Source organism: Lathyrus oleraceus, chromosome 6 (assembly GCF_024323335.1).
Source record: "Lathyrus oleraceus cultivar Zhongwan6 chromosome 6, CAAS_Psat_ZW6_1.0, whole genome shotgun sequence".
NCBI lineage: Eukaryota > Viridiplantae > Streptophyta > Magnoliopsida > Fabales > Fabaceae > Lathyrus > Lathyrus oleraceus.
In genome coordinates, this window is record NC_066584.1 from 226,690,119 (window position 1) to 226,762,207 (window position 72,089).

The 72,089-nt window shown below is 35.4% G+C and overlaps 2 protein-coding genes and 1 pseudogene across 2 annotated transcripts; all 3 read right to left on the minus strand.

The window, feature by feature from the left end:
* Positions 1–10,994: 10,994 nt before the first annotated feature.
* On the minus strand, positions 10,995–12,374 carry LOC127094892 (probable inactive receptor kinase At1g48480). Its single transcript, XM_051033658.1, has 2 exons — positions 11,813–12,374; positions 10,995–11,632 (listed from the first exon to the last, which is right to left on the minus strand). The coding sequence occupies exons 1-2, from the start codon at positions 12,372–12,374 to the stop codon at positions 10,995–10,997; spliced, it is 1,200 nt and encodes a 399-aa protein (XP_050889615.1).
* Positions 12,375–21,875: 9,501 nt separating this feature from the next.
* On the minus strand, positions 21,876–21,975 carry LOC127099190 (uncharacterized; annotated as a pseudogene).
* Positions 21,976–48,855: 26,880 nt separating this feature from the next.
* Positions 48,856–51,731, minus strand: LOC127092849 (putative disease resistance protein RGA3). Its single transcript, XM_051031741.1, has 2 exons — positions 49,015–51,731; positions 48,856–48,970 (listed from the first exon to the last, which is right to left on the minus strand). The coding sequence occupies exon 1, from the start codon at positions 51,640–51,642 to the stop codon at positions 49,096–49,098; it is 2,547 nt and encodes an 848-aa protein (XP_050887698.1). The 5' UTR covers positions 51,643–51,731; the 3' UTR covers positions 48,856–48,970; positions 49,015–49,095.
* Positions 51,732–72,089: the final 20,358 nt, after the last annotated feature.

Genomic DNA, 72,089 nt, shown 5'->3' on the forward strand with positions numbered 1-72,089 from the left:
AAATAAAGCAATTAAAATGAAATTCAAATAATCATAAAAAACGTTGACCACTTGACTCCCTCATTAATTGAGGTGGCAGATCAAGTGGCCACCAACACGCGTTTCATGATGGACTTGAGTCAACGCAACACATGCTTGGTGATTAAAAACAATGCACGAGTTTAAAACAATTTGAAAGGGATCAATGGCTCTGAACCATGCCAACACATCACTGACATCCAAAGGCCGATCATCTTCTCCGGTGACCCTGGCCGGACTGGTTCACTCATCACCATCAAGAAAATGAAAAAAGAGGACATGATCTAAAAGAAAAAATGGCATAGAGCACGAATCTGACCTCAATTTTAACTAACTCCACATATATAGAAAGATATGAGGAGTTGAATTTGGAGGTGTGTCAACTGAGTTGCTTCGATTTGACCTCTAAGCAACTCAATCTTCTTGCCTACATTGGTAGGACTTCAAACAACCAAAGATCCAAGAGAATTGAGTGGAATTAAGAGAGAATCGAAGAGATGAAATTTTCTAGAAAATACCTTCAATGTAGGTCTGGATTCAACTGTTCTTGCTTTGGCTTGTGCTTGATCTTGCTCAGTATGCTTCCAAAAATGGATTAGAATGCACAAAAGGTCTTGGATCCCTGGAGTTTTGAATCTCAAAACAGTGAGAATTCAACTCAATTTCCAATGGAAATTCTCAGTTTTATCCTCTCAAATGGAAGAGTTAGGGGTTTATGATCAAAGCTGGCGCGAATGTCTGTTGAATTTTGAGCATATGGAGCTCTATTTATAGCTGGATCATGTGATATTTGAACCTTCCAAATGACTTTCCAAAATTGGCAATGAGTGATACATGGGTGCATGGGCGTGTACATGCCCATGAAATCATTCCATTTGATCCACAATTGAGTCTGAGCAAGTCTGAAAGTGAATTGGAGTGCAAGGCAAATGTGTATGGAAGTTTGAAGTTTGATCTTTACACTTGATGATATCATGTTCAAGCCATGCGCATCCCTAGAAATTCTTGTCTAAAATGGATGAAATTGGACTTTTAGGAAAGGTTAGATCAAGAGGAACAACTTTCATGTTAAACACTTTTCTATTTGAAGCTTGTATCATGATGAATTTTGAGGTGGAAGTTTGGAAATTTCAATATATCAAAAAAAAAATTGAAGTATCAAGCCATATATCTCAATATTCCACCTTTCTTAACTTTTTATGGGAGCTTCAAATGAGAAAAATATCTTCATCAAAGTTGTATCTCTTTCAAATTAGGGTTTAGACAAAATGACCTATAATGTTTCAACATAGAAAATGATTTTCAAAGCAAAACTAGATCTAGGTCTCAACATTAAAGTTGTTTGGAATTTCATTTAGAGTAACTTTTCTCTTGGAATCATTTTCATATGGTGAAAATTGTAGGAGATAGGGTCTAGGGAGACCCAGTTTTGATCAGATGAATTCATCTGGCCAACCACCATCAACCAACTTGCTAACCTTCAATTCCTTTGACTTTCTTGGATCATGGTAAATCATATATGCATAAGATGGTGAATTTTGAAGTGTCCCTTAGGAAATTTGATCAATTGGTGAGATAGCTTGTTGGAGAAGTTACTCAAGACACCCAGTCAAACTAGGGTTTCCAAGGCAAATCACCTCTAAACTCTTGAAGAAAACTTGATCAATATAGCATGTAGGAATCAATGTAAATCATATATGATGCTCATAACCATTCTTGGATCAATTCATGGTTGTGCTCTTTGTCATGAGGGTCTCAAACCCTATATATGAACTTGATAGATCAATGGAGATCATGCCCTACCTATAAAAGAGTTGGGCAAATGCAAAGACATATTTTTTTTATTTTGGTTAGTAAAATGATAAAATACAAGTATTATACAATCACAAAGTGCTTGGTGATCTCTCCCAAAACAAACCCAATGAAAGAGGGGTAAGGAGAATGCCAAGGTATGATCCATATGCTAATGCTTTTGATGAAATTGCATGAGGGATCTTAGGGTCAAAATTGGGGTCTTACAGTTGGATGAAATCCAATAGATTAAGTATAGAGTATGAGAATGGATTGAAACAATTTCTTGATCTCGCTGAAAAGAACCTTCCTGACAATAATGAGATTTTTTGGTGTCCTTGTAAAAACTGCTTTAATAAGAAAAAACATCATAGAGATGTTATATTCAATCATTGTGGTTGTGATGGAATTATTCAAAATTACAAGAAATGGGTATGGCATGGTGAAGCGACAAAAAAGAGAGACCCATGTCACATATAGTTGAAGATGATGAACTTATGAATGATACTCTAAAAGATATCATTTGTGATATTGGAGTTGATGCTTTCAAGAATACTAATGTGGTAGATACTTTGTGAAGAAACATGGAAGATTCATTGTATCTGGGATGTAAATTTTTTACAAGATTGTCAATCGTGTTAAGACTATTTAATCTTAAGGCAAGAGGTGTGTGGACAAATAAAAGTTTTACTGAATTGCTTGAATTGTTGAAAGAAATGTTTCCCAAAGGATTCCACTGGATGAATGAAAAATGGTTGTTGAGAGAGCATAACAAAACTTTCATAAATCAGTTTAATGAAAGTATTTTTCTAAAGATAATAATGCATCAGATCTTTGCAAATGGTTGTCACGTATACCTAAGTTTAATGTAGTTACTTAGAGTGCATACGAAGTTTCTAAATATTCATTCTATACAAAATTAAAGGATCATCATAGTACCATGCAAAATAATGGTGTTATGGCTGAGGCTGAATCAATGTACTTTTCTAGTTCCAAAGATAACAATCATGTACTAGTATCTAGGGCATATTTTGGGGTTGTCGCAACCGAATGGTTTCGGAGTGAGGAATCGGGACTTAACTAAATAATTCCCCTTACCCTTAAAGGGAGAGTATCGTACCCTAATTTTTAACCCTAATATCCCACATCTCATTTGCATCTTTTGTATACAAGCAAGGTCACATCTTGACCCTTCCCTTTACCATCTTTGGGTTTGCTTCTTGCAGGGATTACCAAGCACCTCTTTATTTACCTTTGTGTTCATATGATTAATTTCTTATCTAACCACTTATCAAAATAACAAAAAATATGTCTTGTTTCGCATAAGTTTATTGTGCAAGGTAGGGCTTCTCAAATCAAGAGCATCTCAAAGTTTTATGGCTTACTTCTCAAGGAAAGTCAAAAGGTTCATGTGTTTATTTCCATGCCTTCTTCAACAAGCAACTTCAAGCTTTAAGCTATCTAATCAAGAGTCAATCAAGGACACCTCATCTTGAGTTCATATGATCACCCATATGCTTTTGAATGCAAGAAAAGTCCAAGTGTACAAGCTTGTTCCAAGTGGTTTGACCTAAAAGTCAACATTTTGAAGTCAAGGTTCTAAGAATCACAACTCCTTCAATTCTCAACATTTTTGAATGCCCCTTTTTGTATATGACTCTTCTCAACATCCTCTACAACTTATTTTCACATGACAAGAGCCAATTATGCTTGGAGGATCATCAAATGTTTGGAGACATTGTAGGTCATTTGTGTACTTAGTGAAATTTGACCTATTTTCAAGTGACTTTTTGCCAACTTTCAAAGATCATAACTTCTTCAATTTTTAACATATGAAGCTGATTCATTTTTCACAATGTCATTGGTGATACACTCTACAAGTTTTCTTCAAGGACCAAGGCCAAAATATACTTGGAAGGCCATGGAATTCATTGGAACATTATAGGTCATTTTCAGCCATGAAGCACTCAAATTTTTCTAAGTTATGGAACCATTATTTTATGCCAACTTCAACACATCATAAATTTGTGCTCAAACGTCCAAATGCAACCTTTCTTAGCTCATTGTAATCTTGGCCATGAGGTTAACACATTGCAAAAAGAATGGGATTATAAAGCCTCTTGAGTAGGATGCCCCATTGAGTTGAACATGGTGACTCGAAACTGAAGAAATCATCATTTCTCGAAATTTTATCATGACTAAACTCAACTCCAAGCCAAATTAGCAAGTGTTTTGATCCTAAACATGTTTAATCAAGTCTCCAGAAGTTAATTGACACTTACACATCATTTGACTGAGTTTTGAGGAGTTTCAAGTCACACTTTTCACACACTTGGATCAAATTCGTTTTACACGAATTTTGCATCATTTCACACATATTTGGATCCAAACACATTCCATATAAATAGAGGAACCTGTTGCCTTCATTTGCAAGCTCTGGAGAGCCAAGAAACCTCTGTTGCAACTTGAAATTTTCCCAAAAAATTTAACTGTCGTGTTTTGAGTTTCAGCCCGTTTCAATCCATTTTCTTGATTCTATTAGCTCCATCGGCATCCTCTAAAACTTTTGCAACAATCCCCAAGATCTAAGACCTTATGAATTGCTCCAACCAGATCGAGCTTCATCAACTTCTGATCACCATCTGGACAAGGTAGTTATGAGCATCATTTGAACTCAAACAAGTTACCACAATGTAGTCCTTCATTCTTTGATGCTTTCCCCTAACTTATCTGGTGTTGATTGATCGTGTTCATCATTTAATTTAATTTTTCGTTGCTTTCTTATTTCTGAAACTTATTTGAAATTCTCTCTACTCAGTTCAGATAAATGAATTTGAGACATAAGGTTGAATTCGGGATGAAAAGAGGATCACAATGGTGGTGGTCTCGTGTCTTGAATTTACCAAACGATGAAACTCCAGTGAGAGCGCACCGGAGAAGATGATCGAAGTATTTCTCAAGTGGTCTGAGTTTGAACCAGACACGTTGGCATTTTGAAACGTTTTGATTGGTTCAATTCAAATTGGATCCTGTGATCTGATTGCAGCGTGTTCCATCGTGTTTCTCATCATTTGGAGTGTTGGATCTGCCATGTCAATTAATGAGGCATGATCCAATGCTCCTGGTTTTTCTGATTTTTATTCTTTTTCTTTTATTATTTTAAATTAATTTTTCTTTAAAAATTCGTAGTGATTTCATTTTTTATCCAAAAATATCCCAAAATAATTTCTAAAATTCTCTTTTATCTTTCTTCATTTGATTTTTATTTTTTCACATTTTATTTCATTGATTTTCTATTTTCACGAGTTTTCTCTTTTCTCCTTTGTTTTAATTGGTTTACAAATACTTTTTTGCATTTTTAAATTCCGAAAATTTTATTTTATGGTTCTCATTTTATTTCCAGCCTTCCATAATATTTTTGACCATTTATTTGGTGTTTTAAAGGACTTTGTGGATTTTCCATTTTATTTCCATTTTAAAAATCATTTAAAAATACCTTTTATGCATTTTTATTTTATTTAGTTGCATTTTAAATTTGTTTGACCTTGTGGACTTATGTTGACCTTGGATCATGATGATTTTGACTTCAAGTCTCATCAAACTCAATGGATCTTGGGTGTTGATGGGGTGAAAACCTTAATCCACCAAAATGGATGATTGATTTTGATGATGACTTGATCAAATTTGTGATTCAATTTGGATTTGATCTCTCTTGTCCCCTTTCTTCTTCATCCCCTTCTTTTCCCTTTAATCAATTGAATGGATTTGTGTCCATCTTGTTCATGATGTGTGGCTTGGTGCTTGATGAACTTTCATCATTTCAAACCTACCTTATAAGTGATTATGAATCATTTAGGGTACTTTGGATTGATGCATAAGTTTGTCTTAAGTGTCATGAAATGTGGATTGAAGTAATGGACCATCCTCCTAGCCTTTGTTCTTGATCATCCGCTTTCTTTTTCTTTTCTTGTGTGGCATAGCTTTAGGAGGATGATTTACATATCATTTCTCTATCATTTCAAAACCTTCTTGTTTTTAACTTGAACCACTTTCTCAATAAATCTTGACTTTTGTCAAGTGATTTCCAAAACCTTTTTCTTAATAAATGCTAATCCATCTTAAGCATACTCAGACCAATTTCAAAAGACTAAAAAATTCCTAACTCATTCAAACCATTTTATGCTCTTTGTTCACTTTTCCTTTTAAACTTTTTCTCAAGGAATTAGACATGATTCATTTCTATAGTTGACTTATAATTCTCCTATCTCCATAGTATTGATGATAATTCTTTTCCATCTGTGGGAGCTAGTGGCATACTTGTTGATCCTTATCCAAGTTGGAGCCCTTCTCATGATGATGCAAAGTTCTCATACTTGTGGGTGACTAGTTGAGTATTCTCCTAAAAATGAAAAAATGTCTTTTCCATAAAAAAATGAATCAAAACAAACTCCTTATGTTATTTATACCATGAACTACGAGGTTTTGATCCTCCATTTCACTTTTGTTGGTACGTAGGCATGAGACTTTAAAAGTATTGGCAAACACCAAATCATAATAAAAATGCTTCTTTTCCCATCCCTCCAATCTTTTAATAAACAACACCGTTTTCAAACCAAAATGTGCATATTTTCAAGGAGGTTCCCATGAAGTACCATGTATGTTTAGGGTGCTAGTACCTTCCCTTTGCATAACTAACCCCTAGACCCTTGTTCTCTTTTATTAGTTTTGTTTTTAAAAATTCTTTGGGTTTTATTCATACTTTTTCCTTTTTCCTTTGGAAACAATAAAAGTACGGTGGCGACTCTTTCTTTGCGAGTTAAGTTAATCAATAGCTTAATCTCAAAAAATTTACCGCTACAGAAAAATGGCGACTCTGTTGAGGAGTAGTCCCTAGTGGGTTAAACCCATCCTTGTTTTGTGCATATATTATGTTTGTTGTTATTTGTTATTGCTTGTTCTATCTGGTGCTTGGTGATCTTTGTATGGTGAGATAAGTCTTATACTCAGACTTGGGAGCTCTTATGATAGGAGGGTGATATAGTCATGTTTGGCTTATATGGAGTTAATCCTTAATAAGTTGACTTGAGATCCCCCGCTCAGTGGAGGCCCCTTTGGGATTACTGATGTCACACGAGTAGTCGTAGTTGGCATTACTTTTTTCGACCTGGGAGCCCGAGAAGCTAAGGACCTTAGAACCCTTAACCCATATTGTCCTTTTAGGATGCAGTGCAGTGGCTATTCAGGTGTAGACTTGAATTAGTTGTTATGTGATACTACACTCAAACGAGTTTCTCTTGAGAATATTATTGGCTGACGAGTAGTCGTTTAAGTCGGTAATATCTAAAAGATGGAATTACGACTCTGGGAACTTTTTAGAACCATATCCTACAAGTGATTATACCCTTAGCACATACATTGTGGGTTAATTCTTACCCTTGGCTACATGCTCGTGACTCCGAAACTGGACCTTGTTTGTGTGCTTTGTGTGACCTTGTTTGTGATTGTTGCATCATACACTCATGGCATTCATAAGAATTTTACTCCATTTTCAAGGGACTTAGAAGCTCTTGTTGCAAACATCGCAAATATTTTGATCATGGATATTGGAAGAAGGAATACTCGGAAATACAATTTCAGATGTCCCAATCTCGTGGAATTAAGGAAGCTAACATCTTTTGTGGATGACCCTAAAGTTTTCAGAGACCGTTTTGGAAGACTTTTATCTGTGCTATCTATTGATGTTAAGGATGGTCTTCTCTGTACTTTGGTCCAGTTCTATGATCTTGTCTACCGGTGTTTCACTTTCCTTGATTATCATCTATTGCCTACCATGGAGGAGTATGCTCATCTTTTGGGTCTACCCATTTCTGATAGAGTTCCTTTTAGTGGGGTGGAAGGAATTCTTGAATCTCGGGTTATTGCCGAAGCCATTCATCTGAGGAAGTCTGACATATATTCCAATCTCACTGTCAAAGAAGGTGTCAGAGGGTTGACTTCAAAGTTTCTATTTGAGAAAGCCTTTTCTTTTGCTAATGCTAATAGTATGGTGGCATTCAAGACTATTCTTGCCTTACTCATCTATAGTTTGGTCATGTTTCCTAACATTGACAATTTTGTTGATGTTAATGCTATGAGGATCTCCTTGATTAAGAATTTGGTTCCAACTCTGCTCGGTGCTACTTATTTCTCCATTCATCTTAGGACGTCTAAAGGAGGTGGATCTATAGTTTATTGTGCACCTTTAGTGTACAAGTGGTTTATTTTACCTTGAAAAGAGGTTTTCGGTGTGATGCCCTAAGGTGAAAAAATGAGTTTGATGAGTTGATGTTGTTTTTGTGGTTTATGAAAAGATTGTTTATGATTAGATTGCACTAAAGACAATGGGCGGATGCGAATATTTCAGATAAGCAAGTCAAACGTCTTGTGTCCAAAATAAATAGAGTAAGGATATGAGAGCTCCATCCTTACTCATTCCCCACCACTTAAGGCTCGTTGCGCATAATACTAATCATATTTTTATTTTATTTTTGGATTTGATTGGGAAAATGCCACTTGACGTTTACTACATTCTCTTTTAATGTTGTTTATTTCAAACTCGTGTTACTTCAATTCAAACGTAATTTTCTTTGAAGTTTATTCACTAACTGTCTGTGACCAGACAATCTTGATTACGTCTTACACGCACGTCACATCACATTTTTCACACAAAACTGATCCTGGGATTTTTCAAGTTAATCTCAAAGACTTTCAAACTCGTGATTGTTCGCTAAAAACACTTGCGAACAAAAGAAAAATCGAGCAACCATCGAAAGAGCTTCACACCCTCTCATCCAGACCTACTGGTAGAATCTCCCAATCCAGGAGATTGCCAACCATGATGTCGGCTTCAGTCATAATGTCGATGGTGTTCTAGACAGGGTGAGTCCCAATTAGTTTGGCAGCCACCAAATGGTATTTTTTTTAGCATTGGTCAGCTTTATTATTCGAAGACCCTTACGGGTCAATACATCAGCTCTATGATGGTCCCCCGGGACTGAACCAGGATACGACAACGGGCCACCACTGGCACTCTATATGGAAAGAAATTTCAGCATCATTAGGGTCATTGACCAGTCACTTCCCGATATGTTTTGACAAAGCGATCAACACGTTCCTTCCTTTGATAAGCAACCGCTATTTCTGCCTCGGACAAGACAAAATGAGGCATAGGTCTACAGTCAAGGTTTGCACCCCCGTCGAAATTCGCCAGAATCAAAGTCTCTGAAGCATCCCTGGAAAGAACTTCGTTGGAAAGAGATTCTCTAGATGACCCTTCCATATTTGAGTCATTACTCAAAAAGATGACTTCTTATTCAAAGTTCCTAGTGACAGAGGGGAAAGGATGTGATTTAGACCACATTCCCATTTTTGAAGACGAAGAAACATTACCCTCTGAATCACTCTCGACAATAATAGGGTTACCAATCATCGTAACCAAAATTCGATAAATACTTGAGTAAAAGATGAGGTGAAGATGAGGTACCTTGAAATATGAGGGTGAAAGCTTTAATGCTTTAAAATTATGAACGTTCAACGATAGTTATTCTATAAGAGAAGTGCTACAGATAAGAGGGAATTACTCAAAGAGACAGCGGACAATCAGCCTACGAGATGGCTAAAACATTTCTCCAAGATCTCTCCCCATCTTTATATAAAGAAAGGAAATTGAACGGATCAGATCAAAAGCAAAGAACAATGGTAAATCAACTGTCAGAATTCATCAGGGAAAGACAAATGTAATCGAGTGTACTTGAGTACACGGGAAGATGCATGACATCACCCCATACCTTTTTAGGTCACAAGTCAAAGAAAAATGGTGATATGTTTCAATAATGAATTACATTTAATGCTCACATACCAATCACGCTTTGACAAAACCAAAGTGTTGCATGCCAGCCGACGCCTCCACAAACATCCTTAAAGGCCAATCACGATTATTGGAAGACTCCCATAGCATCAGACATGCCCAACGAGTCTTAGAGGAAACTATTTCGTGCTAGCCAAAGACTCGGGAACCACAGCTTCGGTCGACCAAAGGTCCAATAGCACAGACCCATTATCCAACTTAGCTCATCAGACCCAAGGTATAAATACCTTCGAAAATGATTTTCAAGTACATCATCTCTAATGTCCACTTTCACTACCACTATCTTGAACCCCGAACTGACTTGGGAGTTGGAGTAATAACCATGCAGATACCTCATAGGTCCACCGTATCGGAGATAACAAACATCAGTTAACAACATCACATAAAGATTGATACCTCTGGTTTAAGAAGCATCGTGACTGCAACCTTCGATCCACAGTGTCACATCGACGTAGTGCATCGGAAGACTCGCTCCGTCGTAGTTTCTTTAAATGGTTGCGCAACGGAACATTATTCAAAATAATAAGAAAAATAAGTTTGTTGTCTAATATTCTAAAATAAAACAACAATAATATTCTAAATTTCTTTTGTCTTGATTGATCTCATTGATTCTCCTTCAACATTTCCATAACTTAAGAACTATCAACACTATTTTAAAATTCAATTCAAAAGCAACACACGCACGTGCATATATATATATATATATATATATATATATATATATATATATATATATATATATATATATATATATATATATATATATATATATATATATATATATATATATATATATATATATATATATATATATATATATATATATATATATATATATATATATATATATATATATATATATATATATTCAAAATTATATAACATAGAGATTATAAAATCTATTTGTTAAAATTATAAAAAATGTTAATAAATAATATATTTGATATAATATATTATGACATAGAGTAAATTTATAATTAATATTATTAAATAAGAATAATCGATTATGATTGAAACAAATAAATAATAAAAATAATTAGATTAAAATATACTAATAAATAGTATTAGAAAATATGTGTACAGTAATCAAATTTGGTCAAATCATCCTGCAATATTGTTGAGAAAACTTATTACTTGATATTGTACCAAGTTTTGGATGGTTTCTGTTTATAACTATTCATGCTCATCCATTTTATTTGCCTGTTCATCTTTAATTCTGTAAAACAAGAAAACAATTAACAATATAAATAATCATGCCATAAACAGCCTAATATTGAAATCACAAGGTTCCTCTCTTTAATTCTATATTCTCATCAATTCTCTCCATTTTAAACAAATATTCTCGCCTTTTCACTAAACTAGTATGACAAATTTTCTCAATCAAGCATACAACCACATCCATAGAAGGTCTTTTATCAGGATATTGATCAGTACATTTAAGAGCAAGCCGCAAAAGTTTCACCATTTCGTCCTCCGCATGTAGGCACAACAGAAGCTCCATGTCGAAAACCTGAGTGTTCCACTCATCCTGAATGATCGACTGGACCCATCTTGGTAGGTCTACTCCCTCATTCAGCAAAGAACGAGTAGGATCTTTACCTGTGATAAGCTCCAGAAGCATAATGCCAAAGCTGTAAACGTCTGCCTTTTGGGATACTCTACGGGTATCGGTGACCTCTGGCGCACGGTAACCAGAAACTCGATTGGGTGCAGCACTTGGAAGAGCAAGATATGCGAGGCCAAAGTCGGAGACACGAGACTCGTAACATTCTGTGAGAAGGATGTTTGATGACCTGATGTTTCCATGGCAAAATGTTGGACTTTGTGAGTGTAGGTATGCAATCCCTTGTGCAGCACCAAGGGCTATGGTTGACCTAGTTTCCCAATTTAGTGGAGTCCTTGCAGTTCCATTACGTCCTATAACATGAAAATAGCAACAAGTATGTAAATTTATTAAAAAATCAATATATCTAAATTATATGTTATTCAGATATATTGATTATCTCTGATAATTCGAGGAGTAATATCTCTAATTCTTAATATAATAAAAAGTTTACTTTTTAGATTCATGGAAAATCAGATATGACAAACACATACCATGCAAGAGTGTAGATAAGCTTCCCATTGGCATGTAATCATACACAATAAGGTTTTTATCTCTCTTATAATAATAAGACCTAAGTGGGACCAGTTTCTCATGAAAGAGTTTTCCTAACTCCACTATTTTCTCCTTGAATTCTCTTTCACTTGCAGTAACATCCTTCAAGCTTTTCACAGCCACAGTCACTCCCATCTCCAATGCTACCTTATAAGATTTTCCAAATGTCCCTTTTCCTAAATCTACCGCAGGGCCTTTTAACAAATCATCTAAACTAAACTTTCTACTCACATTCTCACCAAACACCAAACTCTTTTCAGAAGCTCTTAACAAATCATCTAAAATGGCCGAAGTTGAAATCCAAGCCGAACCAGAATCTGCATTACTCACATCACCATCACCGGTGCCACTTTCAACATCAACACTCTGGGCACTTTTTCTACACAAGGACACCAAAAGAACCAGAATCAGCAAAAGACCAAAGACACAACCAATTACCATGCCAGCAATAGCTCCACCAGATAAACACACCGTAAAATGAAGCAGAAAAATATTTTTCATGTTTGAGAAGAATTTGGGTGGAAGGAAAAGGGAGAGAAAAAGAAAACAAGAGAAAATTTTATGATCAAAAGTGAGAGTGGCAGGTTTCTCGTATTTATATCAAAACCTTTCGCAATGATAGCATCAATTTTGCATCAGAAAACGTGCCAAAAGTTCTCAGCATATCAATATTTACTTTAATTAGAATTTTGCCAATGCGATGCACAATAATCTTATATAATTTTTGTGACATTTAATTAGAAATAATTATAATTTAAAGAAACAAATTAAAATTAAAACGAGTTATGGTTGTCCTTTATAACATAGAACAAGTATAAAAGAAAATAAGATAGGCTCTAATAGATAATTTATAGTGTTAACAAATTAGTATAGTATGTTCTATCGAATAAAGTTTAAATTTTCAAATTATTAATATGATGTGATAGAGTTATAAATTCTGTAAAATTATTTTATATTCATAGTATACTTTTATCAAACTCTAAGTGTATAGATGGTTTTTATAATTTTAATTAAATTTTATTTAATTAATTTATTCGAATGGTAGTAATTATAGATTTTTTTTTTGTTTTTTTAATCAATAGATGATTTTTGTTTAAAATTTACAGATTAGTTAATGGAGTTAATGGACATATAAATATTATTAATTAATTATTATTTAATTTATCATTATTATTACTATTTATATAAAAAAATTGACAGCAAGTTTTAGTTGGAATAATGATATAATTATAATTTAGTATGATATGATATATGAATTAAATAAATACATAAATTTTTATTGACTCAAATATCTTTTATAAAAAGACCGAAAAAATATTGTTTTATGACTATTTAATTTTTGTGATATTGTGATTTAAGGTTTTCAGTGGACCCCACATGTTGTTAAGTAAAAAGGGATCCGATTTGATGATGACGTGTCTTAGTGAGTACTCTTTGAATCCCGTAAGTTTTTTTATTTTACTCACCGGAATTATAGTTTAAAATAAGTTGGGATTTTTTTTTATATAAATATATATTTAAAAATTTATGAGATTAATTACTATACACTGTCAGTGTAAAAAGTTTTTCACCGTCAGTTCATCACCATCACCCGTTTGTATTACTTTATAGATTTTTAAAATAAAAGTCAACTTCTTTTAATATCCAACGTCTATAATTACGTGATGGTGTAAAATCCTTTTACACTGACAGTGTATTTCAATTAATCTCAAAATTTATATACAATCTAGTCCAATATAGTTTTTTTAATTTATTATTTTAGAGAAGCGGGATATTGTCGAATTAAAATTTCATCATTTCAATCAATCAATAGGATATTTAGAAGAAATTAATTTAACAAAAAATAATAATAAAAATTAGGTAGTAATTTCCATGAACCAATTTTAAATCACAATCTTTTCTTTTGACTATGTTATGATTTTAAAAGAATTAGGGCATTGAATCAGTTTTGTTTTGTAATTTTGAAAATATATTTTGTAAAATAGTTTTTGAAAAGAGTTATAAAGAAGAGAACAAAATAAAATTTAGTTTGGTAATACAATTTTTTAAACCAGTTTTCGAAATGAAAAATTATTTGGTAAACTAACTAGTTTTCAAAACTAACTAGTTTTCAAAAACAGTTTTAGTTGTAAAACATACATTTTGGTAAATTGAATTTTTAAAATTATTTTGTTAATTAATATAAATGAAAAGTATTTTTATTATATTCAATACTCAAATTTTGAATTATATAAAATTTAATATACAAATATACAATTTAGTCACTAAATAAAATCCAGACAAAACTTATAATTTTGATAAAGTTATCTAAAATGAATTTTTTTATGATAATTAATTATTAAACTATTTGTTGTTAAATATACAATTTTATCACTAAATAAAACCAAAATATTAAATTTTTATAATTAAATATATAATTTAGTTTAATTATATAATAGTAATTGTTAAAAGAAAATTTTATTGTTATTAATATTATTACAATAAATTTAATTGAAATACACTGATAGTGTAAATGAATTTTAGATCATCAATTAATTCTAGACGTTGAATATTAAAATAAGTTTGACTTTTATTTTAAAAATCTATAAAATAATACAAACGAGTAATGATAATAAATGGACAGTGTAAAACATTTTACACTGAAAGGAAATAGTAATTAATCTCTATTACAATATAAAATATATAATAATTATACCTACTTGAATTATTAAAATTAGTTTACCAAATAATCTTGCTGTCTTATTTTATTAAATTTTAAAACTCTTCTATTTATTTACTAAATTGCCAATCAATTATTAAAATTTAAAACCCTCCTATTAATTTACTAAATTGCCATTCATGAAACCTTATCAATTTCACGTGTTTTCAATTTGAAAAGAGTATCCTTTGCTCCGATTTTCAATATAGGAGTACTGAAAATCAAAACAGCATACATTAGTTTTCAATTCCTATTCCGAAAACACAATTTTGGAAACAATTTTAATAAACAATTTTCAATAACAAGTAAATCAATTTTTTTTATAATTTTAAATTTTTTAAAAAAAGAATATTGTTTTCCAAAAATCAAACAAACAGGCTTTAAGTTAATACATTAACTAAAATTTCATCAATTTTCAGATATCAGTATTTTAAAAATGCCTAGTATTAAAATCATAATAAAACATTTTAATAAAGTTGCTAATATTACTTGTACCAAAAGAAAAAGAGAATTGCTAACTATACCAAAAGACGAAAAGAATTGTTATATGTTATTATCACAAATTAATTATTTTACACAAATTAAAAAATGTTATAAATAGAAGAGAGAATTGTATTTTTATCAAACTATGCTTGTTTATTATTGATGTATTCGAATAATCATAAATGTGAAAGGAGAGAATAATAAATTGAGAATATTAATTAAAAGATATTAAAGAATTATTTATAATTAAACCAAATAATTCTACAAGTAAAAGAATAATTTCCACACTTATTAAAAATGATAGTTAAATGCATTTATTTTTGCAATCGTATAAAAAACCAACATAATTATTAATATAAAACATCAAAGAACTAAATAGGATGAACGATTTCAGGTTAAAATGAAGAAAAATGAGATTTCCTCCTGCTTGCAAGGTATTTGATGTAATGTCTCAATGGACTCCTTTCATCTTTTCGCTTCTGGTTTGTTGCTGTTGATTTCTATTGCTTGTTGTGATGATTATGCTCAAAATGCAGCTTGTGAATTGGTTGTAGTGTTGTCATTATTGTCGTTTTGTGATTTTCTCACCACATGCTTGATGAAATGCCTATGTCTGTTTCTTCTTTTCTTCTTTTTTTTCTTGCTTTGTAATCGTGTGATTTGTTATTGTTAATGGTGTTGAATATTGAATGTTGTTGTTATTTTATTTTGAATTCTTGAGGTGATGATGATAATGGATAAAAAGAGGTGATGATGGAGGTTGAAGATTGATGACGATGAAGATTTTTGAAGGTTGAAGTTTAGTTGAAGAATGAAGATGAAGATGGATAAATTTGAGGGTGAGTTTGTCAATTGTGATCTTGGTATTGATGGAGAATTGTGGTTATATGGTGAGAATGATGAAAATTGTGAGTGAATTTGTAAATTGTTATCGGCCTTTCATGGTGATGATGAGTGAAGTTTAAATAAGAATGAAATGGAGGGAAAGGTGGTTAGGGTGCAATCATTAATGGTCATTGGATTGTGATTCATGTGAGAGGTTTAAGAGAGGATGAGATTGGATTTTCAAGTTAGTTGGAGATTGTGTTAGTTTGAGTGATTAAAGTTGTTAGAGGTAGTTATGAAATGTAAATGAAACTTTGATGAAATTTGTTATTGTAGAAATTAAATTTCATTTGGTTTACTTGGAATTGCATTCCATTTGGTTTGCTTGAAATTGTATTTTATTTGGTTTTAGTTTGTAAGAAATGAAATGTAAAATCAAATATCATGTAAATGCAAATGTGTAATAAATTCAAATTGAAATACAAATTTGAAATGTAAATGAAAAATGCTAATTTAGTTGTAATATGTAAATAAATGTGAAATTCAAGGATGTGATGCAAATTGGAATTAAAGTGTGATCTTATGTACAAGGTCTGAAATGTGAATTTGACTTCAAAATGATTGAAACTAAAACAAAAACAAATCAACTTGAAATGAAATAAAAAGAACAAATAATTTTACTAAAAATATATGGATTAAAAATGAAGTTTTGACTTTTTGAAATAAGACTAACACAATGCAATTTGTTTTATTTTATTTTCTTATGTTAAAAATTAATTAAAACAATGCAAATGAATTAGCAACAAAAGTCATCAAAGTTAAACTTTGATTTTTAACTTTTATTTCAAAATATGTTGATGAATGACAATAATATAGATGAATTATGAATAGAGAATCAAATGCAAATTATCCACTCTTGGACCATTTGCATGTAGTACTTAAATATAAAGATAACGATGTTTTTCAAAGAAACGTATGACATTAAGTACTCTTGACTGTTCACACATTTGGTCTCTGAATAATGTAATGAATGGCTTATGGGCAGGGTCGGCCCAATCATATCGGAGGCTCCATTCTAATTTTAAAAATGGGCCCAAATTTTTTTAAAATACAATTATAATAATTAAAAAAAATATATCAAAAATGCAATTATGTATTAATTAAAAATAAATTTAATTAGAATTATTTTGAGTTTTGATCCATCTTGATTTTTGCATGTATTGAGTTTTTATCATAACATTTCTTTCAATTAATGGGTTTTTTAATAATATTTTATTTATTTTTATTAATATTTATGAAAAAAATTGAAAATTTTAAAAGTTGGGACCCTATAATATTTGGGGCCCTGTTCTGTAGCACATGCTGCACTTGCACAGGGTCGGCCCTGGTTATGGGATGCCTGACCAAATGGAATGCATGCCATATTTATGCAGATAAAAAATCTTAGGATAAAATTTAGGGTATGACAGATGTTACAACTTTTAAATAGTTGGTGGACTCATTGAGATATCTCTGCAATACCAGACCTGACATCTGTTATGCAGTTGGAATGGTGAGTAGGTTTATGAATAAATTAAAGTGGTCACATTACCAAGTTGTTATTAGGATATTGAGGGAGATGAAGGGAACTCTAAAGTATGGAGTTTTATTCCATTCTAGTGATGAATCTGATTCAGATCTGATATGCTATTCAGACTCTGATTAATGTGAGGACAGAGTTGACAAAAGAAGTAATTCTGAGTATTTCTTCAAGTATCTGGGAGGTCCTATTTCTTGGTGCTCGAAGAAGCAACCAGTGGTTACATTGTTAACATGTAAAGTTGAGTATATTGCAGGTGTTTTGTCTGCTTGTCAAGCTGTTTGGATTTTGAACATGTTGCAGGATCTGAAGATCAAGGTGAGCAAGCATGTGAAGTTGATGATTGACAATAAATCAGCTATAAATCTTGCCAAGAGTCGAGTGTTGCATAGAAGGAGTAAACACATTGACATAAAGTTTCACTTTTTCATAAATCAAATTCTGAGTGACGTGCTTGAAGTTGTTCACTGTAGCAATCAGAAACAACTAACAGATGTTCTGACCAAAGCAATCAAGACGGAACACTTTATCCATTTGAGAGATGAAATTGGTGTTGTTGATTTTAGTCTTATTTGTGGATTAAGGGATGTTGTTAAAGTGTAATCCAAATTCAAGTAATTAGTTGCATATTATTTAAGTGTCATTTAAATTTAGATTTTGCATTTGAGTTTTATTTCATATTTGAAATTTGTATATACACCGAATTTACATTCAATTAGACTCATTTTTGCAAGAGACCCTGAAAAATTAGTTACAATTTTTTCTCGCCCATTTTCATCTTCTTCATCTTCAATTTGTGCACCAACAATTTTGAATAAAAAATTATAATATGGTTATTATTCTTAATTTCTACAATGAGGGGAAACCGTTTGACATTTTTTGCATTTTCCAGAGTTAATAATTATGCTTTTCTAAGAATCTCTATGATATGCATTCACCGTTGTTGCCCAATCAATATGACGAGGGAATGCTTTTCTACAAGAAGAGGAAACTCTTTGACATATTTTGCATGGTACTTTATATGAAGTTCCACATTATTTGGATTATATTTACTTTGAGTATACGTATATAGCTGCACAAAGATGATTATGTCCATGCTTGTGGACTAGAGAGAGGAGCCTTAAGCCCAAATAGTTTTTTTGATATTTTTATTAATTAATTTTTAAAAAATATTAATTGAAATTATGAATTATTAATTTATTATGTAAAAAAATATTAATTAATAATTTATTACAAAATTACTTGAATAATAAAAAATCAATAAATCCCATTTCACATGATCAAAAAAGGTGCCGCATGTTTAAAATAATTACACCTCAACGTTTTCTTGACAAAAATTGGAGATAAAAACTAAAACCGTCCAAAATCAAAATAGAATAGTGGACCAAAACTTCAACTTAACCTATAAATAATTAACATAATTATACATATTAATAAAATTAGTTTTTAAACTATAGACACCAAAACTTTAAAAAAAATAGCAAAACCAAAATTGAAAAAAAAAAGGATCAAGATTGGAATTCAATTATAATTATGTCAAAAAATAAACATATAAAAATTAATTTTTCGGATCAAGAAACTCATCACATGGGTACATGGTTAACCAAACCATGTGATTCAACTATATTTTATGATTTTGGTTTGTAATCAAGTTTGACATACTCCTGTTGCATTGGATTATTGTCAAAATTCCTTACAGGAAACCAAAGAATTGGGGCAAAGTTAATGATAATGATCTTTACTTTATGTGGGATCTTTTGACTGAAAATGGAACAAATTGGGTAACCTTCATCATATAGAGGATGATTCATTGCAGGGACAACCCAAAGACACCTCTGTTTTTCTCTTCCTTTGTGCATATGATCCTTGGGATTAATAGAATCACTTCAAAAGAAGAAGATCTTACTGAGGCTCCAAAAATTCTTGATTATGGTGATGTTTCTAAGAGATATTATAGGGACTCCAATGGTGACTACTACTACCTTGAAGAATCTGGTCGAAATATTTATGATGATAAAGTTGTGCAGTCTGCTGATAACATGAAATTATATCACATTTTAGGACTTAATTCAATTAGATTATATTATCATTTACTTTAATTTATCTCATTTTATCAGATATTATGCGGTATTTCCTTTCTATTTATGTCAGGTATCCATTTTGAAGCAAAAGTGAAAAAGGGAAGAAAAGGAGGTGTAAGAAGGAATAAAAAGGAAACAAATAACAAAGACCAAGCCCAGCCCAAAGAAAGCGCACGTTGTGCCTGTGACGGGCGTCACAAAGGTTGTGACGAGCGTCACACTAAGCACACTCCTGTGACGAGCGTCACACATGGTGTGACGGACGTCACACCTTTCCCCTATATTTTTGGCACTAGGAACGCAACTGACCACATTGAAAGCTATTTCCACGCTTGACCCTCGGAACGAAAAGACCGCGTATACGGAAACCCTTGGAAAGCAGTTACACAATTAGCAGTATAAATAGCAGCTAATTGGGAAAGCTCTCGGGTCGGAGATTTTCCACGCCTTTTGCCGTTTTCGCATTTTTTTTCTTCTTCCAGCAGTTTAGGCTTATATTTTTATAGTATTACTTTGCAGAATTTTTATTGTTTTACCTTTTTGCAATTCTATTTTCTTTTCTAGCATTTAATTAATTCTTTTCGCACAATAGTTTCTACACCGGAAACTATTGTGCAACTTTTACCGGATCTAACCTTACGTTAGAATCTAGTTTTTATTTCCTTCGTTTTAATTTGTTGTTTAATTGAAGAATCCAAGAACAAATCCTACTGGCTTGTGGTAGAGTGTTCAAGACTATTGTTTAACGCATTCAGGTTCTTTAATTATTATTTAATGCTTTGTTTTATTACTTATTTATATTATCTGCCTGGGACGAGTCTGTTTATGCATGATATGTATTTTTGTTTGTTTAGCATGTCTGGCTAATTCGCCTAGATATCGGTATGTAAAGTAAGCGAAATAAGGGATCAAGACTAAGTCGGTCTAATTAAACTTAAAATTAAAATCAATCTTTTTACGGTCTCAATTTACAGGTTTAATAACAAGAATTTTTACAAAAGTAAAAGACATAAAGAAGTTAAAATCAATAGAGCGAGAGTTTGAGGTTTTAACTGGACAGTGTAAATTAGGCATTAATTCTAGATCAGGGCGAGAGCAAGTTTTAGAGTTAATTAAATTCTGACCTTTTCCAAAAAGTATTCTTAAAGATTGAATGTGAGGACGAGAGTTAAGCATTCGGGTTTAATTGTATAACCTAAGTCAGCAGAGCGAGAGTTTGAGATAAGGGTGTTTAAAACGGTCAGTGTTTTCTTAAAAAGAGTTTCTGCAACTTTATTGCTTTCAAAAAGTGGTTTTTGACTTAATTATAAGTGACAACTACATTAACATAAAATCATGGTTTATTCAACAGAGCGAGAGTTTGAGATAAAACCTTTAATCAATAAAGTTAACTGAAACGATTTATTTTAAAACCAAGAAACCGACAAAGAATTGATTCCCTAATTACGACGAACTACATACCGATATCCGATTTATTAATATTTAATCTAGATCTTAGTTTAGTTTTTAGCTTCGCCCCCAAACAATCAACCATTATTCACCTTAGCTTTACGTAGTAACCTTAGATAACGGTATATCGATTCGTAAGTCCCTGTGGGATCGATATCTTTTAAAACTACGCGATAGAACTGTGCACTTGCAGTTTGTATCCCAAATTCGACTCATAAAGTCACGATCAAGTTTTTGGCGCCGTTGCCGGGGACTTTTATTTAATCGATATCGTAACTCTTCCGTTACGCTGTAGAGACTAAGGTTTCTTTTTCTTCTATTCTTTCTTTCGTTGATTTGTATGCCACGCACTCGCTCACAAGGCGAACCGCTCTATTTACGAATCAACGATATCGAACTATATCTCCGAGTCTTACGACGAATTCGGGAATATCGTGCTGCAAACAATCTCCCTCCTATAGAACTTCCTGATTTCAAAAACCTTTCTCCTTCGATAACCGAGATGGCAGAACCAGCTCGTGCTCTTAGAGATTACGCCGCTCCATCGCAAGATGAGCCGCATTCAAGTATTGCTCCGCCCGCAATCGAAGCAAACAACTTCGAACTTAAACCTTCGCTGTTGCAGGCGGTGCAACAGAACCAATTCTCTGGAAATCCTACCGAGGATCCAAACCTTCATTTATCCGTATTTGTCCAATACGCTGATACTGTTAAAGCTAATGGTGTCACTTCAGAGGCAATTCGACTTCGTCTTTTTCCTTTCTCATTAAGAGATAGCGCTAGAAGATGGCTTCAATCTCTCCCTTCCAACTCAGTCACCACATGGAACGAGTTGAAGAAAGTTTTTCTTGCCCGATACTTTCCGCCAAGCAAAACAGCTATGTTAAGAGCCCAGATAAACGGATTTAAACAGAAAGACAACGAGTCTCTTTTCGAAGCATGGGAAAGATATAAAGACATGATGAGACTTTGCCCACACCATGGTTTGGAAGACTGGTTAGTAATTCACACATTTTATAATGGTCTCTTATACAACACAAGGTTAACAATAGACGCCGCTGCAGGTGGTGCATTAATGAACAAACCTTATGCTGATGCTTACCAGCTTATCGAGAGCATGGCCCAAAACCACTATCAGTGGGGAACCGAACGAACAACGGTGGAAAAACCTCAAACAAAAACTGGCATGTACGAGATAAGTAACCTTGATCACGTTAACGCAAAAGTGGATGCTTTGGTCCAGAAAATTGAAAGTTTAAACGTATCACCTCCAGCCGCCGTGGTTGCTATAACTCAGAATTGCGAGGTCTGTGGAATCCAAGGCCACACTCCTACGGACTGTCAACTCTTGACAGAAATCCAAGCAGAGCAAGTAAACTATGCTCAAGGAAGCCCCTATTCGAACACCTATAACTCAAATTGGAAGAACCATCCAAACTTTTCATATAAGAGCAATAACGCTTTGTACGCACCTGGACAGTCTCCAAATCAAGCCCCAGCTATACCTCCGGGATATCAGAAACCGAACCCATCCATGCCTAACAATAACGCCCCTAGGAAATCCAACTTGGAAATCATGATGGAAAACTTTATAGCTTCCCAACAACAAACCAATAAAGATTTCCTAAACCAGAATGTACACACTGGCGAACAACTTAAACAACTAGCAAGCAAAGTAGATGCCTTGGCTACCCATAACAAAATGCTGGAAACACAAATATCACAAGTAGCCCAACAACAAGCACCTACTGCTGCCCCAACTGGTACATTCCCTGGACAGCCCCAACCTAACCCGAGAAGCCACGCTCATGCAATTATATTAAGAAGTGGAACGGAAGTGGAAGGACCGTCTGATCCAAGGATAGAAAACCAAAACCCTAAGAAATCAACTGAGGAAAGTGAACCTAAGGAAAAGGAAGAGAGTAATAAGGAAACCCTAGAAAAGAAGGAACCTTATGTACCTCCACCACCTTACAAACCACCTATACCTTACCCTCAAAGGCTTGTTAAAACCAAAGATGCGGGCCAATTTAGAAAATTTGTTGATCTCCTTAAACAATTAAACGTTACAATTCCGTTCACCGAAGCTATTACGCAAATGCCCTCATTGTAAGAACAAAAATTGTGATACAACAGATTCCTTGATTTTGATGATAACAAAGGATGAAACCAAAAATGGCACCCTAACGAAAAGTTTCTAAGTGTGCAGGACTCTGATGACATCATCAGATAGAGTACCAGATCAGAAGTATATTATCAAATGATCAGAAGCTCTGAAGAAGAAACAAGTTCAAGAAAGTCAAACTCTGAACTAAACAACAAGTATCAGAAGCATCTTAACAGGAAGTAAGTCCTAGAACCTCTGACTCTGAACAACGCTTTCTGAAGAATCTATTTAGATCAACATCAGAAGCAAGATTCCAAGGTTCTCCAGAAACACAAATACTCTGATTATGGATTTGCTAATCATGAAAGAGTAACGTTGAAGACAAGTAAAGATTTTCAAATGGATTTCCTAATTGAGAAAGAGACGTTAATCTCCAATCTCAATAAAGAAAATACTACTTGTGGTAAGTAGTCATTTCAAGAAGAAAAATTCATCCTGCATTAGCTAATTATGTGATGGCGTAACTTCATCTCAATATCCACCAGTTTCAACTACTACTTCAACTGATCTATATAAAGGATTGAAAATCAATTTTCAGTAACACACATATACGAGGAAAAATCATACTGAAACATCAACAAGAAAAACACTCTTGCTCTCTATCTTCACGAAGCTTTTGCTTATTACGTGAAAAACTCTTGTTCTTAATTTTGTAATACTTGCTTTCTTAGAAGCACTCTAGTTTACATAAATCCTTCTTCTATTGTTTGTTGATTTCCTCAAGTGACTCTGTGTAGTTTGTATACTTAAGAGGGCTAAGAGATTTTGTATCTTAGACGTTGTTTGTAATCTTTCAAGATTAGTGGATTAAGTCCTTGTTGAAGGCGAAATCACCTTGGCCGGGTGGACTGGAGTAGCTTTGTGTTATAAGCGAACCAGTATAAAATCCTTGTGTGAGTTTCATTTTGAAAAGCGCTTATTTTTCAAAACAATTCAAACCCCCCCTTTCTTGTTTTTCTCACCTTCAATTGGTATCAGAGCTCCGGCTCTGTTATTGATTTTCTAATCAAACACTTAACCGTGTAGAGAGATCCAGTACGAGAAAAACAATGGCCCACTCAAATGAAAGAGATTCTTACAATGCCAAGCCTCCTGTTTTTGATGGAGAGAAATTTGACTACTGGAAAGATAGAATCGAAAGTTTCTTTCTGGGTTATGATGCTGACCTCTGGGACATTGTCACAGATGGATACAAACCTCCAGTCTTAAATGGAGCTGAAGTTCCCAGAAGTAAGATGTCAGAAGATCAGAAACGTATTTTCAAAAATCACCACAAGGCCAGAACAATACTTCTAAATGCTATATCATACAATGAATATGAAAAGATCACCAACAGAGAGACTGCCAAAGATATACTTGACTCTCTGAAGATGACCCATGAAGGAAACTCCCAAGTCAAGGAGACGAAGGCTCTGGCACTTATCCAGAAATATGAAGCCTTCAAAATGGAAGACGACGAAGCTATAGAGGCTATGTTTTCTAGATTTCAAACTCTTATTGCAGGTCTTAAAGTGTTAGACAAAGGATACACGACTGCAGATCATGTTAAGAAGATAGTCAGAAGTCTGCCAAAGAAATGGAGACCTATGGTTACTGCTCTAAAGCTGTCAAAGGATCTGAACAATATCAGCCTTGAAGAACTTGTTAGTTCTCTCAGAAGCCATGAGATAGAACTAGAGGAGGATGAGCCTCAGAAAAGGAACAAGTCCGTAGCGCTTAAGTCCAGATCTGAAAGACGGAAGCCTGACAGAACCAAAGCTCTCCAGGCAGAAGCTGAAGATACTGACGATTCTGAACCAGAAGACTCTGATGATGAAGAAGAGTTGTCCCTACTAACCAGAAGAGTCAAGCAACTCTGGAAAAAGAGGAACAACAACTTCAGAAGACCAAGACCCAGAGGGGATCGATCAGAGTCAACTTCAAAAGGTAAAGCTAACAAATACATTACCTGTTATGAATGTAAAGAAACAGGTCATTACAGAAATGAATGCCCCAAGTTGAAGAAAGACAACCCTAGAAAAGAAAGCTTCAAGAAAAACACCTTCAGAACAAAGAAAGGACTGATGGCTACCTGGGATGACAGTGAATCTGGATCATCAGAATCTGACTCTGACGAACAAGCCAACGTAGCACTTATGGCTACCACATCCAGCTGTTCAGACGAAGAATCTGAAGAGGTATTTTCTGAACTTTCTAGATCTGACTTAGAATCATGTTTGTCAGAAACTCTTACTTCTTATCAGAAATTAAAACAAAAGTTTAAAAACGTTAAAGGTTGTCTTAAAGCAAAATTTGAAGAGTGTAGTGAACTTGAGATAACAATTCTATCACAAGAAGATACAATCAAATCTTTAATGTTAGAAAGAAATGAAGCAAAAATAAAATTAGAAGAAACGTTATCTCAAGCACCACAAATCTCAAATAAAGTTATTTACAAATATGAAGAAGCCTTTCAAGAATTTCTGAAGAATGGGATAGATAGGAGTATTATGGCATCCATGATTTATGGAGTAAGTCAGAACAATAAAAGGGGAATTGGGTATGATCCTAATGAAGATAAAACTTCTGCAAGTGATAAAATTAAATCTCCTTTTTCATATCACTACACACACACACAAGAACACAAATTTAAAAATGCTAGAAGACCCAAAGTTGTAAGAAACTCTGGGAAAACTAATCTAAAAGGACCCAAGAGATTCTGGGTACCGAAAGATAAGATTATCTATGTTGCAGATATCCTATGCAGCGAAGTTCAGACACCAGTCATGGTACCTGGACTCTGGATGCTCGCGACACATGACGGGAAGAAAGTCTATGTTCCAAAGTCTGGAACTTAAAGACGCTGGATTTGTAGGCTTCGGAGGAGATCAGAAAGGAAGGATCAGAGGCTCCGGAACTATTGGTAATGGTACTCTTCCCTCTATATCTAATGTTCTTTATGTAGAAGGATTAATGCATAACTTGTTATCCATAAGTCAATTAAGTGATAACGGTTATGATGTAATCTTCAATCAAAAAACATGTAAAGCCATTAATCAGAACGATGGCTCTGTCCTTTTCACAGGCAAGAGGAAAAACAACATTTACAAAATAAATCTTTCTGATTTAAAAGATCAAAATGTTAAATGTCTAATGTCAGTTCACGAAGAGCAATGGGTATGGCATAGACGCTTAGGCCACATTAGCATGAGGAAACTTTCTCAGCTAACTAAACTCGAGTTAGTCAGAGGCCTACCTAAACTGAAGTTTTCTTCAGATGCTCTGTGTGAAGCTTGTCAGAAAGGAAAATTTTCAAAAACATCTTTTAAAAAGAAAAATGTTGTTTCTACCTCTAAGCCTCTGGAACTTCTTCACATTGACTTATTTGGTCCTGTGAAAACAGCATCAGTTAATGGAAAGAAGTATGGACTAGTCATTGTTGATGATTACAGTCGCTGGACATGGGTAAAATTCCTAAAGCACAAGAGTGAGTCTCACTCTGTATTCACCAGTTTCTGTTCCAAAGTGCAAAAAGAATTTGACTCCAAAATTGTTAGAGTCAGAAGTGATCATGGTGGAGAATTTGAAAATAAAGATTTTGAAGAATTATTTTATTCTAATGGAATATCCCATGATTTCTCCTGCCCTAGAACTCCACAACAAAATGGAGTTGTAGAGAGGAAGAATAGGACACTCCAAGAAATGGCCAGAACCATGATCAATGAAACTAATGTAGCAAAGCACTTTTGGGCAGAAGCTGTAAATACAGCGTGTTACATTCAGAATAGAATCTCTATAAGACCTATTCTAGAAAAGACTCCCTATGAACTGTGTAAAGGAAGAAAACCCAACATCTCATATTTTCATCCTTTTGGATGCTCTTGTTTTATATTAAATACTAAAGAACATCTGAACAAGTTTGATTCCAAAGCACAGAAAGGTATTATGTTAGGATACTCAAAACGCTCTAAAGGCTATAGAGTATACAACACAGAAACCAAAATTGTGGAGGAATCAATTCATGTCAGATTTGATGATAAGTTTGACCCTGAAAAGTCAAAGCTAGTTGAAAAGTTTGCAGATTTGGAAATCACTCTTGTAGAATCTGAGAAAACTCCAGAAGCAACTGTCACTCAAGACTCTGAAGAAATTAAATCTCCAGAAATTCCAAGGAAAGTTAAAAGTCGTATTAACGTATCTGAAGATTTGATTTTGGGAAACAAAGATGAACCTGTTAGAACCAGATCTACCTTCAGAACTTCTGAAGATATTCCTCTGGGACTAGTGTCTCTGATTGAGCCTACGTCCTGTGATGAAGCTCTTCAAGATAACGATTGGGTGGCAGCTATGCAAGAAGAATTAGATCAATTCTCAAAGAATGATGTCTGGGATCTCGTTCCTAAACCCAGAGGCACTCATGTCATTGGAACCAGATGGGTTTTCAGAAACAAGCTGAACGAGAAAGGAGAAGTTGTCAGAAACAAAGCACGACTGGTAGCTCAAGGTTATAGTCAACAAGAAGGTATTGATTATAATGAAACTTTTGCTCCAGTCGCGAGGTTAGAATCTATTCGTCTTCTTGTATCTTTTGCTATTAATCATTCTATCAAATTATACCAAATGGATGTCAAGAGTGCATTTCTTAATGGTTATATTTCAGAAGAAGTGTATGTCAATCAACCTCCAGGTTTTGAAAATTCAAACTTTCCAGAACATGTTTTTAAACTTAAGAAATCCTTATATGGACTTAAACAAGCTCCCAGAGCTTGGTATGAACGCTTAAGCAATTTTCTTCTGGAACAAAATTTTATCAGAGGGAAAGTTGATTCTACACTCTTCTGTAAAAACCTTAATAATGATCTCATGATATGCCAGATTTATGTTGATGATATTATTTTTGGTTCTGCTAATATCTCTGTTTGCCAAGAATTTTCTAAGTTAATGCAGGCAGAATTTGAAATGAGTTTAATGCAAGAACTAAAGTTCTTTCTGGGAATTCAAATCAATCAAACTCCAGAAGTCACGTACATTCATCAAAGCAAGTACATTAAAGACGTTCTGAAGAAGTTTGATATGACTGAATGCAACTCTGCAAAAACTCCTATGCACCCAACTTGCATTCTGGAAAAGGAAGAGGTAAGCAACAAGGTTTGTCAGAAGCTCTATCGAGGTATGATAGGCTCTCTTCTCTATCTGACTGCTACTCGTCCTGATATTCTCTTTAGCGTCTGTCTTTGTGCCAGATTCCAATCAGATCCTAGAGAATCTCATTTAACAGCTGTTAAGAGAATTCTTAAGTATCTGAAAGGAACTCCTAACCTGGGCCTGATGTATGAGAAAACATCAGAGTATAGACTTTCTGGTTACTGTGATGCAGACTACGCAGGAGATAGAATAGAACGAAAAAGCACATCTGGAAATTGCCAGCTTCTGGGAAACAATCTAATCTCCTGGGCTAGCAAAAGACAGTCAACTATTGCTCTATCAACTGCAGAAGCAGAATACATCTCAGCATCACTGTGCACAACTCAGATGCTCTGGATGAAGCATCAGCTAGAAGATCTTCAGATATTTGAGAGTAACATTCCTATCTTTTGTGATAATACTGCTGCTATTTGTTTAAGTAAGAATCCCATTCTACATTCCAGAGCCAAACACATAGAAATAAAACATCATTTTATCAGAGACTATGTTCAGAAAGGGATAGTAACATTGAAGTTCATTGATACAGAACATCAATGGGCAGATATCTTTACTAAGCCTCTAGCTGAAGATAGATTTCTTTTTATCTTAGAAAATCTGAACATTAAAAATTGCCCTGAGTGAAAAATGGCTCTGAAAAATGTAAAATGTGAATCTGATGTAAACAAATGTACTTCTGCCTCTGACTCTGATACTTCTACAAGTTAAGAAGATATCTGAGTTAGAAATCTTCAGAAACCAATCCTTTGGTATTCCTGAAGATCAGATACATCAACACGTGGAGATTTAAACGTCTAACCCTAGAACTTCTAGACAGCTGTCAAAAGAAATCAAAGGTCAGAACGTTTGAAATCTCCTAGAGCAGTGTGCGTACTGTTGGGATTAGACATTCATTTATTAGCTGTAATCATTTTTCCCCCCAAACGTGCTATTTTGATTTTTGTGCTAACGCTGGAATGTGTGTCGTTTTGCATGTGTTTACTTAGAGTATATAAACACTTTCTCTCACTTTTCACACTTATCACTCTCACTCACTCTAAAACCCTAAACCCTCTCTCAAAGCATTCTCTGCAAGTTCTTCATCAATCTTCATCTTCTTCTTCATGGATGCTCAACAACAAGAAGTTTTTAACTTCTCTCAACAGATGGAATCAAGTTCTAATCCCCAAACCTCAAACACTCAAACACCAACGGTTACTGGTGTCACCATAACCCCTGTTTACAAAGAACCTCACGTTCTTGACCGTGAACGCCACATTAACCTTTCAACCCCCTTTGAAGGCTTGGATGTGTTGTGCGAATCGTTGGTTGATTTCGACAACCTAAGAAGAAATGGCGTTGATCTAACTGGAGAACTGCGTCAACAAGGGTGGGAGAACTATTTCCAAAGGTTGTATGGTCCAATTTACCCACTTCTGGTCAAGGAGTTCTGGAGACATGCAGATGCAGATGACAACTTCATCGTCTCATTTGTTCTGGGAGTGAAGATAGTTATCACAGAAGGATCCATTGCCTCTCTGTTGAATATGGAAAGAAGTGGAGGAAAAAGGATCTACAACATTCCTCCTAGGTCAAAGCGCATAACAGATGTGATAAACCCAACAATCTTCAAACCAAATGTTGAAGGAAACCCATCTAAGAACAAGGAGCTACACCAGAACCTCAGAGTGTGGCTGAAGATTATTCTGGGAACTATCCACCACCGTCCAGCCTCCAACTCTTCTGATTACATTAATGCAGACCAGAAATGCATTTTGTACTGCATCCAGAAGGGTGTGAAGATCAACCTCCCTGCTCTCCTCTTCAGATATCTGAGAGATTCAGTCAGAGAAACCAGGAATAACATGAAGCCCAGATCCTACATTCCTCTGGGAAGATTGCTATCTGACGTCTTCATTGAGCATGGACTGGTAGATGAGCTGGAAAAGACCAAGTTGATGGATGATCTGGCAATTGATGTGGGGAAGCCTCTGAATGCCAGAAACCTCAAGAGTATGGGGATAATCAAGAAAATACAAGTCAAGCCAACTCTGGATACAACCTGGGATAGTTTGAAAGATCAGAGGAAGATGCCTCATGGCCTTGCCAGATTCTTCAAGAACGAACCCAGAGACGCTGTTGCTATCTATCTTCAGCGTCTGCTGGATGATGGTATTGACATCTCTGATTTCAGCCTCGATGACTGTCTGGACTCTGAAGAAGATTTAGTCAGATACAAGAGAGGTATTTCTGAGAAGAAGATAGCACCTCCAGCAAAGAAGGCCAGACTTGAAGGAGCTTCTGGAAGCGGATCTTCAGCTCCTCTGCAATTTTCTACTGGTAAGTCTGTTCCTCCTGCTACCTCTGAATTCATGATGGCTTCCTCTAATCCTCTCTCTTCACAACCCATTTATACCACCTCTGACATTACACCCTCAATCACCAGAACCTCCCAACCTACACCAGTTCTAAACATAGCAAGAACTTTCATACCTCCCTCTATACCTGCACAAACTCACCAAAGCACTTCATCCTCATCATCCTCAGCACCAGAATCACCCCCATATGTTTCCCTCTCATCTGACCCTGAATTTTCTGACCCTGAATCCCCAACTATAGCCACACTTTACGCTCATAGACTTGCTTCACAACAAACACAAACCACAGAACCTGAAATAACTTCACCACTACAACAAACAACCACCATCCCCTGTGAAACTCAACCCTCTGAAATTCAACCATCTGATCCCCACACCTCTGATATCACCCCACCAAAAATTCCCGCTGCACCTGAAGCAGAATCTGAACCCTTAGACTTAAACCCTCTTTACGCTTCATCCCAATCTTCTGAACCTCAACCTGAACCAGAAATTGAACCAGAACCTCTCACTTTAAATCTCAGCCCTCCAAACTCTCCACCTCACACCTCTGAACCAGAACCTGAACCTGAGCTTTCTAAACCTACCCTTAAGGAAGCCATCTTTATGATTGCAGAGGCTTCAGCTCGAAAGGTTGATTCTCTGGTCACTAACTCTGAAATCAGTGATGATCCTGAATCTGTAAGGACACACTGGAACAGAGTCATTGGCTGGATGACATCTGAGTCCTTTAGGCTGAAGAGCATATCTGAACAAGTCAGAAATGACTACATCAGAAATGCTGAGGCAAGACTCCAGGAGAGACTTGCCAGAGAGGCTGAAGCCAGAAGGCTAGAAGAAGAGAGGTTGGCCAAGGAAGCTGAAGAAGAAGCAAAAAGGCTAGAAGAAGAAAGACTTGCTAAGGAAGCTGAACTCCTAAGGCAAAAGGAAGCTGAAGCAAAGGCTCTGGCAGATGCAGAAGCTCAAGCTGCTGCTGAAGCTGAAGCTCAGCAAGCTCTGACTCTGGGGGAGTCATCTTCTGTGATTCCTACGGTTCTTCATACTCTGAAAGAACTCAAGCAAGATCAGAATGAACTCCGGGCAAGAATGGACAAGCAAGATACTGTCAACGAAAACATCCAGAACATGCTTGCTATGCTGCTTCAGAGAATGCCTCCGCCTCCGAACCCTTAGGCACTTAGGATTTATTTTGCTTGCCTATTGTTTTTGCTTCTGTCTCCTTTTGACTCTGATGTTTTTCTTGTTCTTTTGAACCTGATGTTTTGTTTGTTGCCTTTGTGCTTCTATCTATGAATTTTAAGTTTTTCTCTTTATCTTTTTTTTTCTCTTTACTTATTTTTACTGTCTTTTTTATTCTGACAAAAAGGGGGAGAAAGTAATTATTAGCTCTGATGAAAATATTGTCTAAAACCATCAAGCATTCTGCAACATCTTTTTTATATAAACAAAATTATCTAACTTGGACTTAAGAAATTGCAGAAAATCTCAGAAACCTCTTTACTTAAGAAACTCTGGTAAGAACTTCAGAACCTCTGAACTCCCTAGTACTATCTCAGGGGGAGCTTCTGTCTATCTGATCTTTTTTTATTCATGTTTCATCTGCTAATTAAAGTTGTTTTGTCATCATCAAAAAGGGGGAGATTGTAAGAACAAAAATTGTGATACAACAGATTCCTTGATTTTGATGATAACAAAGGATGAAACCAAAAATGGCACCCTAACGAAAAGTTTCTAAGTGTGCAGGACTCTGATGACATCATCAGATAGAGTACCAGATCAGAAGTATATTATCAAATGATCAGAAGCTCTGAAGAAGAAACAAGTTCAAGAAAGTCAAACTCTGAACTAAACAACAAGTATCAGAAGCATCTTAACAGGAAGTAAGTCCTAGAACCTCTGACTCTGAACAACGCTTTCTGAAGAATCTATTTAGATCAACATCAGAAGCAAGATTCCAAGGTTCTCCAGAAACACAAATACTCTGATTATGGATTTGCTAATCATGAAAGAGTAACGTTGAAGACAAGTAAAGATTTTCAAATGGATTTCCTAATTGAGAAAGAGACGTTAATCTCCAATCTCAATAAAGAAAATACTACTTGTGGTAAGTAGTCATTTCAAGAAGAAAAAGTCATCCTGCATTAGCTAATTATGTGATGGCGTAACTTCATCTCAATATCCACCAGTTTCAACTACTACTTCAACTGATCTATATAAAGGATTGAAAATCAATTTTCAGTAACACACATATACGAGGAAAAATCATACTGAAACATCAACAAGAAAAACACTCTTGCTCTCTATCTTCACGAAGCTTTTGCTTATTACGTGAAAAACTCTTGTTCTTAATTTTGTAATACTTGCTTTCTTAGAAGCACTCTAGTTTACATAAATCCTTCTTCTATTGTTTGTTGATTTCCTCAAGTGACTATGTGTAGTCTGTATACTTGAGAGGGCTAAGAGATTTTGTATCTTAGACGTTGTTTGTAATCTTTCAAGATTAGTGGATTAAGTCCTTGTTGAAGGCGAAATCACCTTGGCCGGGTGGACTGGAGTAGCTTTGTGTTATAAGCGAACCAGTATAAAATCCTTGTGTGAGTTTCATTTTGAAAAGCGCTTATTTTTCAAAACAATTCAAACCCCCCCTTTCTTGTTTTTCTCACCTTCACTCATATGCTAAATTCTTAAAAGAAATCCTTTCTAATAAGAGGAAACTTGAGGATAGCGAAACCGTTACACTCCCTGCCGAATGTAGCGCTATAATCCAAAACATGCCCCCTAAACTCAAGGATCCAGGTAGTTTCTCTATACCCTGTCACATAGGAAAATTTGTCATCGACAAAGCCTTATGCGATTTAGGAGCCGGAATTAGCGTTATGCCTTTATCCATATGTAAGAAACTGGAAATGGGAGAATTAAGACCAACCAAAATGTCTGTGCAACTAGCAGATCGTTCCATCAAATATCCTGTAGGAATCCTTGAAAACGTTCCCGTACGCATAGGTCAATTCTACATTCCCACTGATTTTACAATTATGGACATTAGAGAATATGATATTACACCCATTATACTGGGAAGACCATTCTTAGCAACTGTCGGTGCAATCATAGACGTAAAACAAGGACGACTCACCTTCGAAGTAGGTGAAGAGAAAATTGAATTCATTCTTTCCCAATTCTTGAAAGCACCTGCAATAGAAGATACATGTTACTTCATGGATATCATCGATGAATGCATAAAAGAAGCAGAGTTAGAAGAAGACAAATCGTCTGACTGCCTTGTAGAAGACAGATCTAACCAATGTTTGGCAATAACACCGGATCCTACACAATGTCTTAACAAACCAACCCCTGACCTGAAAACACTTCCCAAAAATCTGAGATATGAATTCCTAGACTTAGAACTTGAACGACCTGTGATAGTTAATGCAGACCTAGGAAGACTCGAAACAGAAAAACTCCTACATATCTTAAGGAAGTATCCAACCGCACTAGGGTACCACATCACCGATCTTAAAGGAATAAGTCCTTCTATTTGTATGCACCGCATCATGTTAGAAGAAGACTGTAAAACCTCTAGGGAACACCAGAGAAGACTAAATCCGATCCTGAGTGAGGTAGTAAAGAAGGAAATAACCAAGTTATTGGAAGCAGGTATTATATATCCTATATCTGATAGCAAATGGGTTAGTCCTGTGCACGTTGTACCAAAGAAAGGAGGCATAACCGTTATTGAAAACGAAAAAGGGGAAACTATAACTAAACGAATCGAATTAGGATGGAGAATGTGCATTGATTATAGGAAACTAAACAAAGCAACCCGAAAAGATCATTTCCCTTTACCATTCATTGACCAAATGTTAGAACGATTAGCAAAACATTCACATTTCTGTTATCTAGACGGTTATTCAGGCTTCTTTCAAATACCAATTCACCCTGATGACCAAGAAAAGACAACGTTCACGTGCCCTTTTGGTACCTTTGCTTATAGACGAATGCCGTTTGGTCTGTGCAATGCCCCTGCAACCTTTCAAAGATGCATGATGGCAATTTTCGCCGACTTTCTCGAAAACATCATGGAAGTATTTATGGATGACTTTTCTGTATACGGACAAAGTTTCGAAGAATGCCTTGAAAACCTGGAAAGAGTTCTTGAGCGATGTGTAAAAGTAAACTTAGTACTTAATTGGGAAAAGTGCCACTTTATGGTACAAGAAGGAATTGTTTTAGGACACATCATCTCGAACAGAGGAATTGAAGTAGACAAAGCCAAAATAGAGGTAATCGAAAATCTTCAACCCCCAAGAACCGTGAGAGAAGTACGAAGCTTTTTAGGACACGCCGGTTTTTACCGACGATTCATCAAAGACTTCTCTAAGATAACTAAACCTTTAACCGGACTGTTGATGAAAGATGCCGAATTCATATTCGACGATAACTGTTTAAAAGCATTTCAAACGCTTAAGCAAGCATTGATCTCCGCACCCATAATGCAGACACCAGACTGGAATGAACCATTCGAAATAATGTGCGATGCCAGCGATTATGCTGTAGGTGCTGTTTTAGGACAACGAAAGGATAAAAAGCTTCACGTTATATATTACGCAAGCAGAACCCTGGATGAAGCGCAAATGAATTACGCCACTACCGAGAAAGAACTCCTAGCAGTGGTATTTGCGCTAGATAAATTTCGTTCTTACTTGGTTGGAGCTAAAATAATAGTTTACACTGATCACGCTGCTATCAAGTACCTTTTAACAAAAAAGGATGCTAAACCTAGACTCCTAAGATGGATCTTGTTGCTACAAGAATTCGACTTAGAAATCAAGGACAAGAAAGGAACTGAAAACGTAGTAGCAGACCACCTCTCTAGACTTGAGAACCTTGAACCGGAAAGAACATCAATTAATGATGATTTCTCGTATGACAAACTTATAGCTACTTTGGAAGAGAACAACTCCGACATGCAAGTAGAAACCACCTTAGCTATATCTGCCACACCATGGTACGCTGATCTAGTCAATTATTTAGCTGCCGGAATAGTTCCACCTACTTTATCTTACCAGCAGAAGAAACGATTCTTCTACGACATAAAACACTATTACTGGGATGATCCCTTACTTTTCAAAAGAGGCCCCGATGGTATTTTCCGTCGATGTACACCCGAAGAAGAGGTAGAAAATATAATCCAACACTGCCACTCCGCTCCTTATGGTGGACACACAAGTACATCCAAGACCTGCTCTAAAATCCTACAAGCCGGCTTTTATTGGCCAACTATATGGAAGGACGTACATGCGGCTATTAAGGAATGTGACAGATGTCAACGCACGGGAAACATATCTAGACGTGACGAGATGCCACAAAAAGGTATTTTGGAAGTAGAGATCTTCGACGTGTGGGGAATAGACTTCATGGGACCTTTTCCATCCTCTTTCGGTAACAAATACATACTCGTGGCAGTTGACTACGTATCAAAATGGATCGAAGTTGTAGCCTCCCCAACAAACGACACCCGAGTAGTAACTAGACTCTTTAAGAATATAATATTTCCGAGATTTGGCATCCCAAGAATAGTAGTCAGTGATGGTGGATCGCACTTTATATCCAAGGTACTCGAAAAATTATTATTTAAATATGGAGTGAGACATAGGATAGCGACACCTTACCACCCTCAGACCAGTGGACAAGTGGAAGTATCTAACAGAGAAATCAAGCAAATACTAGAAAAAATGGTCGCCACTTCAAGGAAAGATTGGTCATTGAAATTACCAGAAGCTTTGTGGGCATACCGAACTGCTTATAAAACCCCCATAGGGACGACCCCATTTAAGCTCATTTATGGAAAATCCTGTCACCTCCCGGTAGAATTAGAACATAAAGCCTATTGGGCTATTAGAAATCTGAATCTAAACTATAAAGCCGCCGGTGAAAAGAGAATCCTTGACATAAACGAATTAGAAGAACTCAGAAGAGACGCCTATGAAAATGCCAGAATCTATAAAGAAAGAACAAAACAATGGCATGACAAGCGTATATCAAGGAAAATCTTCAAGCAAGGCGACGCAGTCCTTTTATTTAACTCTAGACTAAAGTTATTCCCGGGAAAACTACGATCCAGATGGTCAGGACCTTTTCATATCACTAACATCTTCCCCAGTGGAGCAATAGAAATTAAAGGCAAATCCACAGAACCGTTTACCGTAAACGGGCAACGTCTAAAACACTATCATTATGCGGAAACCAATGGAGATTCGCAAATCCTACACTTAGACGAAACGCCCCCAGGACCTATAGATTATACTTAACAGTTTCTTTGTCGAGCTTGCGACATTTAAACAAAGCGCTTAGTGGGAGACAACCCACAATTATTTTCTTATTCTATTATTATCATTTTCCTATTTTTCTTTCCTCAATTATTCTTTTAATTTCTGTTTAGTATTAATTCCTGATTCATTTTAATTCAAAAGAAAAAAAAAATAATAATAATAATTTTTTCTCCTTTCGGCATTTGGCCAAATCCTGACTAAAACTCATGTTTTCTTTTCTCTAGCTGACACTAACCAGATGGGACATTTTGATCGTATGAGTATCAAATTCAGAGGAATGGCTCAGAAACAAAAGTTTGAAGAACTAGCCACTAGAGAGATGCTACCTAGTTTATATGCTGATGATTGGGCTATGACTGCCCTTGGACTTAGACAAAGTGTCCTGTATTTGCTGAACCAGATAGGATGGGAGACATCCCCTATCCTGAGACATTTCACCACCTACCGGAGACTCACACTAGAATTCCTTAGCTCATTAATCTATCTACCCAGCCATGGAAAAGGAATTAGCAGAGGTTTTATCCAGTTCAGAATGTTCAATATGGAGTACCAATTTAATATTAGAGACTTTACCAATCTTTTGGGTTTTCCTACCTCCTTTGACACATTCACAGTAAGCCAGGAAGAACTTTTTGAACATAGAGAACTTGAACACTTTTGGGGTAAGCTGACTGGAAATGATGAGCCCGAAGAACATGAGTTTCTCTCTGGAAACATACACAACCCGACCTTTCGCTATTTCCATAAGATCCTGACCCACACTTTATTTGGGAAGAAGCCAAATAGTACTTCAGTTTCACGTGATGAACTCTTCATCATATTTTGTGCTTCCCAGAACCGTCCAGTAAACGGTGCCACTTTTATGTTAGCTAATTTGGACCACCTTATCCAGGATGAGCGAGCACCCATTAGAATAGGCGGTTTGATAACTATGATAGGTAATGCTATTGGATTACGTCAGCCTATGCTTGACCTAAACCCTTTTTGTGGCATTACTACTATGAGTATACCCTTCCTCTTCAACACTATGTTTATAGCAAACCTAGGGTCTGACGAGTTTGAGCTTATTATTGATAACCAGGTTCTTTGCCTATTCACCATGCCCAATCCTAGGACTAGCATTCATAACCGCAGTAACTGGCTCTATAACCTGAACGAAACTCCCACTCCTGCTAGATCCACTGAATCCATCCAGGACTATGAGATTTGTGATGACTATGAGACTTATGATGACCAGATCCCTCATGCTGAATCTGACCCTCAGACACCATCCGACTATTATGATATTGACCCTCCTCCTCAGCCTGTTCAGACCGAAGAATCAGCCATATCCGACCTCCGGCATCATATGCCCGGAACTGATTATAACACCGCCATTGAAGCTTTGATGTCAGAACAAGACGCCCTCAGAGGAGAATTTACTAACATGAGACACGAAGTTCTAGGATACATGAGCAGTATGACAGATCAGTTTCACGAGTTGCTACATCGTGTTAACTCTTTTACTCCTCCGGCCAGAGATCGTACAGAGGGATAGAATTTAGTTATTTTTCTAAGTTATTTAGTTTTAAGTTAGATTATTCATTAATGTTATTTGAATTCATGTTCACATTTATTTCTCTTTCATTTCATTGTTTTCCTTTCCTGTATTACATTATGATCATTTTATTGAAGTTGTTTATTTAATTTTATTATGCAATAGCTATTATGCTCTAATGTTGCTACCTATGACTTATTATTATACAAAGCAGATTAAGCGTGCACGATAAATTAAATTGCAAAATAAACCAATCATAAGCAAAACAAAACAAAATAAATAACAAAAATAAAATCCTTTACCAAATTGATTCTGTGAAACGCTACTGAAGCCTTGCCAAAATGGAATGTGTGACGAGCGTCACACAAATCCATAACGGACGGCACACCAAGTGCCTGTTACGAACGTCACACCCGTGTGACGAGCGTAACACCCTTCAGACTAGTGAACGTTAAGGAGCCGTTGGAGACGAACGTTACACCTTTTTAATTTTTACCTTCCCCATTAATTTCCATTCAACCACACTTAATTACTTTTCAACCACTTCTTCTTTCCAACTTCCAAATTCTTCTCCTATAAATACCCACCAAACCTTCCTTCATTCACCACAAACCATTCTCTCCTATCAAATACATTTCTTTTCTTTCCAAATCACCCCTTCAAAATTCATTCATCACAATGGCGGGAAATCAGAATTTTGGAAATATCATCTTCCGATCCGAAGATGAAAATTATCAAAGGGAGCAATTCGAGCGTTTCCAACAGCGAGGCGTCGTTTCCACCAGGTACCCCGATTTAACTTGTTTACAACAATTAGGATTACTCCAAGGTATCGAATGGATGCTCCGTCAAGCCAACTTAACCTTCCTTTGCACTCATAATCAACCCACCTACCCATCCCTAACCTTAGAATTCTTAAGTTCATACGACTACACCACTCCCGCCAGTGAAGACGAATTTTTAACCGGTACCGCAACCTTCCGTATGTTTAACACCGAGTACTCCTTAACCCAAAACCAATTGAGTACCATGCTACAATTCCCCATAGAAGGTCTGCTACACCCCAGAATCCCTCCAAACTCAAACTGGAACACAGTTGGCGTTTTCGGCCTTTTTAAGAAAATTTCCGGTATAGATACCTACAACTGGGAAGAGCTCCTTCTCTCCCATATACATAACCCCACTATCCGGTACTTTATCCGCATCTTGCAAAACACAGTTTTCGGAAGACCAAACAACAGCAAGGTCAACTCAAAGGAGCTATTCTTCCTCCAGTGCGTCTTCGAACCAGATACTCAGGTAAACGCCGCCTCCTTTCTATTTCATCATATCCGCACCTTATGTGCTAGAGGCCGGCAACCTTTTATAATTGGTGGATTAATCACCACCATAGCACTTGGCCTAAACCTAGGGGATAAACTCCAAACTTTAGAATCTCTACCTCCCCTATCTATGGATATCAGCTACTGTCGATCCAGCCGCTTGATTAAGAACAGAGTAGGCGGAGGATATTATCTTATGGTGAACAACCAGGCAGTCCCAAACGTTGTTCTACCCAATATCGCCCTAACTGATGTCACAAACCCCGACCGCCACCTCTATGATCTAAACGCTCCCGAAGCCACCGAGCCTTCACAAACAAACCCGCACACAGACGAGTTTGAAGCAATGGAGCAAGGTGATCATCCGCCTACACAACAGTCAGTCCCGCTCAACCCTTCCGGCAATGCAACTGGCCCATCCTCCCAACGTCGTCGACGAAGAAGGCCTGCAACCAACGACGACATCATGGACGCTATTGAGGGTATGCAGGCACAGAATGTCGAGATGATGCAGATAATGCACCAAATGCAACAACAACAGGATGCTAGGAATGCCATAACCGACCAGCGGTTTACTGAGTTGTTCAGCAGGTTCGACAACTTAGACTTACGTCCGAGATCACCAGGTCCAAGAACCAGAGGCGGAAGACAACCTTAGTTGTAGTTCCTCTTTCCTTTCCATATTGTATTTCATTTCTTTAAAACATTGGGGACAATGTTTAGTTTAAGTATGGGGGGAAACCATGTTCTTTCTATTTCCATTTCTTCAAGTATGTACCTTTCCTTTCATTGCTATTTCAATTATTATTTGTTTTTAATTACTAAAAAAAAAAAAAAAAAAAAAAAAAAAAAAAGAAAAAAAAAATCTATTATCTTAAGTTAAGTCCCGAGTGTGAACAAAAATTTCCATTATCTATTCCCTCAAACTTTCATGAGCCACAACAACAAAAATTCAACACCCAATAAGTATAAAGGTTGCTCATCTTATCGATCTTGAGTCGAATCAAGACAAAGACTACTACCGCCAAACACTCTAAACGAACCTCAACACGTTAAATCAGAATAAGTACCTATTATACCAATTCCTTGAACTTTTAGTTTTATAGTAACCCCAAAGTAGTTTATACGAGAAGTCAGCACCATCTTAATAGCAAACTACGTGGAGAGCCGATGAATATAAGTGAATGATTCCCAAAGTAAAAAATATATATATATATATATATATATATATATATATATATATATATATATATATATATATATATATATATATATATATATATATATATATATATATATATATATATATATATATCAGGAAATGCACTAATTAAGTTAGGTGATCCTTACCAGATCATTTAATCTAAAGGTTGCAGATCATACAAAAACACAATATGAAAGATCCATTATGAGTTGGTTCAGTAGGTATCTGGTACTGAACTCGGTAGGGCGGACTACGGTTCGATCCCCCGCAATTTGCATTGGACTGAATAACGAAGTTATCCGACTTATGTACCAGAACTTCTAGCTAAAAGGGGATCATAATCACTAACCGGTTACTCCACTATGTGCGCGAAAAGATAAAGGGCTTAATGTGATTTCGCTAGAATGAAAACGGGTGAAATAAGAATAAGGGAACCAGGATAGCTATCATAGGGTACTCGAACTGATTTGCATAAGGTGGGGTTATCTGAGATTGTGACGGTGTCGTTAATGTCGAGATTTAACTCAAGCCACTTTTAAACAAGGATTGCATGCGACCTAATACGAATTGATGTGTGTTGTGAAATTTCATCTGGCTAAAATTTTCAAAACAAGTTCTATACTGAATTTTGCTTGAGGACAAGCAAAGATCTAAGTATGGGGGAGTTTGATAACAATAAATTATATCACATTTTAGGACTTAATTCAATTAGATTATATTATCATTTACTTTAATTTATCTCATTTTATCAGATATTATGCGGTATTTCCTTTCTATTTATGTCAGGTATCCATTTTGAAGCAAAAGTGAAAAAGGGAAGAAAAGGAGGTGTAAGAAGGAATAAAAAGGAAACAAATAACAAAGACCAAGCCCAGCCCAAAGAAAGCGCACGTTGTGCCTGTGACGGGCGTCACAAAGGTTGTGACGAGCGTCACACTAAGCACACTCCTGTGACGAGCGTCACACATGGTGTGACGGACGTCACACCTTTCCCCTATATTTTTGGCACTAGGAACGCAACTGACCACGTTGAAAGCTATTTCCACGCTTGACCCTCGGAACGAAAAGACCGCGTATACGGAAACCCTTGGAAAGCAGTTACACAATTAGCAGTATAAATAGCAGCTAATTGGGAAAGCTCTCGGGTCGGAGATTTTCCACGCCTTTTGCCGTTTTCGCATTTTTTTTCTTCTTCCAGCAGTTTAGGCTTATATTTTTATAGTATTACTTTGCAGAATTTTTATTGTTTTACCTTTTTGCAATTCTATTTTCTTTTCTAGCATTTAATTAATTCTTTTTGCATAATAGTTTCTACACCGGAAACTATTGTGCAACTTTTACCGGATCTAACCTTACGTTAGAATCTAGTTTTTATTTCCTTCGTTTTAATTTGTTGTTTAATTGAAGAATCCAAGAACAAATCCTACTGACTTGTGGTAGAGTGTTCAAGACTATTGTTTAACGCATTCAGGTTCTTTAATTATTATTTAATGCTTTGTTTTATTACTTATTTATATTATCTGCCTGGGACGAGTCTGTTTATGCATGATATGTATTTTTGTTTGTTTAGCATGTCTGGCTAATTCGCCTAGATATCGGTATGTAAAGTAAGCGAAATAAGGGATCAAGACTAAGTCGGTCTAATTAAACTTAAAATTAAAATCAATCTTTTTACGGTCTCAATTTACAGGTTTAATAACAAGAATTTTTACAAAAGTAAAAGACATAAAGAAGTTAAAATCAATAGAGCGAGAGTTTGAGGTTTTAACTGGACAGTGTAAATTAGGCATTAATTCTAGATCAGGGCGAGAGCAAGTTTTAGAGTTAATTAAATTCTGATCTTTTCCAAAAAGTATTCTTAAAGATTGAATGTGAGGACGAGAGTTAAGCATTCGGGTTTAATTGTATAACCTAAGTCAACAGAGCGAGAGTTTGAGATAAGGGTGTTTAAAACGGTCAGTGTTTTCTTAAAAAGAGTTTCTGCAACTTTATTGCTTTCAAAAAGTGGTTTTTGACTTAATTATAAGTGACAACTACATTAACATAAAATCATGGTTTATTCAACAGAGCGAGAGTTTGAGATAAAACCTTTAATCAATAAAGTTAACTGAAACGATTTATTTTAAAACCAAGAAACCGACAAAGAATTGATTCCCTAATTACGACGAACTACATACCGATATCCGATTTATTAATATTTAATCTAGATCTTAGTTTAGTTTTTAGCTTCGCCCCCAAACAATCAACCATTATTCACCTTAGCTTTACGTAGTAACCTTAGATAACGGTATATCGATTCGTAAGTCCCTGTGGGATCGATATCTTTTAAAACTACGCGATAGAACTGTGCACTTGCAGTTTGTATCCCAAATTCGACTCATAAAGTCGCGATCATCTGCTAAGGATCCATTTGTTGAGGCTCCTGGTTCTTCCTCATCTTTTACTATAATTTCTTCTGATTTGAAATCCTACCTTTATGAGTTATTTGGGAGGATTTTTTATGACAACTTGATAAGGGTAAAAATGATTATTTCACAGATTGATAGTGTGGCCAAGGAAAGTTGAGAAAACCGGGAAAAGCTGAAGGGTGAATTAAAAGTTGAGATGCATAATTCTGAGGCTTGAGTGGTTGCTCAAGTGGAGTATGTGAGAGGTGTTGTTGACCATCCGAGTATATCCAACGTCATTATTAACATTGGTTCTCCTGATCTTAACGCAGATACTAATTTCACAACTATTGCACCATCTTCTGATAGTGATGCTACCTTTCCATGATTTCATTATCTTTTGTCTTTCATGCATAACATAACATATCATATATGGATATTTATGTTATTTTTATTTTTTGGTTATTTTGTGACTTTTGAATACTATTTTGGGATATGTATTTTGTGACAAGTTTAGTCACGTATGTAGGATATTTATGTTATTCACTATATGTTATCTTATTCTTGTTATTTTTGCTAAATTGCGTATTTGCGATAGTTAATTTCTTATGTGATTGGTATGGTGTTTGTTTAGTTCACTAAGAATGACATTTTACTTTTGAATTTTGCTTTATCTTAGATTTAGTTGTTTGTGTGTGCTCCCTCTCTATCGCTTCTCTCTTTTTGATATTTATCAAAGGGGGATAAGGTATCGAGATAATATTAATATTCACGTGCATTAAGTGTTTAATGCATGGGGTTTTACATATTTTACAACTCAAGCGAAGTATTGTACACTAGTTCACCGGATTCATTTCATCCATCAAATTCCAAATAACACTTCGAATAAATGATCAACAATAATATCGCAAAATTTCCAAACATAAAAAAAAAGGGAGGCTGAAAGTGCATCCACGGTATTGTATGGTATCACTCATGTATTTTGATGTTTTTATCAATTTGAATATAGTTGCTTTACTCTATATGAACATTTGTAATTTTCCTCTTATTTAATATTTATGTGCTTGTACGTTGTTCATATTTCAATTATTTTGTAATCGCTTTGGCTATTGTGATATGTGCCACTAAGAACCATCATTGCTCAATTGAATAAGAGTTTGTTTTGATCCATGATATTGTTTCTTTTTTAGCCTAGCAAATTGCTACTTTGTCATTTCATCAGGTGTAACTTGAATCACAAGTTAGAATTCTTAAAATATGGATTTTCAGTTGCTTGATTTAAATCAAGTGTAAAACATGATTTGAATCATAAGCTGTGAGAAAATTGGGGATTGCCTCTAAACCATTTGATATGAATCACAAATTGATCATGATTTGAATCACAGCCTCATGTGATCCGAATCAAGTGTAAAAATTGATTCTAAAGCTGTCATTTTGAATCCATATTTGGGCTTTGCTCAAATTGATTTGAATCATAGTTTCTTCTTGATTCGAATCAAAGCTTCATAAGACCCATTTCCATCCTTGATTTAAATAGTTGTTTCTTTGGTAAAAGAAAACAAGTGCGTGAAACATATGGGCAAAAACCCATAGAGACATAGATGTAATTTTGTATTCCCTTCTTAATGTGTCTATGCCATCGCTGTGAATCTTTCTCTTCTTATCTAGAACAACTTCTTAAGTGTAATCAATGTCAGATTCACCATTTTGTTTCATCTTATTCTTGTGCAGTCTGTTGTTGTTGCTTGTGATTTAGGAAGAGTGAGTTGATTAATCTTGTGTGTTTATCATGATTGATCAAGCTCATGATAACAATTAAGAACCAAGACCCATTTACCCGAAAATTTGAGAGAACCTTGTGTGTGTGTTCTTCTTTCATATCCTTCTAATCCCTTGAATAACAACTTGTGTTTTTAGATTGGTTTTTGATATATTATGGAAATGTTCATCCTTTTCATTCTTAGTCTATTCCATTGTTGAGGACCTTCATCTTTAAAGATTGAGTGATTGAAGGAGACTAGTGGTACATTAGGATATCTAATATTTTTTTTGTGAAGTTTGTTGTTTGTAACAGGCGTAGATATCATTTTTTGAATGAAATTTGGTTCTCTTTGTTATTATTCGAGAATAGAGTTTTTCAATATAGTCCAAGATAGACTTTGGCGAGATCAAGTATCAACAGTCCGTAAGGCGGAGTTGGAAGTTATACTTCTTTAGTGGTGTTGAAGAAATATTGATCGTTGACAAAGTTAGGAGTTGTCCAATATACGCTCAGTTAATAGCAATCGCTCGGACAAGAAATCCATGGGATCAGGGGGATTTCCACAAACAAATACTTGGAGAAGGTTATTATGGATAATGAGGTTATTGGATCAAGATCTTGATGGGTATTATTTTTGTTAGCAGTTTGAGTTTCTACATCAACATATGGAATTATTGTGTGATAGTTCGTTGTAACCAAAATGCTTGTATCAAACTTATCAAAATAATGGAAGATCGTGATTATTTTCCAGTGGTTAATTAACACCATTGAAGAGTGGAGTAGGAAAAGCAAGGATTAATGTCGAACCACTATATATCTTTGTGTATCTTTTCTTCTTCCCTTAACTCTTTTATTTTACTAGCAACCATTAATATTGATATTGCATATATTGCATAATTGGATTGATTGTATGCCACATAAGATAGACTTTGCTCATAGAGATTTCATGTATAAGTTTAGGTATGTGGTATATCAATCTTATAGAATATCATGAATCCAATTATGTCTTTATGGACTATCTATGTGAAGAGTTTTTAAATTGCTTTGTTTAAAGTAGTTTTGGTTGTCTTGTGATTGACTTGCATTAGAAGAAATCAAGCCCTTAGTAACATCCTGCACTATTTCTCTTGGTTTAATTCATTGATATGCTTCCAAGCTCTCTTAATTTTTTGTTTTACTTTCGTGCTTCTTAAAATCTCGGATTTCGTTTATAGGACCTAAAATATTTTTAAAGTTGTCTTAAGGGAAAATGGTATATTTAACACCCCCCCCCTTCTAGACCTCTTTTTATCCATATTGTCACCTAACATAAGTGTGTTACTGAAACATCCAAATCGTCTCTAAACCGAAGTCCTACTCGTCACTAGACCGAAGTCTTACTCGTCACTGGACCAAAGTCCTAACTCATCACTGGACCAAAGTCCTACCTATCTCTGATATACATGATACGTGAATTCTACACAAATATCTACAATACTCTTCTCAACCTCCAACTTCAATACTCTTCATTGGTTCCTCTTGAACCTAAAACTCAATATATATCATCACCAATGCAAGACTACGTAATTGGTTCCACTAAACCGAAATCTTAGCATAAACTCAACACTTTTCCTCTTCATGATACATTCATCACAATCTCGTCATAACAATTAAAAGTATATATGATTTCTCATCAATACTCATCAAACAACATCAAGCAATCTTTGAAAACGGAATCCACTCGAAAATTTGATCTGAACGACTCAAAATAGTCAACATAGGGGTTGACGATCAACCCCTCGCAGGTCTGACAGTTGTCACCCTCCCTTATCAAGTCGCTCGTCAGCTTCCTTTGACTCGGCTTCCATTGCCTCAGCTTCCTTCAACTACCCACTAATTACTTTTTCATACATTTAAGCAAGCACTTCTTCACTCTCGTCTACAATGTAATCATGATCTACTTATATGTCATCAAGGGGACCATCATAATACTCAAGATGAGACAAAGGGCGTTGAATATAAATATCAACACTTAGATGCACCCTATAAAGATCAACAATCTCTAAGACACCTTTGTCATCAACCAACATAATCATCCCAAATGTGGGGTCTTTGAAATATAGTCTCAAATTCCCTATAACCTAACTCTTTGAAGCAACCTAACAACTCAAAATAATTCCACCTGTCAACCTCTACTTTCAAATCATCAACTATTCCTCCTTTGTACACATTAAATTCCTCATCAATGAATTCACCACTATGATGGATTCTGATATGTAAATATTTGTTCATTTCAACACAAACCCTCAACACATAAACCATAAACATTAATCACATAAACCCTAACAACAGAAACTCTAAAAACTACAACAGTTTACAATTGCAGAAAGATTTCGTGAAACAAACCAGTAATAAACAATGTTGTCTTCGATTTCACCTTCAAACAAGCTTTCGATTTCGCCTACTCTCCTCCTTTCGCAAATCACCATTGAATCCTCCTTCGTGAATCGCCTTCAGTTTCTCTCCTAGGGTTCATATGTCTTTCGTGTTATTTCTGAACAAAATCCTTTTAGTTTCGTTTTTAATATAATCTCATATCCACCTCAACGACATGTTTACGTCATTTGTACCCTAATTTTGACTTTTAAGTAACGAAGCAAACAAAAAGGACTAACGCGATGTTGTTTGAAGAATTATATGATCAAATTGACCTTTTTAAAAATTAAAATACCAAAATAGACCCCAAAATAAAATTAAAAGACCAAAATATATATTTTACTTTTATTATACTATTAAACAATTTTAGGCAATCTTATCAACTTATATTCTAAAGAATCACCTCTATTGAATTTTTTTAAGGAATCTATATATATATATATATATATATATATATATATATATATATATATATATATATATATATATATATATATATATATATATATTGACAAGGGGGCTCTTGCCCCCACAAAAGAAAAAAAATAGCACATTAAAAAGTCAATTAGTTTATATATTACCTTTACCTTGAAAAAATAGTAATTATCGTAACCATAAATTAAATTTTAAGAAAATAAATATGTGTGATAATAATTTTAAAACGTTGCACATTTTAATTATTTACTTTTTAAAAAATTTATACGTTTGTGGTTTTCTTGAATATCTCAAATTTCGTGTTTAGTCCTTCAAAGAATTATTCTCATAAAAATTTGAATCCACACTTTTGATCTCTAATACTAAAACCGTCACTAATTCAGTCGTTAATCAACAAATCATCGCTAAAACCGTCGCTAATTATGTTGCTAAGTTGTAAAAATCGTCATTAATTTTGTCGCTAAATTATAAAAACCGCCGCTAAATTGCAAGAAGGACAAAAAAATATGGATGAAAAATTTAAATAAAACTATTCTTTTAAAGAAATATTAAACTAAATATAAAATTTGAGATATTTAAAAGAACCACCAACATATTTAATATTTTTTTATAATTCTATTAACGTTAAGTATGTATACAAATAAAAAAAAACATTATCTTTAGACAGAGTACATACTACAAAATAATGATATCTTAATTTATATGGCCAAATCTTAAAAATACAAATTTAATAAATGGAGTGGGTAAATAGGAATGCTAGATCAAAGCAAATAGAACAAAAAATGAAGAGCACCAATTGATATTGAGAATAAGAATATAGATGAATTTATTAAAAAAATAACATATAAAGAAGAAAATCACTTCCTTTGCTGTTGAAGATGATAGCCTTCTAGACAATAATTGATAGCCTTCTAGACAATAATTGATAGCCTTCTAGACAATAATTGATAGCCTTTTAAACAAGAGAAAATTAATACCTTAAAATATTGACTTGACACCAATGCATTCCATTTAATTTTCTAGTTCTAGTGATTCAATGATAACTTGTTTGATATGTGATATCTTGGGCCAATCCTGTCCAACTTTGGGCTGATATCTTCTGCATAATCCAGGACATCCTTTCATTTTCAAATATTCAAGGTTTGCCAGGTGATGGACATCATCCGGGAGTGAAAGCAGTCCTGGACAATTTTCAATTGAAAGTGTTTTGAGACAAAACAGAGTTGACAACCACATAGGAAGCTCATCAAGATTGTCACAATCAACAATTACCAAGGACTGTAATGTTTCCGCACAACCTCGCAACCACTGAGGAAAAGTCGCCAGCTGGGGCAAAGATTCGAGATACAATAACTTTAACCTCAACTTGGCAATTTGGTTGTCATCATGGCCCATTGACAATTTCAACTTATTGCAGCCATCAATAGACAAACTCTCTAAGTTTGGAATAACATGAAGAGGCACATATCTCAGACTCCGACAAGAACCAATATCCAAATATTTAAGACTAGGGAGCTCTATTCCTTCAAACAATGACTTCAATTTGTCACAAGAAACAAGAGTTAATATCTCCAGGGAAGTCAACTTTGCAATCTCTTTGTCTGGAAATTTAGATTGCCTTGTGGTTATGTGTAGTTGTTGAAGGCTGATTAGGTTTCCTATTCCATTGGGCAATTCTTGTAGCTCTATGCATCCACTGAGATTCAAATTTATTAAATTTTGGAGTTTGCACACCGAATCAGGGAGACTCTTGAGTTCTTCATTATCTTCAAGATTGAGATATCGTAAGTGTTTTAACTTACCAATGGAGTGAGGCAAACTCTCATATCCAGAATTATTTATTTGCAAAACCCGCAAGTATTTGCATCTTGACACCAAAGTATTCAAGAAAGCTTCATTGTTGACTCCAACAGGAAAAAGTATGGTTCTCAAACCTAGGGGAAAGTCGGTTTTTCCAAGCAAATGACTTTTAGTATACGACAAATGTAAGGCATTCTCAGATATGTTTTCACTAGAGGAGCTCAACAATTGAAACTCGTCTCTTGAAACATACAATGCAAGATCATGCACTAAATCGTGCAATTTGAATTTGTAAGCACTGCCATAGTCAATAAAATCCTGAAGAAAAGATCTTGACTGTAATTCATGTAAATATTGATTGCCAATATCTTTCAATGTTTCACCCTTATGTGGTGATTGAAGAAAACCAAGTGCCTCCCAAAGTACAATAGTATGAAAACTGTTGAATTGGAAGTCTTTCTCAAAGAGGGAGAAACAAGCAAAGCATCGCTTCAAATAAGAAGGTAACTGATCATAACTTAACTTGATAGCATGCAAAATGTCATCTTCTTTTTGTGGTAAGTTCCAAATCTCATTGTCCCGCACAAACATCCATTCTCGTACATCAACTTTTAAGAAAAGTGAACTCCCTAATGTTCTTAGCGCCAACGGAACTCCTCCGCATTTATCTACAATACATTTCCCAATCTCCATCAATTCAGGATGTCTTTTTTCCTCTCCTTCTTTGAAAGCCCATTTGTAAAACACAGACAAAGAATCCTCTCGAGAAAGACCTTGCAAATCAAGAGACGACGAGTGAGTGCCCATCATCTCGGCAACTTTTAGGCTCCGCGTCGTCACTATGACTTTACATCCTTGACCACCAATTTGAATTAAATCTTTCAATTCTTCCCATTTGACACGATCCTCATTCCATACATCGTCCAACACGAGTAAGAACTTTTGACCAGCAAGCGCATTCCTTACTTTCTTTAGCAGTTGTTCCAAACCAAGGTTTCGAACATTCTCGTGGTGATTTTGGCTAGGAACAGAATTGATGATCTTAACAACCAGATTCTCAAAATCAAAATCATTGGACACACATATCCACATCTTCAATGGAAAAAATTCAACTACACTCTTATCATTAAACACAGCTTTTGCAAGCGTTGTCTTCCCCAAACCCCCAATTCCCACAATAGTAACAATAGATAGTTTTTCACTATAACTATCCTCCAATAATAGCTTTACAATTTTCTGTTTATCTTTTCCCCTTCCTATCACATCAGATTCATTTACACCAGAATGAGTTTCGCGCCTTTGCACAACACGGTTATCACTGTCAATGATTTGAAGGCCAAACTTATCTCTAATTTCCGCAACTTTATCTAATCTTTCTTTGATATCTTTGATACGATGCGCCATTTTAACGCGATAAATAAGAGGATTTGAACTCGAAACAAAATGCCTTACCTTCCTTCTGACGCTGCCGGAGGTGTTGACGACTTGTTTCCTTAGTGCTTCGCATTCGAAATCGTCAATAACGTCTTCGGCGGTTGATAAGATGCGCTTAATCTGTTTCAACCATTCGCCAAGCTCGTTGTTTTGCTTCTGCTTTTGCTCGGCGTCCAGCAACACTGCTTTGATGAATGAGACTTTGTTTTGGATCTCAAGTAAATCTTGTTTGACACCGAGAGCTAGAGAAAGTTCTTCGGCGGCAAGAGAAGCGAGTTTGTCGATGAAGAACTGTGCGATTCCGAAGAGAGAAGATGGATCCATGTTTTTGTGGAGAATGAAGGAAAGGTTTCAGTTTTCAGAACTGGAGAAGAAGCTAACAGAAAATTGTGGAAATGATAGGGTCAATGGTAAGTCGTTACTCGTTATCCTAGGCACACCTTACAGGAGATTACCAAAATACCCTCCTTCGTATATTGCAGCACGCACTAAAATTATTTTTCAATGAATATAGATTACTACTTGCAAAGAAAAATAAATAGGATTGATATGTTGAAGAGGTGTGGTTAAATATCAATGTAAAATAACTTCACATGACAATCGGGAAATTTTTAGATGAAAAAAGTATAACAAATAGTTTTATATATAGTTAATTAAAAAAATATATAAATTAAAAAATAAAAATAAATTTCTCTCTCTCTCTACAATGTACGAACGTTGGAGAAGTAATTGTTATCGACGGTTATTGATGTGTTTAGTATTGAAATCGATTTCATTCATTTAATAAAAGTTCATAATTTTTATTAGTATTCTCTATAGAATCCGAGTATCAAAGTCACATAGAGAAAAAAATTTGTGAAAAAAAATATATGATTTTGCGTCCTTTTTTAAATTCCTTAATCCAACAATTTTTATTTAATTATTTTTATTGTCTTCTTCATATTACTTTAGTTCTTAGAACAATTCTACAATGTTCTTTTTGGGATTTCTATCCAATTTCCATACATTCGAACATTAATAGTCAAACACAAACACATTTCATCAAATTGTTTTGCATAAGCTATCCATAGGATTTTTTCGAGTTTAATCCCTTTAGTGAATGAAAACTTGTGATTTGATTTACCAAATACAACGGTAAACAAATTGGCACGCCTAGTGGGACCCTTTTGTGCAAGAAATTTAAACTTGTGGAGAAAAATGTTTGTACTTTTATTATTTGGTTTGTTCTTCATACATGAAATGTTTACAATGCCTTAGTGTTTATGCATCTGAGGAGTGGTAAAACTCTTGTTGAGATGGAACGACCAAAAAACTATTTTCTTCCCCAGAACGATGCTTGTGATAAAGAAGAGCAACCAATCGGAACAACGGTTAGTAGTGCAGGAACTTCAATCTCTGTTGGAGTAACCGTTCCTATTATAAGCCAAATGTCAGTTTCGACGGTATTATCAGAGGTGGTGGCTCCCTCACCATGAGTAACGAGTATTCTAACTACTCATAGGATCACACAAACTGTTATAGGAGACCCTAAGACTTCTTTTCTTCCAAGCTTTACGCTACCCTATGGTAGTAGGGAAACCCTTATGGCATGTCAACTGCAATGGTGACAGACCTCCAAACTAGTGCATCTACGTATGCAGATAATACAATGACTATTACATCTCCTTTTAATTCACACTTAGCATCAGGATCGACTATAAGCAATCCTAGTCGAATGGCACAACCACAAAGAGGATTAAGAAATATCCCTTAAGTTATGCCACCCCTAACCACTAGTTCCCTCTTGTTTGTGAGGCAACAAATGGATGGAAGTAACCATGGTATGGTGAATATGCTTACACAGCAAATTGGTATTGTGTTTAATCCTTTGATCCAAAACATAAACTATACTTACCAACAATCGGCGCATCAAATGGGTCGAATTGCTTATTTATTTGGTGTTCCTCAAGTTCCTATTCAGCTAATCCCTCAAGTCCAAGAAGTTAGGGTAATTCAAAATCCAATAATATCAAACAATGAAGGTCTCCCTAATAATTAAGGGCAACAACAGGTTATGCCTTAACAAGTCGAACAACCCATACCCAGGGTAGTCGAAGTAGACATATGTCAAAATAACCCATAGGTGGTATTGGTCGATAGAAATCAGAATATTGATCAAGAAATTAGGATAGTCTAACAAAACAATTTTGGGGGGCAAAATAGAACAACCAATGTGGTCGAACAAATCTTAGCCCAAAATGGCTGTAATGTGGGTCTTCACAGACCAAACTTTGTTTTTGCCTTGTCTGAGTATGTATTGCAGACTGAATTCCCAAGGAGTTGGAAAATCTCTAAGTTCACTAATTTTGTAGGAGATACTAATGAGTCTACGGTCGAGTACATTGCTTGATATCAAGTAAAGGTGAGATATTTGGCCAATAATGAAAACTTTAAGATGAAATACTTCCCTAATTCTTTGACCAAGAATGTGTTCACATGGTTCACCTACTTACCTCCAAATTTTATATGTAATTGAAATCAGTTAGAAATGGTGTTCCATGAGCAGTTTTACATGGATCATTCGAAGATCATCCTGAAAGAATTAGCCAATGTGAAGAGAAAATTCTCTGAGTCAATATATGATTATCTCAATAGATTTAGGTTAACAAAGGCAAGATGCTTTACTCAAGTGCATGAACTTGAGTTAGTTGAGATGGTTGTAGGTGGATTAGACTATTAAATGAGGAATAAGTTAGATAGTCAATACCTTAGGGACATGGCCCGATTAGCATACAAGGTTCAAAAAGTCGAACAATTGAAGATTGAAAAGTCCAGATCAAATCGACACACCAAAAAGGAAAAAGTTGCTTATGTAGACATAAATGAAAACAATCAAGAATCCGAAATAGTTTATGAATATGTTGAATAAAATGATAATAACCTAGAAGAGTTGCATCCAAGGCCTCCGTATATTTGTAAGTTCATAAGACCCTCTAATGTAAAAATCATGTCGAACCTAGTAAAAATGAAAAATTCATTACAAAAAACTATACGTTTGACATAACAAAATGTGATGAAATTTTTTATCTTTTAGTTGCCGATGGTAAAATCATAGTGTCATAAGGCCTAAAAAAACCAATATTGGAACAAAGAAAGAAAAAAGGTTTTTGTAAGTATCACAATTTTCTTGGTTATAAAACCTCTCAATGTGTTCTTTTCAGGGGTCTAGTACATAATGCTTTTAAATACGAAAGGTTGAAGTTTGGTGACAAATCCAAGCAGCCAATGCATGTTGATATTGGCTTTCTCAAAGTTCAAGAAAAATATCTGGTGGAGTCTGTCAAAATCTTGATGGTTGAAACATCCATGGATATCAATGAGAAGATCGAAGAAGTAAGTGTGTTGGACTATACTGGGAAGATTAAAGTGGTGTATCTGAAGTTTTAAGAGGACTTGATTGCTTTCCTAAACCGCTGCAAAATTAAGGGTTTTGAAGTTATTTTGTACCCTTGTTGTAGTGTTGTTTTTTACAAGGATGCCACCAAAGACCTTGAAAATGTAAGACCTGGACAACCAAAGAGAAATAGTTGGAGTGATGGGAGGCCACAATCGCTTTCGACAAGAGAGGAGTCCCCTATTAAAAAATACCAAGTGCATACAAACATATGGAGAAGTCAAAGGAAGACTTACGTCCCACCTTTTGTAGTTCCCTCTGGTTAATGGATTCGACTAGTAGTCAAACCAAACTCTGATCAACAAAAGTGGAGGGTAGTCGTAGTTGGCGCCGGTTCTTCCTATCAGGACAATTCTTAGTCTATTTACGTAAAACGCTAATGACTAGAAGTTAATGGAGACGGTACCAAAAAAAGGAGGTTATGGAGGCTGCAAATTCTAGTAATAATGGAAAATCCCCAACATTGATTAAGGATCGAATGTCAAAGAAGCCCATGTGTCACACCCTAATATCCCACATATCATTTGCATCCTTACATACAAACAAGGTCACATCTTTGTCCTCTCCCTCTCATCTTTGGGTTTGCCTTTTGCAGGGATCACCAAGCACCTTATTGTTGGTGTTTTACCTTTGTGTTTATATGTTCATTAATTATCTAACCACAAATCAAAATATAAAAAATATGTCTTATTTTCTTTAAGTTTATTGTGCAATATAGGGTTTCCCATCAAGAGTACCAAGCATGGCTCCTCAGCTAGGGTTTTGTTGATTCCTCAAGTCAAAGTATGCTCAACTATTGATTCTCAAGGGGCTTATCTTTCAAGACATGATATCTAACATTCTCAAGTACCTTTCAAGCTCATATTGATCAAGAGTATTTCAAAGTTTTATGGCTTATTTCTCAAGAAAAGTCAAAGGTTCGTGTGTTTATTTCCATGTCTTCTTCGATAAGTTACCTCAAACTTTGAGCTATTCAATAAATATACATTCAAGGAAACCTTATTTTGAGTTCATATGATCATCCATGTACCTTGAAATTCAAGGAAAGTCCAAGTGCACAAGTTTATCTCAAGTGGTTTGACCCAAAAGTCAACATTTGAAGTCAAAGTTCAAAGGATTAGAACTCCTTTAATTCTCAACATTTTTAATGCTTATTTTTTGCATATGACTCTTCTCAATATCCTCTACAACTTCTCTTTACATGACGATAAGAGCTAGTTATGCTTGGAGGATCATCTAAAGTTTGAAGATATTATAAGTCATTTGTGGACTTGATGAAATTTGACTATTTTCAAGTGACTTTTTCTCAACTTCTAAGATTCATAACTTATTCAAATTTCAACATTTGAGGCTGATTATTTTTGTACAATATCATTTTTTATTCCCTCTACAAGTTTGCTTCAAGGATCAAAGTCAAATTATGCTTGGAAGGCAATGGAATTCTTTGAGACATTACAAGTCGTTTTCAGCCATTTGGGACTTAGAATTTTCTAAGTTACATGACCAGATTTTCGTGCCAACTTCAACATGTCATAAATTTGTGCTCAAGCATCCAAATACGACATTTCTTGGCACATTATGATCTTTGGTATGATGTCAACACATTGCAAGAAGAATGGGATCAAAAAGCCTCATGAGCAAGATGCCCCATTGAGTTGAACATGGTGACTTGGAACTGAAGAAATCACCATGATCCGAAATTTGAACTTCACTAATCTCAATTACAAGTCAAATTACCACACATTTTGGACCTTAACGTGTTTAATCAAGTCTCCAGAAGTTAATTGACTCTTAAAACGCATGATTTGGCTGAGTTTTGAGGGATTGCAAGTCATACTTTCCACACATTCTGGTCAAATTCATTTTGCACGAATTGAGCTTGATTCCACACGTATTTGGATCCCAACACATTCCCTATAAATAGAGGAAGCTACTGCATTTATTTCCAAGCTTTTGAGAGTCAAGAAACCCCTGCTTCAATCTGGAATTTTCCAAAAAAAAACAACTCTTGTGTTTTGAATTTTAGCTTGTTTCAAACCAATTTCTTGATTCCATTAGCACCATCGATCTTCTCTAAAGCTTTTGCAATGATTCACAAGCTCTATGACCTTTTGAAGTGCTCTAACCAGATCGAGCTTCATCAACTTCTGATCACCATTTGGACAAGGTAGTTTTGAGCATCATTTGAACTCAAATAAGTCACCACAATGTAGTCTTTCACTCTCTGATGCTTTCCCCTAACTTATTTAGTGTTGATTAATCATATTCATCATTTAATTTAATTTTTCATGGCTTGCTTTCTTATGAAACTTCTATGAAATTCTCCATGCTTAGTTTAGATAAATGAATTTGAAGCATGAGGTTGAATTCGTGATGAGGAGGCGATCACATTGGTGGTGGTCTTGTGGTCTGAATTTACGAAACGATGAAACTCCAGGGAGGGATCGTCGGGGAAGATGATCAGAGTTTATCTCAGGTCATATGAGTTTGGATACACGTTGGACATTTGAAATATTTTGATTGGTCTAATTTAAATGCAATCATGTGTTTCATTTTTGCTAATTTCCATCGTGCGCCCCAACCTGAGGATTGTTGGACTTGCCACATTAATTAATGAGGACAGATCCAACGCTCCGTGTTTTTTCTGATTTTATTTCTTTTTCTTTTTCTTTTTTTTTAAATTGAATTTTCTTTTAAAATTTATAGAAAATTCATTTTACATCAAAAAAATTCCAAAATAATTTCTAAAATTTTCTTTTATTTTTCTTCATCTGATTCTTATTTTTTCATATTTTACTTTTATGCATTTTAAAATTCCGAAAAATTTATTCTATGTCTCTTATTTTATTTTCAACCTTCCATAATTTTCTTGACCATTAATTTAGTATTTTTAAGGGCTTTATGGATTTTATCTTTTATTTCCCTTTTAAAATTCATTTTAGAAATGTTTTTGATGCATTTTATTTTATCTTTTTGTATTTTATATTTGTTTGACCTTTGTTGACTTCTGTTAGCCTTGGATCTTAGTTGATTTGATCATAGGTCTCACAAACTCAATGGACATTGGGTGTTGATGGGGTGAAAACCCTAATCCACCAAAATGGATGATTGATTTTGATGATGACTTGATCAAGTATTTGATCCAATTTGGGTTTGATTTCTCTTGTCTTCTTCTTCTTCTTCTTCTTCACCTCTTTCTTTTTCTTTTGATCAATTAGATGGCTTGTGTTCATCTTGTTCATGATGTGTGGATTGGTGCTTGATGAACTTTCATCATTTCAAATCTACCTCCTAATTAATCATGGATCATTTAAGGTACTTTGGATTGATGCATAGGTTTGTCCTAAGCATCATGAAGTGTGGATTGAAGTAATGGACCATCCTCCTAGCTTGTGTGCTTGATCCATCCTCTTTTCTTTTTTATGTGACATAACTTTAGGAGAATGATTTACATATTATTTCTCTAGCATGTATTAACACAAACATTATTATTGACTGGCCTCAAATAGTTGTGACTTCTATATAAGTTCATTTACGATTGCTTAACATAGTGCTAAATTTGTCCCGAAAGTAAGTCATTTTCATAAGTGAGATTGTAAGTCTACTACTCCTCATGGTATTGTGTAAAAAATATTGTTTCCTTTTCACCTAAGAGAGCAAGTGGCATACTTGTTGATTTTATCCAAGTTAGAGCCTTTCAAATAGGTGATGTAAAGGTCCATATTTTCATACTTGTGGATGAATAGTTGAGTGTTCTCCAAAGAATGACCAAATAATCCTTCATTTTTTATTACTAACACAACTTACTAACATATTATTGTATTAACTTTACTTTAATGTCATTTATCTTTTGTTCTTTATTTCTTTTATCATTTACTTTATGCTTTTATTTTAGCATCTCATATCATATTGTATGTGCTTATGCTATTTTCTCTTTGTCCATTTGGACTTCTTTTTCTTTCAAAGACATTAATAAAGGAAAACCCCCTAAAAGAAATTAATTATCTTGATTCTTGGACTTAAGGTTACTATCATTGGAATTATTGTGGAGTTATGGACTTAGAACTAGGACCTTGACCCTTGCTTTTGAAGTTTATTATTTGAGACCTTGGGATTCATCGGGTACCTTTGACTTTGGGTTTCTTTTGAAGACTTGGCTTGGTTATCCTGGTTTCATCTGATACATGAATTATTCTTTGCTTATTTAGCTTACTTAGGGCTTAATCCAAATGAGGGAATTCTTGTTTGACTTATGTCATGAAGCTTGCTATCTCTTGGTTAAATCTTTCCTCCCAAGATTTTACTTTATGTTCTAGGATAGTCTATTCTTATCCTCCATTTTCTTTAATTTTCAAAATCTTCTCTCTTCTTTTCAAAACTTCTTGTTTTCTAACTTGAACCACTTTCTCAATAAACCTTGACTTTTGTCAAGTGATCTTAAAAATCTTTTCTTAAATAAATGGTAACACATTTTAAGCATATTCAAAAGCAATTTCAAAATACCAAAAAATACATAACTCATTCAAACCATTTTGTACCCTTTATGCACTTTTTCTTTTAAAAACTTTTCTCAAAGTTTAGACATGAGTTATTTCCATAGTTGAGATATAATTCTTCTATCCCCATGGTATTGATGATAATTCTTTTCCACCTAAGATAGCTAGAGGCATACTTTTTGATCTTTATCCAAGTTGGAGCCATTCTCTATGGTGAGGCAAAGTTCTCATACTTGTAGGTGACTAGTTGAGTATTCTCCTTAAAATGACGAAACGTCTTTTCAATAAAAATAAATATAAACAAACATCTTTGTTCCTTTTACCACGAACTACGAGGTTTTGCTCCTCCATTGCATTTTGTTGGTACGTAGGCATGAGACTCAGAAAGTCTTGGCAAACACAAAAATTATAAAGAAACATTTATTTTCTCATCTCCCCAATCTTTTGCAAACAACACCATTTTTAAGCAAACATGTGCAAATTTTCAAAGAGGTTCCTATCATTGGAATTATTGTGGAGTTATGGACTTAGAACTAGGACCTTGACCCTTGCTTTGGAAGTTTATTATTTGAGACCTTGGGATTCATCAGGTACCTTTGACTTTGGGTTTCTTTTGAAGATTTGGCTTGGTTATCCTAGTTTCATCTGATACATGAATTATTCTTTGCTTATTTGGCTTGGTTAGGGCTTAATCCAAATGAGGGAATTCTTGCTTGACTTATGTCATGAAGCTTGCTATCTCTTGGTTAAATCTTTCCTCCCTAGCTTTTACTTTATGTTCTAGGATAGTCTATTTTTATCCTCCATTTTCTTTAATTTTCAAAATCTTCTCTCTTCTTTTCAAAACTTCTTGTTTTCTAACTTGAACCACTTTCTCAATAAACCTTGACTTTTGTCAAGTGATCTTCAAAATCTTTTCTTAAATAAATGCTAACACATTTTAAGCATATTCAAAAGCAATTTCAAAAGACCATAAAATACATAACTCATTCAAACCATTTTTCCTTTATGCACTTTTTCTTTTAAAAACTTTTATCAAAGTTTAGACATGAGCCATTTCCATAATTGAGATATAATTCTCCTATCCCTATGGTATTGATGATAATTCTTTTCCACCTAAGATAGCTAGAGACATACTTTTTTATCTTTATCCAAGTTGGAGCCAATCTCTGTGGTGATGTAAAGTTATAATACTTGTAGGTGACTAGTTGAGTATTCTCCTTAAAATGACGAAACGTCTTTTCAATAAAAATGAATCAAAACAAACATCTTTGTTACTTTTACCATGAACTACGAGGTTTTGATCCTCCATTGCATTTTTTTGGTACGTAGGCATGAGACTCAGAAAGTCTTGGCAAACACAAAAATTGTAAACAAACATTTCTTTTCTTATCTCCCCAATCTTTTGCAAACAACACCATTTTTAAGCAAACATGTACAAATTTTCAAAGAGGTTCCTATAGAGTACTATAGATGCTTATGGTGTTAATACCTTCCCTTTTCATAACTAACCCTCGAATCGTTATCTCTTTTTATTAGTTTTATTTTAAAACTTATTTTGGGTTTTGTTCGTGCTTTTTCCCTTTCCTTTGGAAATAATAAACGCGCGGTGGCAACACTTGCTTTGTGAGTTAAGTTAATCAACATCTTAATCTCAAAAAATTTACCGCTACACCATGTGGAAAATAATTGTTCCTCCTTTTCCAGCAATAGTTAAACTAAATGGCAAGGTTGCCTTGCCAAATGAAGATGACGAGATGCTGACAGACAATTTCGACCCTGGATCAGATAATGATTTTGATGTTATATGTGTTAGAACAAGATTTTAGTTCTGCAATATATCTCTAAGTTTTTATGATAACAAAGAATGAAACAAATTGGTACCCTAATAATTTTCTCTAAGTGCGCAGGTTTCTAAGTCAAAATGACTCTGAGGAACACAAAGATCTGACATCCTTGAAAGTCCAGAAAAGTTGAACCAGCACAAAGAGAAATCTGATCTGACTCCAATGCATCTGAGGAAGTAATTACCTAAAGAATTTGACGCTATAGAACAACTCTGATATCTGAATACTGCGAGAAATATATTCAAGCTCTGCAAGAGAATCTATCTGAAGACTGCAAACAAACATCTGAAGACTATTCAAGAGAATATCTGAAGACTCTGCAAAAGTACACCTGAAGACTATTCAAGAGAATCTATCTGAAGACTATTCAAGAGAATCTATCTGAAGATTATTCAAGAGAATATATCTGAAGACTATTCAAGAGACTATCTGAAGACTCTACAAAAGTACACCTGAAGATTATTCAAGAGAATATCTGAAGACTTTGCAAGAACATTTGAAGACTACAAAAGAATATCTGAAGACTGCAAGACTCTGATCATGCTCACTCTGATACACGCTAAACACTTTAACTGATATCACCAGATCAAAAACTTAATCAAGAAGCATTCTAAGTGTAGTACAAATCTTTTTAAGGAAACAAAGGATTATGTCCAAGACTGCTATGGAAAGGACAAGAATTTTAATACCTTTAATTCCCATAGCTAGCACGAAATATCCTTTGATTTCTCTCCAATGGTATCATCTCAAAGTACTATATAAAGGCATCATCATAACATGCCTAATATAACACCTTGATCTACAACACTCGATACACAACAATTTTTTTTATCTTTCATTGTAATATTCAGTTTTCACATAAGAGTTGCTGATCAATTGTGTGGTCATTGTTTCATTGTTCTTAAACGTGTGTTTATGCTGCTTATCTATAAGCATCTAGTCAAACACTTGTATTCCTAAAACTCTTTGTATTTCCTCAAGTGACTTGTTTAGGTCTGTATACTTGAGAGGGCTAAGAGGTTGTCAAACTCTTAGACATTTTTGTAATTTATTGATATTATTGGATTAAGTCCTTATTGAAGGCGAAATCACCTTGGTCGGGTGGACTGGAGTAACTTTGAATTTCAAGTGAACCAGGATAAACTCTCTATGTTGTTAGCATTTATTTTCGTATGTGTGTGTTGCAAAAAGTTTTTGATTACTGTGAAAACAATTCAAACCCCCCTTTCTTGTTTTTTTCTACCTTCAATTGGTATCAGAGCTTAGGCTCTGTTATTGATTTTTGAATCAAACACTTAACCATGTAGAGAGACCCAGGGTGAGAAAAACTTCATGGTTAACACAAATGAAAGAGATAGCTATAATGCAAAACCTCCAGTTTTAGATGGAGAAAAATTTGACTACTGGAAGGACATAATTGAAAGTTTCTTCCTAGGTTATGACGTTGATCTATGGGATATTGTTATAAATGGTTATGAACCACCCATTTATGCAATTAATATTTCTATTCCAAGAAGCAGAATGAGTGATGATCAGAAGCGTGACTTCAAGAATCACCATAAAGCAAGAACCATTATGTTAAACGTTATTTCCTACAAAGAGTATGAAAAAATAACCAACAGGGAAACTGCCAAAGAAATTTTTGACTCTTTGAAGATGACGCATGAAGGCAACAATCAAGTTAAAGAGACTAAGGCTCTGGCCTTAATCCAGAAGTATGAAGCCGTCAGAATGGAAGATGAAGTTGTTGAAGTGATATTCTCAAGGTTCCAAAACTTAGTTGCAGGACTCAAGGTTCTGGACAAAGGATATACTATAGTAGATCACGTCAAGAAGATAATCAGAAGTCTTCCCAAGAAATGGAGACTTATGGTTACTGCTTTAAAGTTATCCAAGGATCTTAACAACATAAGTCTTAAAGAACTTATCAGCTCCCTCAGAATTCATTAAATAGAGTTAGAAGAAGATGGACTTCAGAAGAAAAGAAAATTTGTTGCTCTAAAGTCTAGATAAAAAAGAAGAAAGCCAGAAAGGAACAAAGCCTTTCAAGCTTAAGAGGAAGAAGATAATGACTCTGAGAATGAAGATTTTGATGATGAAGAAGAATTATCTCTTCTTTCCAGAAGAATAAAATAGCTCTGGAGAAAAAGACAAAACAACTTTATAAGGCCCAAAAAGAAGGGAGATCATCCAGATTCAACCTCCAGAGGCAGACCCAACAAGGAAGTGACATGTTATGAATGCAAAGAGCCCAGACACTACAAAAATGAATGTCCAAAACTAAAGAAGGATAGCTCTAGAAAGAAAATATTCAAGAAGAAATCTTTCAAAGCAAAGAATAAAGGACTCATGGGAACATGGGACGACTCTGAATATGAAGCTTCAGAACCTGATTCTGAAGAGGAGCAAGCAAACATAGCATTCATGGCCACTACCTCTGGAAGTTCATCTGAAAGAGAGTCTGACTTTGAAGAGGTATTCTCTGACTTTTCTCGTTCTGATCTGGAGACATGTTTGTCAGAATCTTTGAGCTTGTATCAGAAGCTTCAATAGAAATTTAAGAACCTGGAAAAGGTTCATGAAGAGACTATTGAAGAGTGTGATAAGCTTGAGAAAGAAGTTTCTAAACTTAAAGAAAATAATTTTATTCTTGAAAAATAAAATGAATTTTCAACCAAGAAATGTTCAAAACTTGAAGAAACTCTTTCTAAAGCTCCACCTACTTCTGACATTATCATATACAAATATGAAAAAGCTTTTCAGAAATTTATGAACAATGGACTTGAAAGAAGAAAAATGGCTTCTATGATCTATGGTGTTAGTCATAATAAGAAAAGAGGAATTGGTTATGACTCTGATGAAGATGATATAAAACCTTATATAGAAAACAAATCTAAATATCTTGTTTCTTATCATTATACACCTACACAAACACAGAAGTTTAATAACGCTAGAAAGCCCAAAGTTTTCAGAAACTCTGGGAGAACTAATCCTAAGGGACCCAAAAGATTATGGGTACCAAAAGATAAAATAGTGTATGTTGTAGATATCTCGTGCAACAGAGTTAAAACACCAATCATGGTACCTGGACTATGGATGCTCGTGACACATGACATGAAGAAAGCATATGTTCAAAAACCTAGAATTTAAAGATGATGGCTTTATAGGCTTTAGAAGAAACTAGAAAGGAAGAATCAGAGGATCTAGAACAGTTGGTAATGGATCTCTTCCTTCTATTTCAATGTCCTTTATGTTGACGGATTAATGCACAACTTGTTATCCATAAGTCAATTAAGTGATAACGGTTATGATATAATATTTAATCAAAAAATGTACAAAATTGTTAATCAGAAAAATGGAACAGTCCTTTTCACTGGAAAGAGGAAGAACAACATTTATAAAATAAAGCTTTTAGATTTGAAAAATCAAAATGTAAAATGCTTGATGTTTCTGAAGAAAGAGCAATGGGTGTGGCATAGACGCTTGGGTGACATTAGCTTGAGGAGGATTTCTCAGCTAAATAAACTTGAGTTAGTCAAAGGCCTACCTAAGATGATGTTTTCTTCAGATACTCTTTGTGAAGCATGTCAAAAAGGTAAATTGTCTAAAACCACTTTCAAAACCAAAAATGTTGTTTCTACCTCCAGACCTCTGGAACTTCTGCACATTGATCTCTTTGGACCTGCTAAGACAATGTCAACCAATGGTAAGAAGTATGGACTTTTCATTATTGATGATTATATTTGTTGGACATGGGTGAAATTCTTAAGGCACAAGAATGAGTCACATTCTACATTCACCAGTTTCTGTTCAAAAGTGCAAAATGAATTTGACTCTAAAATCATCAGAGTCAGAAGTGATCATGGTGGCGAATTTGAAAACAAAATTTTTGAAGAACTTTTTGAATCTAATGGAATATCCTATGATTTCTCCTGTCCTAGAACTCCACAACAAATTGGAGTTGTAGAAAGGAAGAATAAGACTCTCCAAGAAATGGCCAGAACCATGATCAATGAAACTAATATGGCTAAGCACTTCTGGGCAAAAGCTGTGAATACAACATGTTACATTCAGAATAGAATCTCTATCAGACCTATTCTAGAGAAGACTCCTTATGAACTGTGCAAGGGAAGAAAACCCAACATTTCTTATTTTCATCCTTTTGGATGTTCTTGTTTTATTTTGAACATTAAAGATAATCTGAACAAGTTTGACTCTAAGGCACAAAAGTGTATTATGTTGGGATACTCAGAATGTTCTAAAGGATATTGAGTATACAATACAGAAACAAAAATTGTAGAAGATTCAATACATGTCAGATTTGATGATAATCTTGACTCTGAAAAGTCAAAGCTAGTTGAAAAATTTGCAGATCTGGAGATCACACTTGCAGGTTCTGACGAAAAGAACAAAGAATCTGAAGAAGTAGAAATAGGAACTTCAGAAGCACCTCAAAGCACAATCAATAAGAAAAGACAAAGAATTAGGCATAATGTTTCTGAAGAACTGATTCTGGGAAACAAGGATGAACCTGTCATAACAAGATCAACATTTAAAGTTTCTGAAAAAACACTTATGGGACTAGTATCTCTGATAGAGCCAACATCCTATGAAGAAGCTTGATCGTCCACCATTTCCATTGAATTCCCGCCGTTAATCCGACATATTTTCATCACTTTGGTAAGATTTATGTTGATTTTTAGTTGCTTTGTAGACAATTATCATGTTTTGTTGATTTGGTATCGCATTGCATTTGATTACAAGTTTATGTCAAAAAGATCTCGTTTATGCTTCGTTTGGTAGTGTCATTGTTACAGGCTATTGCACAGGTTTAAAAGCAAGAATGGTGAAGTTATGGACACTCTAAAAGGCAAAAATATGAAGAAACAACACGTCAACACGGGCACCCATGTGCCACAAAACTGCCCGTGTTGTTGGTCAGGCAGGGAAAGAGAGGAGAAGAAAAACAGAGATCGACACGGGCACCCGTGTTCCACCACACGGCCGTGTTGATTAAAACAGTGCATCAACACGGGCACCCGTGTGTAGGAACACGGCCCGTGTTGTTGCCTCTGTAGCTGATGCTGAAAATAATTAACTATGGTGATCAACACGGCCACCCGTGTGGTGACACACGGCCGTGTTGATTGGGCGCAGCATGGAAAACCTAATTTTTGCTTTGTGAACCAATTCTACTCATTAAGGGTAGTTTGGACCTTTTGCTTGGTAGAAAGTGATCTGAAACTATAAGAAGGCCTGGAAGAGAACGAAGAGGGTACCTTTTGACAGACGAACGAAAGCATTGCATTGGAGAAGATAGCAAATACGACGGATTTGAAGACGGCGAGATTCAAGGGTATCAACCATTGAAGATCAAACTCTCCTAATTCTTTGTAATGTCTAATCTTTACATTATGAGTTCTTTAAGTACTATGAGAGGCTAAACCCCCTGATGCTAGGGGGTGGTTCTGATGTTATCACATGTTATGAATTCGAACCAATGATTTCTTGATTACTATGTTACGTATTTCAATTCAATTGTGTGATGTTATTATGCTTTTGTATCGGACAAATACAAATTGATCTATGACTTTCAATAACAGGACTGTGATTGTTAGGGTTTTCACACAATTAGGTTTATGAATGCATCATCTAGGACTAGTAACTTTCGTAAATCACCGTAAACCTTGATATTTTGTATGATTAAAACCAATGATTAATTGAATGGACATTTGAGTAAGAATTGGTAGTTTAATAGCTTCTTCCTTAAGGACTTAAGTAAGAACATTCTGAGGTTAGGTGATTGAATGTTTCATATGTATTACAGAAATCTTGACTGAATTCATAACCGATTAACTCAACCATTCACCCTAGCATCTTTTATCGTAATCAATTATTTTTACTATTTTTGTGTTTACTATTATAAATTCCAAAACAACCAAACCATTATCTTTTTGCTCTGATAGAATCAAATTAAAATAAGTATTTCCTACGCAATCCTTGAGATCGATACTTGGAAATAAAACTCCTTATTACTACATCGGTAAAAATAGTACACTTGCTATTTTTCCGAGCAAGTTTTTGACGCCGTTGCCGGGGATTGCCAAAATACCTATTTTAATTTTTATTCTATTGAAATTTTGTTGCTCGTCAACCAGAAATTTTATCTGTGACAATCTTGTTAGTCAATTCTGATATTTGTCTAACTTGTGTATGCGAGGTAAGGCCTCAGCAGAACTCTTCGCGCTAGACTAAGACAAGCTAAGAGAAAGAAACTGGAATTAGCAGAGAAAGCGGAGGGAGAAGTTGTTTCAGTGCACTCAGAGAATTCCGATTCAGACGCGGAAACAGTTCCTGAAATCATGGCTGCGAATCCACCACCACCAGAGAGACTCCTCGGTGACTATGGTGGAACCAACACCCCGGGTGGTCCTATGACAATTGTCAACCAACCGGTTAATGTGGAACAATTTCAGCTGCATCCCAGCACCATCAATCAACTTGAAAGACGGTCCTTCTCTGGAAGAGTGAATGAAGATGCCAACAAGCATCTGCAAAGATTTTTAACCATGAGCACAACACTGAAAATGCTTGGACATAGCGAAGAAGCAGTCCGACTTCGTATGTTCCCCTTCACTTTAGCAGATGAGGCTGAAGAGTGGTTCTATTCCTTACCTGCTGGTAGTATCACTTCATGGGAGCACATGGAAACAGCATTCTTGCAGGAGTATTTTCCCGCATCGGTGTCATTGCGGAAAATATATGAGATCCTAAACTTCAAACAGAAGGAGGGTGAGTCACTAGGAGATGCCTACAAACGATTCAAGAGAATCCTAGTGGCTTGTCCTACTCACAACATGGATGAAACTGAACAAATGCAAATGTTTGTCAATGGTCTTCGAATTCAAACAAGACAAATCCTTGATTCAGCAGCTGGTGGCTCAGCCAACTTTGCAACAACCACCGGTATGAAAAAGATAATTGAAGCTATTGCCTCGAACGAGCATTTAGAGTTATATGACAGGGTATCAAGCAAATCTGCAGTTATTGACTTGAAGCTTGAAACAAATAGACAGGTGAAAATTGAAGAAGCTGTTGCTGCAGAGGTAGAGAAAAGGTTGAGAGCACTAAACATAGGTGCTCAGAAAGTGGCTCAAGTGCAACAGGCACCGAGTGAAGTGTGTGACATTTGCAATGGACCACACAATACTGTTCATTGTTTTGCAACACCGCAACAGATCGAAGATATAAATTTTTTAAAGCAAAACAATCCCTACTCCAACACATACAATCCGGGGTGGAAAAATCATCCCAACTTTGCATGGAAAGATCAAAGAGGGAACGTGCAACAGCAGGCACAGGGTCAATATCAAAATCAATATCAGCAGCATCAACAACAGGTACCTAAGAAGGCAGATTGGGAGATTGCAATTGAAAAGATGGCAGCTCAAAATATGCAATTTGAAGAAGAGACTAGAAACAATCAGAAGAATACCACCGCCTCCCTAAGGAATCTCGAAGTTCAACTGAGACAGATAGCACAGCAGCTGGCAAGTTCTCGAACACCAGGTTCCCTACCAAGTGAAACAGTTCAAAATCCGAGAGGTCAGGAGAATGTTAATATTGTCACGACAACAGAGAAAAAGGTTTCTAAAAAGAAAAAAATTATATCACCGAGCGAGCCGACTAAAGAAGAAACTACAAAAGAAACTAAACCGGTGATTAAGTTGCCCTACCCTCAGAGAGTGACAAAGAAGGAACCTAGTGAGTCAGACTTGGAGAAATTCATGACAATGTTTAAAAGAATTGAGGGTCATATGGCCTTGTTTGAAGCACTTGAAAGGATGCCCATGTACAAGAAATTCGTGGAAAAGGTAATGGCTGAAAAGAAACCAACCACTGAAGAACAGGTATCTGGTAAGGAACAATATAATGCAAACTCCTTGGAGCAGAACATTCCTAACAAACAGAAGGATCCAGGAACAGTCACAGTACCATGCACAATCAAAGAAAGAACCTTCAAAAAGGTACTCATAGATTCAGGAGCTAGTGTGAATCTGATGCCATTATCGGTCTATCACAGGCTGGGTATTAAAAACATCAGTGATATAAAGACCAATCTGAAGTTTGCGGATCACTCAAGAAAAGATGCATATGGTATAGCTGAAGATGTGCTGGTAACAATAGCGGACTTGACTTTCCCAGTCGATTTTGTAATCCTAGACATACCTAAAGACAATGAGGCACCCATCATTATGGGTCGACCTTTCATGAAGACGAGTCGATGCAAGCTCGACATGGATGAGTGCACGTTAACCTTGAATGTTCACAACAAGGAAATAACATTGAATGCTATTGAAAACCAAAAGATGGAGGAAGATACAAAATCTCAGTATCAAGTAGGCTTAATCAGGACATTGAATACTATCAAAGGCTCACCACTGCCAGTAGCCACCCGAAATGGAAAGATTCTGAACACTGAAAGGATAGTTAAAAAGGAATCGTGGCATAAAGGAGTCCACACTGATAAAAGAGACAGCGTCCGTGTTGTAGACAAGAGGTGCAACGAGGTTTTGAACCTGAAATACCCCCCATGATAAGGGAAATGAACCGTCGAGCCATGCGACGTTAAACAAAGCGCTTCGTGGGAGGCAACCCACGCGTTTGATTTCTAATTTATTTCGTTTTTATTTTTCTTTGTGTGTGCTAAAATTTTGTGTAGGGGAGGAGGAGAATTAAAAGGGCAAAGCCACAAACACCTCCAAATGGAAGGAAACCACACAAGTGCAGTAAACCAACAGTAGTCGCTGTGAGTCCCCTTTGTATCAGGATTTAAACATTGAGGTCAATGTTTAGTTCAGGTGTGGGGGGTTTTCCTTTCATGTTTTATTTCCATCGCTTTTGTTTTGTTGTCGTCGTATTGTTTTTGTTTGTTTTCGTTGTTTACTTGTGTGTACAGGGTGATGAGAAACGGTTGGACGAGGCCGGGATCAATGGTAGTGGATGAATGACACCCCTCAAACTTAGGCTGATAAGGCACCCCGGAAGTTGATGCAACCTTGAGAAAAGAAGCCGGACACATTTTGGGGACACCGGACCAAGAAAGCGGTATGGAAAGACCAAGTCAGGAAAGAACCACATAACACGAAGAGACTTCAGAGCTTGCAAGCTAACCAACATGGTGAGATCACAAAAAGCCAAACACGAAATATCAACATGAGAGTTCAGCCAGGTATGACTTTATCACTCTGATTTTGGGTATGTCCTGTTGACACGTCACAGCATGACAACACACACTGAGGCAAGTTGTTTGTTTATCCAGGGCCTTTCTAGCCATCCCTTTATGTATGTTTCCCTTCGTAAACCCCGTTGAGCCTTAGCCATTTTATTCATCGTAAACCAATGTGAATGTTTAAGCATTATACATCATAAACCCCCTGTTAACTTTTAATCATTCAGTTCCTTTTGTGTCATAACTCGGTATGATTGTGTGAATTGCAAGATGTGCAATAAAACTAAGTTTGGGGTGGAAGTCTTGAAAGAGAAGGCAAGTGCATAAGATGAGATCATACAAAAAGAAAAATAGTATGTATTTTCTTTAAAATAAAAAAAAATCTTGAAAGAGAAAAATGCACTTGCCGAGACCTAAGACTCTAAAAGATATAAAATGCTCGGAAAATTTGAGTAGAAAAAGAGTCAAAAGAGTGAAATTAACCCCCAGAGTATACGTGATGCACGAAAAAAAAAGAGAAAGAAAAATCACACAACATGACTACCGAGTTCAAAACCCTTTGTTATCCAATTTTTTTTGTTTATCCCACCGTACCCAAGCCCCGTTACAACCTAAAAAGACCTCAAAAAGTGTGTGGAATCTGCTGTGGTAGTGACATTAGAATGTATTCAAAGTTAAGAGTTTGGTATTGCATACTGTGCTGTGAGTGTACACACCTAACCCTGAGAGATATTGTGAGTGTGTGAAAAGCTTGCAGGTGAAGAGGTTTCTGATGTGGAAATGTGGTAAACTGCCTGAATCGGAGAGACCTGAAACTCGATTGGAAAGGAAGAACACAAATGGTGAAAGACTAGGTTGCATGGTGGAAAATGAAGTCGGGGGTGACCTTTGTTTGGACTCAATACATCACTTGAGGACAAGCAACGAGACAAGTTTGGGGTTGTGATCGGCCACCATTTCCATTGAATTCCCGCCGTTAATCCGACATATTTTCATCACTTTGGTAAGATTTATGTTGATTTTTAGTTGCTTTGGAGACAATTATCATGTTTTGTTGATTTGGTATCGCATTGCATTTGATTACAAGTTTATGTCAAAAAGATCTCGTTTATGCTTCGTTTGGTAGTGTCATTGTTACAGGCCATTGCACAGGTTTAAAAGCAAGAATGGTGAAGTTATGGACACTCTAAAAGGAAAAAATATGAAGAAACAGCAGGTCAACACGGGCACCCGTGTGCCACAACACTGCCCGTGTTGTTTGTCAGGCAGGGCAAGAGAGGAGAAGAAAAATAGAGATCGACACGGGCACCCGTGTTCCACCACACGGCCATGTTGATTAAAACAGTGCATCAACACGGGCACCCGTGTGTAGGAACACGGCCCGTGTTGTTGCCTCTGTAGCTGATGCTGAAAATAATTAACTATGGTGATCAACACGGCCACCCGTGTGGTGACACACGGCCGTGTTGATTGGGCGCAGCATGGAAAACCTAATTTTTGCTTTGTGAACCGATTCTACTCATTAAGGGTAGTTTGGACCTTTTGCTTGGTAGAAAGTGATCTGAAACTATAAGAAGGCCTGGAAGAGAAAGAAGAGGGTACCTTTTGATAGACGAACGAAAGCATTGCATTGGAGAAGATAACAAATACGACGGATTTGAAGACGGCGAGATTCAAGGGTATCAACCATTGAAGATCAAACTCTCCTAATTCTTTGTAATGTCTAATCTTTACATTATGAGTTCTTTAAGTAATATGAGAGG

Bases quoted from the DNA above. Each gene is read 5' to 3' on its own strand.
- LOC127092849 (XM_051031741.1), bottom strand. From the start codon at position 51,642: ATGGATCCATCTTCTCTCTTCGGAATCGCACAGTTCTTCATCGACAAA.
- LOC127094892 (XM_051033658.1), bottom strand. From the start codon at position 12,374: ATGAAAAATATTTTTCTGCTTCATTTTACGGTGTGTTTATCTGGTGGA. The intron at 11,633-11,812 runs GTATGTGTTTGT...TTCATGTTATAG, and splicing joins CTTATCTACACTCTTGCATG to GACGTAATGGAACTGCAAGG.